This window comes from Phalangium opilio, unplaced genomic scaffold (genome assembly GCF_054372755.1).
Source record: "Phalangium opilio isolate 3A_F unplaced genomic scaffold, DU_Popi_V2 ptg000391l_1, whole genome shotgun sequence".
Classification (NCBI taxonomy): domain Eukaryota; kingdom Metazoa; phylum Arthropoda; class Arachnida; order Opiliones; family Phalangiidae; genus Phalangium; species Phalangium opilio.
In genome coordinates this window covers 185,411-257,499 of record NW_028324235.1, presented here as the reverse complement: position 1 = coordinate 257,499, position 72,089 = coordinate 185,411, and the positions used below count along the sequence as shown (strand labels likewise).

General features: G+C 39.1%; 3 protein-coding genes across 3 annotated transcripts; 2 read left to right on the top strand and 1 right to left on the bottom strand.

The window, feature by feature from the left end:
- Positions 1–24,115: 24,115 nt before the first annotated feature.
- LOC149594036 (uncharacterized) lies at positions 24,116–28,036 on the bottom strand. The gene is made up of 6 exons (XM_089861592.1): positions 27,961–28,036; positions 25,572–26,264; positions 25,419–25,476; positions 25,323–25,365; positions 24,234–25,257; positions 24,116–24,120 (listed from the first exon to the last, which is right to left on the bottom strand). Exons 1-6 carry the CDS (start codon positions 28,034–28,036, stop codon positions 24,116–24,118), a joined length of 1,899 nt encoding a protein of 632 aa, XP_089717718.1.
- A 7,129-nt stretch (positions 28,037–35,165) lies between these two features.
- LOC149594035 (uncharacterized) lies at positions 35,166–42,312 on the top strand. Its single transcript, XM_089861571.1, has 2 exons — positions 35,166–35,343; positions 40,729–42,312. The coding sequence occupies exons 1-2, from the start codon at positions 35,332–35,334 to the stop codon at positions 41,878–41,880; spliced, it is 1,164 nt and encodes a 387-aa protein (XP_089717697.1). The 5' UTR covers positions 35,166–35,331; the 3' UTR covers positions 41,881–42,312.
- A 7,601-nt stretch (positions 42,313–49,913) lies between these two features.
- Positions 49,914–53,379, top strand: LOC149594034 (uncharacterized). Its single transcript, XM_089861591.1, has 5 exons — positions 49,914–50,314; positions 50,388–50,432; positions 50,506–50,555; positions 50,635–50,770; positions 53,357–53,379. The coding sequence occupies exons 1-5, from the start codon at positions 50,161–50,163 to the stop codon at positions 53,377–53,379; spliced, it is 408 nt and encodes a 135-aa protein (XP_089717717.1). The 5' UTR covers positions 49,914–50,160.
- The last annotated feature ends 18,710 nt before the right edge of the window (positions 53,380–72,089 follow it).

Here is a 72,089-nt window from a genome sequence, read left to right as displayed (position 1 = left end):
AGCAATCTTTTACTATAACAAAGACTAAGCTAATTAACCAAAACATTTCTAGGGAAACGTCAATCAATTCGAGCACGAGACCAAAGTATATGTTTACAATGCCAAATCATTTACATAGTTTCACACTAGAATTTCACTGCTATTTACACTGTTCTAGGGAAAAACACAGCTTTTAACTAACACCTTTAGAAAAGACATACATCCCTATATACTAAAACAGAATATAGCACCAACGAAAAGTTCAAAGTTCAACACAAAGTGCTATTTAGCTAATGTCAGTGCATGAATCTTGGATTTCTAGCAATAGAAGGAAATATTGTACCCAACATTTTTCTAACATATAAAAATGCTTATTTGGGTGTCCTAAATTCCCCAAAGAATTGCATACAAAGTTTGAAAAGGTACTGACTTCAGTTAATCCAACTCACTTTGTTTCTTAAGTTGCCTTAAAATTTTATGATATATAACAATGTACACAACGCATTTAGTGTTAGAAGTAAAAAACAATCAAAACGTTTTTGATCATTGGTGTTACTTTTTATCGAAACAAAATAGATCATTTAGAATTTCTAAACTCCCATAGGAATACATGGTGAATTGAATAAACCACCGACACGAAATCAGTCCTCTAGATTACATTCTACCAACACGAAAAACGTCGTTTGAAAAACATTTCAAATTGTTAAAAACGTTGAGTTAAATTCTACTAAGATTTATCAAAATTACTCTGTTTCACCAAAAAAAACTTTTAATTTAACACCGATTAAGAATTTGGGATACATACCTTAACGGTACATACTCAACCCAAGGGATGAAGGGGATCAATAAATATCTTGAGGGCATAATAAAATGATTGTAAAAATAACTCACTCTTACACGCTGAAGGGTCCGTTACAATTAGGTACGGGAGGTTGTTACACACTCCCCATCCCCGTTGTATGTTGTGAGTTGTTATGAAGTCAAGTACACAAAGAATACGCAAGATCTTGGAGATGAACCCCCTAAAAGCTATTTTTTGTACTATTTATTTTACTGATCTTGGGAATGCTGGAATACCTTTATCTTTGGTTTCAGAACTTTGACATAAAAATACGTTTACAGTCTAACACTGCAATAAATAAGGACAATAAATATTTCGTAATAGCTTTGTAAGAAATTTAGTATAAAAACCCCTGACTAAATAGAGTCGAGTATCATTATTCGAGAAGACCTTAAACTTACAAGATGGAAAATGGCAAAAGGAAGATTCTTGTGACTAACGAACGTAAAATTAACGGGATATTCCATATATCTAAAGAGTTGTTCTTAACAACTGGATTTGTAAACGGTACGCTGGATCCCGAGGTTCGGCTATGTAGGAAACAATCTTTAAAAAGCTTCGCCATTTCCACTAGTACATGGGAAAAGCTGATTCCACGTTTACCCGTATTAGCGGGTTGGACTGACGCCCACGAAACTAACAATTTTGAAATCGTGTTAAACGATAACCCCAATGAAAAGACAACGGTTGTGGCATACCATAACACATGTCACATTAGAGACATGTTAAAGGAGGAGTCTATTGTTTTGAACAGTATGGAGACAGTGGCCCTGAATCGCATTTCGGGAGCTGTAAAGGAGCATCTTATTAAGATAAGCGACCATGAAATTGTGTTTACACACATGGCAGATATACTCAGAGAGTTTTATTACGCCATCTATGATAATTTATACGGGGATTATGAACGCATACCGTGCTTGGATGGTCAACCCGAGAAATTTGACGCCGTGGTTGGGTACTTCACGAACTTTATAACGTCTTACCAGGTCGTGACGAAATTCAACAATGTTCTTCAAGAAGAAAATCTTGAAAACTATATTTATAATTATAATTTATTTTCTGTAATTTCGGGTCAAATAACATACTTAAAAACCCGTATGCATTTACTAACTCATTTTTAATTTTATTTGTATTTAATTTTATGTTTAAAATAAATTGAATTGAACCGAAAAACTGTTATATATTTTCTAAATACATATCATACATTTTTAAGCTATCTTTTTCCCTTTTACTATTTAAGCCTATGAAATTAGAGTTTAGAAAAAATAAACTAAACTTTGAAAGGTAAAAATATAAGCTTAATTTAAATAAAGAAAAGTATATAAGGTCATATCAGAATTTTTTTTTTTAAAAAATTTACAAAAATTTTTTTTTAACACAAACATTTTTTTTACATCCGCCCACCCCCTCCTCACGGCTGGGTGAGGATCTGCACTAGTGCCGAGAACCATCAGAAAAATATTTCATCCCAGTTCACGAACACTAGTGCAGCAGGCGGCGGCACCTCCAAAAATCGCACCCTGCGGTACAGGACTAACTGCCCTAGCTCGAGGGTTACACTGAGGAAGAGAGAGAGTAAAATTAGTTATTACTTGTTAATATTGTGTATATAGGGGTAAGAAATGTATTTAGCTTACCGGAACCCTCGGCAGTTAAAGCCCAGGAGGCTGTAATAGAAATTATAAAATTTAGTTTAAAATATCTACGGAATAAAACCTTTTTAAAATTACTTACTCATCGGGGATGAAAATTGCGTGATTATAAATGACCTGCCGAACTTGATGCAACAGGTCATTTAAGTAATCATTATCCCTAATGACCTCCGCAAGTACCACCAGGTACAATTGGAGTTGATAGATGAGGCTACGAGTAAATAGAAATTATAATTTCGCGTTATATTACCCCAAAGATAAAAGGTTCACTTACAAGTCACTATTGACGTTTAAATCAGCCTCTCCCGGCCGAGGCATGGCTAACCATGGGTAATAAATGGCCGGGAGAGGTTGATATGGGGGCAGGGGTTCTGGACTCTGTGGTGGCGTCGGTGGCAGGCTGGGCGGTGGGGTCGGCGGCAAGCTGGGCGGCGATGACGGGTTGCGTCGTCGCTGAGGCCCGACGACGCAATGAAGGCGTTGAGGGTAGGCCTCGGGTGACCCCGAACGGGATGTCCCCGACGAGTCCGAAAACTCGTCGGGGGAATACGGAGAGTCCACTCCGTGGACGTAGCTGTAGAGAAAGATTTTCTAAGTCTTCTCTTAAAAAGATAACTTTTTAAAAAAGTTTTTTTCTTACCCTGTTGAAGAAAGGTCCATGGGTTGTTGCTGCTGGCTCATTTTTGACTTTGGCTAGAGAGAAAGTGGTGCCTTTGGGGGCTCGACCTCTTCATTTTATACTTTTTACTAGGGTCAAGGCGTGTTCGAGCTCCAACACGTCACTCCAAGATGGTTAGCATGTACAAGGGTAAAAATTTTCGCGGGAAAATTGGTCCGAAGCCTTGCTATTGGACTATTTTTCAGGTGTCTTTCTTTTTGGATATATTTGGAAAAACTCCCTTCAACATTTCTTTGATCATCCGTCTTTGGTTTAACAGTACAAGCTTCTTTAACCGTATTTACAGTCTCGAATAGTAACAATCCACGTTAAAAGCTTATAGAGGTTACTATAGTGGAAGGCAGGATGATGTCCTTAGTTTTGAAAATGATTTCAACGCGTTCATGGCGTCTTACGGCCCTTTTTAACTAGTGTTAGTTCTATTGTGATATATTTCTTCATGAAGGGGCTTGGTCGGGGAGAGGGGGGGGCTATGTTCATTGTTTGGTATTCTATTTTAGGATCTTTTAGTACAATTCATGTAAAAACATCTTCGCTTCCGATCCCGTGCTTACCTAACAGGCGGATACCATAAAATTCCTATTGTAGAAGTCTAAAAATTGTTCCTACGGTGTTATTATTCCTCAGTATGCAACAGTGTTGGGGAATAAATTCGATAACAAGCTAACGCCATTAGGGAAGGTCATATAAACAATTTAAAAAATGTAAGATATATACGGACTCAGTTGTATCCTACTACAAACGCTACAGGGCCATACACATATCGAAGCAACAGGCCTGGGGGGTGGATGTTTTGTCAACGCAAGGTTCCACTCCTAAATTAGAATGAGTTCAACGCGTTCATGGCGTCTTACGACCCTTTTAAACTAGTAAAAATTCTATTGTGATATATTTTTTTCTTGAAGAGGCTCGGTCGGGGAGGGGGGGGGCTATGTTCACTGTTTGGTATTCTATTTTAGGATCTTTTAGTACAATGCATGTAAAAACATCGTCGCTTCCAATCCCGAGATTACCTAACAGGCGGATACCATAAAATTCTTCTTGTAGAGTTCTAAAAAGTTTTCCTTTATGGCGTTATTTTTCCGCAGTATGCAACCGTGTTGGAGAATAAATTCGATAACAAGCTAACGCCATTAGGGAAGGCTATATAAACATTTAAAAAATGTAAGATATATACGGTATCAGTTGTATCTTACTACAGGACCATACAACAGGCCTGGGGGTGGATGTTTTGTCAACGCAAGGTTCAATTCGGTTTACCTTTGATGTTTGGTCGATAGTAAGTTTGTTCAGCTCTTACAACCCTCCCCTTTTTTTCAATTGGAAACTTATAAAAGATAACACCTAGTTCTGTACACCATCTGTACACCATAAGCAACAATTTTTTGAATCAATAACTATGCCACCGACCAAAGCGAAAATAATAGTTTATATCTTCTGTAATTCCATAAATATGCAAGAAAACAAGAAGGCAGGTACTGTTAAGGCGTGGACCGGGTTTTCCCGGTCTCCTCTTTTTACCTGTCAATATTTGATTGATTGTGTAGGCTTATAGTTTTGTAAGATTATAACAAAGGATGCTTTTGTAGGAATAAAAGTTATAGAGACCGTAATATAAAGTAAAATATTACTTTCTTTAAAAGTATAAGTTCTAATAAAAAAGACATTTTTGTAACAAAATTCTATTAATAGGCCACTCTTTTGGCGACATTTTTTTGACATAAAACAAATCCATCGTTCTTTTGTTTGTAAACTATTAGCAGGCATGGGTCCGAACTACATAGTGAGAAAATCATCTGGTAACTGATAAGCAATAAATCAGGGGTAATATCCTAGTGGATAGAATCCCGTTGGATCGAATTCAAATTTCTAAAATTGTAGCCAAATTTAAAACAATTTATAGCCCAAATAGCGATTTTCTACTGAATGGGAATATTTAAATGGAAGAGCTTTCGACTGAATGGGATGGGTTTACACATATAAAATCATAGCGTTTTCCTTGAGTTGCCGGGCTCCAGTAGCGCAATGGATAAAGTGATTTGGATGATCGAAGAAGTTAAGCAGCATCGAGCGCCGTCAGTACTTGGGAGGGAGATCTCTTAATGGTAAGGTTAGATTACGTTAGGTATGGTTAGGTTAGGGTTAGACAATTTCCAAAAATGGAAGTTATTTTCTGAAATTTATTGAAGAACGTTATTGGTGAACACATATTATTTGCTGCAGTATCAAGAAGTTTAATAAGAAAATCAATTTTATTTTTAGGTTAGGTTTGGTCAGGTTAGGTTAGTTTAGGTTAGGTTTGGTTTGGTTAGGTTTGGTTAGGTTAGGTCAGGTTAGGTGAGGTTTGGTCAGGTTAGGTGAGGTTTGGTCAGGTTAGGTTAGGTTAGGTTAGGTTAGGTTAGGTTAGGTTAGGTTAGGTTAGGTTAGGTCAGGTCAGGTTAGGTTTGGTTTGGTTTGGTTTGGTTTGGTTAGGTTAGGTTAGGTTTGGTTTGGTTTGGTTTGGTTTGGTTTGGTTAGGTTAGGTTAGGTTAGGTTAGGTTAGGTCAGGTCAGGTTAGGTTAGGTTAGGTTAGGTTAGGTTTGGTTTGGTTTGGTTAGGTTAGGTTAGGTTTGGTTTGGTTAGGTTAGGTTTGGTTTGGTTAGGTTAGGTTAGGTTAGGTTAGGTTAGGTTTGGTTAGGTTTGGTTAGGTTAGGTTAGAAATATTTTATAAATCATTTAACAATGTTACGCCTTTTCCAAAATATTGAAATTTAGCTTCATTGACTTCTCAAATAATATGCCTTTTCCAAAACATTACTGTTATGTTATGTTAGGTTTGGTTTGGTTTGGTTAGGTTAGGTTAGGTTAGTAATATTTTATAATTCATTTAACAATGTTACGCCTTTTCCAAAATATTGATGTTTAGCTTCATTGACTTCTCAAATAATATGCCTTTTCCAAAACATTACTTCTATGTTAGGTTAGGTTTGGTTAAATTAGGTTAGTAATAATTTATAAATCATTTAACAATGTTACGCCTTTTCCAAAATATTGAAATTTAGCTTCATTGACTTCTCCAAAAATACGCCTTTTCCAAAACATTACTGTTATATTAGGTTACGTTTGGTATAGTATTTTCTGCAATAACAAGAAGTTTAATAGGAAAATCAATAGAAAAATAGGATTGAAAGGAAAATTCATGATTGGAAAACCGCCCAAATTGCGGTATTCGGTCTAATGGGATTCGGTCGAACGAGACATTCGATCCAATGGGATTCGACCCAATGGTAGACAATCAAATCAGGACATTGTTAAATTATTGAATAATGTGGGCGTGTCTATTAAGAAATTTCGTTAGGTTAAGGTAGCATTTTTTTTGAAAAATTTACAATGGTTTTTATGACCTGTTAGAAAAATTCGGAACGTTATTATTTAACAGACGTGAGGATAACAAAGGGTATTTTATCATTTGAGAATCTCTATAAATACTTTACATACCATGTTTTTTATTTATTATCCCAATAAAATTAGGTATTTACGGTGTTTGTAAGAAAATTCCTGACTGATAAGCAATAAGGGCTATTGTTAAATGATTGAGGAATGTGCGCGTTTTTATTATGAAATTTAGTATAAAAGGGGCTAAGGAAATGATCAAAATACACAGTCGATCTTCAAACACCGAAAGATAAACATGGATCCTGAAACTCTCCGTACAACTTTGAACGAACTGACTATAAATAGACCCTGGCCGTTACGTTTAATATACGAGTTTTATTTCTACCTATGCGCCTATCTGCGAATAGATCCAGTGCACGGACCTCAGATTCTGCCACAATTCGTAGTACAAGGTGACTTAAATGTTAGTCAAGCTTGCCTCGACTTACTCGAATATATGAAAACAGTTGCTCGAACACCCGAGGACTGTAATAACCTAGAAGAATTGGAAAACCTAAGGAATCTAATTCCTAATCCCTTAAGAACTGAATACTCAGATCGTCTAGCGAAACGACAAGAAGAAATTGAACGGGATATACAAGAAGAAGAAACACTAATCGCCGACTTCAACAACTCGCAATATGACAAAGAGATAGCCGAGTTTTTAAACCGAACGGATCAAGGACCACACGCAGAGGAGGCACTATTGAACGATACCTTAGAGAGGGAGAACGGTTCTGAAGAGGCGCTTTCTGACGATGCAATCGATGTACAATGGGGAGGAGGAGAAACGGACCCGCCCATACCTATTGACACCGTACCCTCTTGCGAGATACTCGGGCAAAGTGAGAAATTTTACAAAAATTTTAACATGTATGGTCGGGAGGTGGTTCTCAGAATTACTGAAGATCCCGTCGCTAGTGTATGTACCGTAACAAAATGCATCCTTAGTAAGTACAGGCCTACAGATTACGTCCAAATCACTTTAAAGAGTGCGGCAACTATTTGCAGATCCGAACTAGAATTATCTTTTAGAAGAGCAGATCAAGTCGACCCTAATATTCTTTTCGACCAGCTTAGTGTAATGTTATATGATGACGAAATGGAATCATTTTTCCTGGGTCCTATTAAACTGATTTTTAGCATTGTACGAATACCTGAGGGCAAGACCCTCACGTTACCCCGAGGTATTAAACCTTTTAATCTTTTTTGCAAAGATAGACGTGGTATTGTACGTATAGTTAATTCAGATAACATCTGTCTTGCCCGAGCTCTTTGTGTGGCTATATCTCATAGAAATTATTCTAATGATACAACCGAAGACAAGATTATAAAGACCCATTACCAATCATTATCTACATATAGAGATGAGAACAAAATGCAGCAAGAAGCTGCTTTAGAACTGTCTTAAGGCAGGAGTAAGGGCTAGTGATTGTGGGACGGCTGAATCTTTTCAAAAGTTCAAAGTTTATTTAAGTCAATATTAGATTTTCGTCTACAAATTCGAAAACAGCGTCCCTGTTTTGATTTTAGGTGAAAACGATCCCGATGATACTAGGCCCCGCCTCTTTTTATTGAATGAAAATAACCATTATAACGTTATTACAAGATTAAGACCACTTTTTAATCATGACCGATTCTGCGAAAAATGTCTCGTACCCTATTGGCGAATACAATCGCATAAATGTAATGACTTTTGTCTTAGTTGCATGAGACCCACTATATGCCAAGGTCCCAAGATAGCTTGTGGGTTTTGTTTGCGAAAATTCTTAGGCGATGATTGTTATCAAAGTCACCTAGCATCTTCCAGTAATAAAAAGTCGCTATGTGAACGTCTTTTTCACTGTAAAGACTGCTTAAAAATTATTGATTTTTCCCGAAGAACTGCGATGCATACGTGTGGTGATATATATTGTCCAGTCTGTAAGAAATATCAACCTAGCAATCACTTATGTTATATCTAGGTTATCAAAGATAAACCCCTGAAAGTGCCATCCGTTAAGAAACCTAGACCTAATCAGCCAAACCTTATGTATATTTTCTTTGATATAGAATGTATACAAACTAAGGTTTGTTAGGAAAAGTTAGGAGCCTATGAACACCAGGCTATCCTGTTAGTTAGCATAACCATGTGTGAGTTTTGTTTAGACGAAACATCCCTAAATTTTAACTGTATTATATGTAGTCAGTTTGGTAAGCGTAAACAGCAATTTTCAGGCGGAAATCCTATAGCTTTATTTTTAGATTATATAATGCAATTGCATGCCGTTAAGAACGTCATCATACTGTCTCACTATGGCAGTAATTATGATAATCAGTTACTAATTCGAGAAATCATTAATAGGGATGAAAATTCGTTCCATCTTTGAAAATTAACGGAACTCGAATTTTAGAAATGAAATTGTTTAACTTGCTATTTCTGGATTCTTATAATTCCATCCCTGTAGCCTTAGCAACGTTTCCCGCTACTTTTGGTATACCTGATGCAGTCAAAGGGTATTTCCCACATTTTTTATTCAATGTAATAGAACACAATTTTGATGTAAATAGACAGAATGAAACCAACTATGTTATAGAAAGTAATCTGCCCCCTATCGAAGCTTATGGTTGTCAATATTTTACAAGGAAGAATTTAGATGCCTTCTTAAAATGGCATAACGCAGAAGATAGTAAAGGTAAAGGTTTCGACTTCTTGAAGGAACTCAATTATTATTGTGAGAACGACACGGTTTTACTATTCCTAGGATGTTTAACTTTTCGTACCCTACTGCTTAAAGTAACAGGCGTTGATCCATTTAATTGCGGCGCAATTACTCTTCCTGGCGTGTGCTCTCACGTGTTTCGCCGAAATTATCTTAAACCCGATACTATAGGCATCATACCGGCAAATTATTATAGACTTAGTGAAAATCAGTCAATGGGTGCTATAGAATGGCTTGAGTGGACCGCACACAAACGAAATATATCTATTCAATCATCCTTTAGAGGTAAAGAAACCAGAATACAAAAACTCAAAGTAGACTGTTTTTGTGAAATCAACAAGGAAATATTCGAATACTGGGGGTGTTTCTATCATGGGTGCAAAATACACTTTCCTTTAAACAGAAACAAGGCTTTGCACGGGGACCCTGCTCAGAGTTTGAATACTAGATATTTTAGTAGCATGAACGTGTTATCCAAATTTGAATCCCTCAATTATATAGTAAATATCAAATGGGAATGCGAATGGCAGAAAGAAAAAGCGAATAAACCCGAAATAATACATTTTAAACCATAATGATATTAAGCCTAAAATAGTAAAAAGATTAGACCCCCGTGATGCATTCTTCGGAGGCAGATGTTGTGCCACGAAATTATACCATAAAACAACAGGATCAGAGCGTATTCATCACGTGGATTTCACAAGTTTATACCCTTTCATTAACAAAACCACTAAGATACCTATAGGCCACCCTGAAATAATATTAGACAACTTTCCCAACATATTTTCGTTTGATGGACTTCTTAAATGTGACGTCTTACCGGCGCAAAACCTCATTCATCCCGTTCTGCCGGCTCGTATTAATGGAAAATTAACATTTCCATTATGTTACACCTGCTGCAAAACCCAATTTCAAGATGATTGTGAACATACTCCAGAACAAAGAGAATTGCGAGGTACATGGGTAGTCGATGAGTTACGCCATGCAGTAGAGAATGGTTACACAATCACGCGAATGTACGAGGCTTAGTCATACAAAGTCACACAGTATGACCCCAAAACAAAGCAAGGAGGACTGTTTAAAGATTATGTTAATACCTTTTTAGAGTATAAAACCCTAGCTAGTGGCTTCCCTGCAGATTGCCAGACTCTAGAAGATAAGGAGAACTATATCGAAAGTTTCAAAGACGAAGAGGGTGTAGAACTGGATATCACAAGAATAGAGAAAAATGAAGGTCTCAGATGCCTTAGCAAACTTATGCTCAACTCTTTTTGGGGTAAATTTGGCCAGAAAACAAGACACACCTCTACCGAATTAATCAAAGATGCCAACAAATTGTACGGATTAATATTAAATCCAGACTTGGAGGTGAAAAGTTTATTAACAATCAACGAAAACACAGTATTAGTAAAGTAAGAACACATTCTCGAAAACGAGATTGTGCACAAACACACAAACGTAGTCATCGCTTGTTATACTACGACTATGGCCCGATTACATTTACTAAAACATCTTGAAAAGGTCGGTGACCTTTGTTTTTATTATGACACGGATAGTTTAGTGTACCTCTCGCCAGACGACGCTCATTTGCTACCCACAGGCGATTATTTAGGGGAGCTCAAAAATGAATTAGAATCTTATGGACAGGATGCCTATATTTGTGAATGGGGGAGTGCTGGACCCAAGAACTATTCTATGGACATTCTCGACCCTAAAACGGGCAAAAAACCAACATTATTAAAGTTAAAGGATTTTATTTAAACGCCTATACAGAAAATTATATAAATTTTGAAACAATGAAGAAACTACTGGGGGTAAACAATGAAGGTGAACCTCTAATGAACTCGATTCAAGTCCCTATTGGCCCTCAAATCAGACGTCTGCAAGATCACACACTGATCACGATCAACCAGACCAAAACATATCAGGTCGTTGTGGATAAAGTTAGAGTTCTACCTGATTATAAAACTACCCCATACGGTTATATTAAATAGAATCTTTGACATTTTCCACATAAGTTACTTGTATATATTTTAGATACCGAGTATCAGTATTTTTATAGGTATCTCAAGTATTATTTATAGTAATATTAACGTATTTTAACTATTAACATGTAACAATATTTTAACGAATATACAGTGTTTTTTGGTACTGTTTTTGCATCTAGTAAGCTTTTTTTAATTAGTATATATTAGCACTATAGTTTAAAAATTAGTATACTGTTTTGTATAAGTGTAATTTATATTTTTTTGATGATAACTATAGTAACGTTTTTTTTTAGTAATATTTCGATATTTTTATCCGTAATCGTATATCAGTAATTAATCGTGTCAGGAAAAATATATTTTTTCGTCAATCCTGTGAACATTTTAGTTTAATAACTAGCCTTATATTTGTACTAAAATCGTATAATAACCATTGTAGCTTTTAAACCATATTAAAAGTAGTACTGCTATATTTTCTATGAGGGTATATGGGTATATATGTACTTAATAATCTCGCATGCCGTAATATTGTTCTATTTTTATATGATGTATGCTATGTATCCCGTATTTTCTGATGTTTTTTAGTAATATTTCGCGTTTTAACTCGAGTAATTGTACTTATTCTCCAAATTCGTATTAAAACAAATGTGAATCAAATTTTATTTATGATGTTTTAGTAGTACTGCTTCATTTTAGCTTCTAATCAACTACCAAACTGTGCAAAAAACTGTTGTAATACCTTGTTTATGGTATTAAAATGTACTATTGTTTTAACTCAGAATCTTAATAACCAATGCAAAACACCCTTGCTGTAGAACCGCGTCGTAGCTAAATCTGTAAATGTATTTTGCAATGTAAACCATATCTCAATTAAAACTAGTTCTTTAGTATGACATAAGCAGACATGGAGATACCTTAAAATCATACAGAGAATAGCATTACAGGATGGTGTAGAAAGGGTCTACTGAACCTATATAAATCATCCACTAAATGTATACAATATCCTACAATACCACTATGGGCACTACATACCTTTACCATCGCCAAGTCACGTCAGATCAATACACTAAAATATAAATTCAAATTTCGCGCCATCACCTTAATAATCAACTAAATCTCCCGCCACAACTAGGGGGGGGGCGTTACAAATCAAATTTACCGCCAACAATTACACGTGACGTCATCAATTTCACCCCCCCTAACAATCCCCCCTACCCTCCGGCGCACCACCGCCTACAGAGAAGAACGAAGAGTGGGAGGTAATAAACCCCCTCCTCCTCACAGGACCACCGTATACCGAGAATCTCATCGGTATTCGGTGGTCTATACTCTCTAACAACGAAAATTCAACTTACCCCACACTATCTTGGCTATCGGACTCCTGTGACATGTTGAATGGGCACAAAAAATGTCCAAATATGAATCGCAAATTTCACGAGCTCGATCACCGAAGCACGAAATAGTTGTTAACTATGACTATAATAGTGCAAAATTTAAAACTTTGGCATAAAGTTTCAAAAATAATGTTCAGAACTCGATAAATCAAACCGAATTTCTCGACCTTGATGACCGATGGGCACAAAAAATAGTTTCGACTATGGAGATTAATGATAATATATATTGCAGAGTTTAAAACGCATAGCAGGATGCAGCTCGTCTTTAGAGATGACTGCTTAATACGCTGCCTTCCTAAATTTACCCGAGTATTGATAGGAAAATACGGAAGGAGTGGGGATCTTCTGGTACTTGGCCAAGCGACCAATCGGTATTCAGAAGAAATTACCTTAGCCAATAAGGAGGAGGTTTTTTTAAAAACTACGTCGTCCAAACTCTAAGAAACAGAATATCCTCTTCCTCATCGGGATAAAGGATTATATAGTAATTTCGGTTGAGAGGGGGAGTGAACTGTGTATCCCCTACGTTAGGGGAAACTTTGTACTAGAGAATACTATTTCCCCCGGAAGGGAAGGGGATGGGGGATATCACTAAGGTAAGAGATAGAGGGTTATGAAGTTGCCGTATATGGGAAAGAAATTACTCTATAGCGCCCAATATTTTGAGGAATTTTTAAAATTAACCTAATATTTCAAGGGTTTTTAGTGCAATGTATTTCCTACGAGCGCCTGTAGAATTATTTACTCTCGATTCGCTGAGGCTTAAAATTTTTACGTTTTAACTAACCTTTGGTTTTTGGTTTAATGACAATTAGAATAAATAATTGTGAATCCCAGAAAACTACTCAAATAACTGGCACATTTAACATTTTAAACTATTTCTATTACTAATGCCTTGGTAAAAACCATTACCTCAAATTTTCAAATAAATTAAATTAGAGATTTAAAAGTTCGTTCCAGTTTTATAAGAGAAAGGTGTCCGACAACTCATGTAAAGCATAATGTATTTAAGATAAAAAATTAAATAAAATAAATTTATGAATATTAGCAAAGCTTACTGAAAGTATTTTCCAAATGCTTTGAAAAGTACTTTTTATATTCAGTTTAAAATATAAATATATCTGAATTTTTGATTAGATTTCGTTTATTCACACTAAATTATCAAAATTATTAAAAGTTGTGGTTGATTTACTTGATTGATACGGAAATAAACGCCTTCTTCAATTTCAAGACACAGTGTAGTGACTAGTGCAACAGGCGCCCACAGAAGAATACGTGGGATCGAAGTAGGATTGAAAACTCTTATAAGAATAACTTGCTAAATATTGCAACAAATAATGAGGGAATCATTAATTAAACGAACGTAAATCTTTAGAGTTATATACTCTCAATATCTGAATTAAAATATCGAAGAAGCTAGGCTTAAGGAAGGCTATTGTAAGAAAAGCGAGATTTTTCCGTAATAGGTAAAATCCGTTGAATGACGAGCTGCCCACCCTTCACGCGTCAAAACTTCAAAAGAGGTAAAATCAAGCCATATTTTTGTCTCTTGGTCGCTAGTAATTTACCCAAAGTTTTTGTTGTTTTCCGATATCTGCGATGAGTTAGAAAGATCTAAAAAACAACTTTATAATCTATACGAATGTCACTAATTGTGCAGTTCAAATGTATTAGGCCTAGTTATCATGAAAAAAATGTGGAAAAATTCCTGTTTAATTAGAAGGCAAATAATTAATTTTTCCTTAAATTTGAAGCTCTCGTGTACTGGGGAGAAATCATTGTACAGGCGCTCATAGGAAATACATAGGAATGAAAACGCCTAAAAGTTGGCTATAGTTTGTAGAACATTATCCCTAATTAAGGTTAATGAAAGTATTTATCTTTTTTATTATTTATAAAGCTGAAGGCTGGAATTAAAATCTATAAGTTAAAGATTTCAATTCCATAACACGAAGCTGTAAACGTTTCACGGGGAAAACCTAAGTATTCCGTGGATAGGTAAAAACTTCGATTGACAGCGCAGTCCGCCCATCTCATTGAAAAGAGGTCATTGCTAATCCAAGATGAACCCTTTGGCCCGTTTGGTGCCAATAATTTTCGGGCAAAGTTCGCATGGGACCTCGTCTTTTCAAGTTTTCAGAAGGATAGGTATTCTGGCGCGAAGCGAATATATCAGCGTCATCTTGGCGGGGGAATGGCTTCTAGCTATATGAAAAAACTGCGATTGATAGCGCAGTCCGCCCATCTCATTGAAAAGAGGTCATTGCTAATCCAAGGTGAACCCTTTGGCCCGTTTGGTGCCTTCTATCTAGATGGTCAGAGCATGAGGAAGGTGCATGGAGGGGGCGGATTTCTATTAAGAACTGAAATTTCTTCTTGAAAATAGACAATAGAAAGTGGTGGGACACCTGAACAAAATGAAATAACAAACCAAAGTTTCTTCTGCAGGAAAAATCTCCTCGAAAAATATGACGATTTTAAACACTTTAATAGTATCTATAAAATTACATCGTTCAATTAGTAGCCTTAATGAATTCAGAATTATTTGCCATCATTTTTCTCACTAAGCAATGAAAAAATTCAGGTCTATTAACAAAAATCCTTGTTTTTTTTATCATAAATTGAATTTTGCGGTTCACTGGTGCAGGGCTCCCACCAGGTCCCTAAAAGTCCCTATTTTTCTACAAGGTCCTTAATCTACCCTAAAATTGGTATTCGGTCCTTAAATCACCCTATTTTTATAAACCTCAGAAAAAGTATAAGGGTGACCTGAAAATGTCTTGTCTGAGATTTGACCAGAGCCCCAATCATTATTTATGATTTACTTAATGTTAAACAAATTAATTGGCTAATTTTTATAACAATAACAACTCGTGCAAAAATTATTCGAGTGGTTTTAGATTGGTTTTCATATATGTTCGCTATGTACGTTATTGCAAATGGTCAGAGAAATTTGTTCAAGTTAGTCAGGGAAAAGCTGGGAAAGTCAGGGAATTTCATTCCAAAAATTTTGTACGAACCCTGTAAAGGTCCAAATTCTAGTTCAGTGGATTTTTTAAAAAACAGTAAACATGATACGAAAATAGTTACTTCTAATCAAAAAAAAACCTTCCTTATATATTAGAGCCAATATCAAGTCTTACCTACCGCTCCCTTAGAATAAGAATATAAACAAAAGATAGTCAGAAATAATATCCTATTTTGTCGAAATAAATAGAAAAAAGTAATAGGTTCCTAACTGTTTGTGATATTTTAACAGAATATATATCATTTTGTTTTATCAGTGGTCCCTTTTTTGTTTCTACTTTTAGAATTTAGGTCCCTATTTTACCCTATTTTGATCGTGAAAAGTCCCTTTTTCCCCTATTTATTTTTGAGATTTTGGTGGGAGCCCTGCTGGTGGAAATAAACTTTATAATCTATACGAATGTCCCCAGTTGTGCAGTTCCATTGTATTTAGGCCTAGTTATCTTTAAAAAAATAGAAAAATGCTTGTTTAAATTTTATTCTATTTGTTGAAATTCAAAAGGATTTTAGTGACATTTTCTATTTAAATACATTTTACTTTATTGCGCATTTTAATTAAATTTATAGCATATTTTTAATATTCAAGACGCGTATAATTAAGGGTTGCCATTTTAGCAGTATTGAAGATAGCGCGTCGAGGAGTGATTCTCTCCAGTTATCCGAACGTTTATTATTGTATGAAACAATTTCATTTTATTATAAAACTAGCAGCTTCATTCATTTTTTATCTCTTTTTTTCAATCTAGAAGTGCCATCTGCAGTTTCAACACATTTTAAGCTCGAATATTTAACGTCATAGCATAAAGCGTTCTTATAATGTTATGTGTCTTTGTGTTTTGTGTATATATTAACTAGGTAGCGTAAGAAAGTATTGTACCTCAATCGTTGGGCCATATAGAGTTAGAAACCATGAGTACATACTTAGTTATAATGCACTCCCACCCCCAACCACGCCTAGCTAATACGAAAATCGTAAATTGCGTGACTTGTTGTTTAGCATCTAGGGAGCGTTTCCCGGGTTTTTACCTCGACCAAACTCGTTGGCTTTACAAAATTGGAGGGGTACCCAAAGCTTCCCTTTACGAAAGGTAAAAGTGCCAGTGACGGTGTGGTTTTTTGGGGTGTTTTGCTATTGTCCTCTAGAAGCCATCTCTTTCACCTTCACAGGCTTCTCCGTGACCATTGCGATTTAGTTAAAGATATCATCTAAAAACAGGTCGAGAGAAGCTTTGTGGTTATTTTTCTTACCCAAGGCTTCACTTTACGAAAGATTTAAGTTCTTTGCGCTTTACAAATTTGTTTTTAAAGGGTTGGTAGAAAAAGAATCGACACGGTTACATTTTATCCTATTTGTTGAAATTCTAAAGGATTTTAGTGACATTTTTTATTTAAATAGCTACACTTCTCTTTACATTTTACTTTTTTTTAGCATTTCAATTAAATTTATTACATATTTTTAATTCTATAAACGATATTTCTCCGGTTAGAAAATTAAAGTTTCGGCCCAGAAATCTCGAAAAAAATCTAGAAAGAAAATTTTTTTTTCTTTTAACAAAGTTTTACCGATTAAATATGTTGAATCACTGTGAGGAAAGATTTTTGCTGAGTTAAAGGACTGTTTACCTTGTCTATGGGAGTTTTATGCAACTGGTATAGGAAATTATCAGAGACCTGATTGATGATAGATTAGTGCTTAAGAGATCAGATACATTTACTCATTTAAAGCAATTTTTAACATCCAACTAGACGAACCAAGGGCTCGTAATAGTAGCCACATCGTACGAGTGAATAGAACCCTAATGAATGAATAGCGGTATCTTTTACAATTCTTGAATGTTTTACCGCGCATAAAATGAGAGTGAATAGCCCCTCGATGCCGTCCCTTTAAAGACGTTTACCTTTCACTTTTGAAAAAAAATAAAACTACCATTTTTCTTTAAAACACTTGTGTCCTATACAATAAAATTTATAGAATTGACTTATTTATTTATTTTAAATATACTGTATTACTAGTATTGATTCCGTATTAAATAAATCATTTCATATTTAAATACTAGTAACACCAACCCTTTCGTGACATTTTTGCAAGCTTAAAAGATAGTTATGCCAAAAATGTTAGCCGAAATTAAAATAAAGGGGTTAAACTTCATTGGTGAAATTTGCGTTTAAGAATGTGACTTAGCAATCGATAACGTTGTTTTTAGCTGCGAAATGTGATATTAATTGTCATGACGTAATATTACCACTTCAATAAGCCTCGTTCATGGAGTGTTTCCTCTAAAAATATGACCAAAACGCGTGAAAACATTTTGATATCTAAAAATTTTAGTATGTTTTTGTCATAGGTGTCAGTTTGTTTTGTGTTTTTAGTATTATACGTTAACAAAAATATATTCGTTAAAGCGGGTCATTGCCAGTCCACGATAAACCCTTTGGCGCCAATAATTCCAATAGGGGCTAAATTCGAATGAGATCGTATCTATTCAGAAGGCTAGGTAATGTGTAATTTCACTTCCCCCACTTGGAAGTCCCTACAGAAGAGGTGAAACGAAACCAATTCCTACCCAAAATCCCCTCCCCCATTTTACATTTCTCTTTCGGTCTTGGTTTGCAGTCACGACTTCTCATTCAGTAACGTCCGCTAATAGTCTGTATAAGATTTTCAGGAGTTCTGTATTTTTAAGGTAATATACTTATTCAACCCTTCACTTTTACTTGCTCTGTGAATTAAATCCCTAATATCCCCAATTTATGTATTTAACTTACTAGATGGATCAGTTGTTGAATTTTTATCGCGGGATGCAAGATGTCAATAAATTTCAACAAGAAGGTTAAATAGCTTATTTTTATACTTTTTGTGATTTTGGGTAAATTAGAAAATATATTCCTTATCTGTACAGTTTTGTTCACGGCAAACGAGAGGTTGGCCGAAGAAAATGTTCAGCTGTCTAGTTAAGTGAATACATTGACTGTGGAAAACGAGGCCTTGCAGGCCCAAATAAAGAACCTGCAGGAAGCTCTTAAACAAAGACGTAAATATTTTTAATTAAATGTTCTTATTAGGTTTTTTCTTTTGTATCTTTCATTAAAAAAATATCTTGGCAGAATCGGAAACCAACTTTTCGCGCGCAATAACAGGGGAAGGGTCGGAACCGGCGTCCGCTAGCCGTTGGGGCTCTGTTCCTTTGGATGAGAGGAAAGCCGCGAAAATGCCGCAATTGGACAGTTTTGATGAGTAATTATGTTTAACTATGGCGAATTTTAAGCGCAGTAAAATAGTTTTACTATTTTATTTTTGTAGTCCAGAAAAAGGGAAAGTGGACCAGAAAAATTTTTAGTTTTCCAGTGCGGGGAAAGGCAGCTTTGATGAAATTACCTGGCCAATCTTGCGAAGACTGCGATGGGGTATATGGATTTATTTTTAGTAATCGTATCAGTATTTTTTTAGTACTACTCATCTTTACCCGAGAATGAGCGGAAGCGGCGGCAGAACCTATGTTCACGACATAGATCCGTCAAAAAAAGACCCGCACCCCTGAAAGCTTTTGGTCCCTGGATTTCGAAAAGCTTTTTAATCAACCCAGCCCCCTCTCCAAAGAGTGGGTAAAAACAAATGGAAGGAGGAGGCCACATAGGCCAGTGGCGGTGGCGCAAACCGAAACAATAAGTTCGGAAAACTAACTTCCAAAAACGGCCCATTTGAGGGCCACCTTATATCATTTTTGCCCTTTTTATATTGAAAAGGCAAGCTAATTTTTGCTCCTGGGCACGACAGATTAAATTGCCCAAAAAACGGCCCTATTAAGTGCCACCTTCCATTGTGTTTAGAGGTTGTTACCAAAAATGTATTGAAAAACACACATAATATTAAGCTTACATTAACTATAGGCCAGTAGGCCACCCTAAATATTGCTATTTAAATGTTAGGCCTAATCGATTCTTTCTAGGTATTGAAATGTTAGCTTCGTTTTCTCTTGTGCCCACTGTAGGTTTCCGTACGCGCCTCCGAGGAAAGAGTAAGGTAATTCAACTAGCCCTGTGATTGGTCATCTTGTCCCGTTGGCGACGTTCATTCCGCGCGCCCGGGCACGAGAGAGTTCCCCTGATTTTGCACATTTTTGGGATGGCAGCGCCAGGCTTACCTCTATGCTATATTACGAGTTTTATAGGCCAAAGCTGCCGTCCCCTGAAAATCGTTTTTTCAGGCGCCCGCGATCTTCACGCCGACTTGGTAGCTCTATTGAAAGGTTTCCTCCTCCTAAACCCAAATGAAAATGTTATATTTTTATGCTTCTGTGCATTTTATAATAATTTAATTCTTATGAAATTCTTTAAAATGGAAGAGGAGGGGCTATTAAAACTTAATATTATTATTATAACTACACCTTGCCCTATCCTAGCCCCTCAAATTCCACCGAAACTGGGAAATGGACGTGACCATAAGTTTATAAGATATGTTCCATAAGTATGACACTACCTATCTAGCGCGGTTAAACAGCAGTCGTCCGTGGCTACTTTTAAATCTAGACTGGACAAATTACGCGATTGGTGGTAACCTTTTTGATACTACATGCTTTGTGCAAGTGCTAATTTGTTGTGTTTTGTTTGAGTCTCTTTGTTTAATTAATTTTCGTTTGTTGTCTTATTTTTCTTTATATTCTATCGTTTATATTTTTACGTTTTGCCACTCTTTAGAGTGGAAAACGTATTGTTCCGACCTCTGTTGGCTGGACGGCTGGCTGGAAATGTTGTGACCTGATGAATTTTGACATAAATGAATATTTCGAATTTTAAATTTCCCGCGAATTTTCAACTCGAAATTCACTCGTAGTTCACGTTACACCTCATAGGTGGCGTGACGTATTTTATTTAAATTGAAATTATTTTTCTGTCGGTGCTACTAGACGCTAGTGAAGACGCCAGACACTACCACTCGACCCACGCTCGCTTAGAGTATAAAGCGAGTTAAGTAAGAGTCTAGAGAAGAGAGAGGTAGCAGGATCTGGACCCCCCCTCTCCCCTACGCCCGCCACTGCGTGGCTGTAGCGGGAGACTAGAGAGAGAGAGAGAGAGCTGTCTAGCTTTAAGGCGCGCCCAAATTTTTTAATTTAGCAATATAATTTAAATATATGAAACATACTCATTTAAAGTTAAATAATTATAGTTAGCTAACATGATTATTATAATTAAAAAAAATTATATTATTTAAGTAATAAAATTAACGATAGTTGTTGAGATGTCATAAATAGACTGCAAACTTCGTCTAGTTTGTTGTCTGCCTATTGCAAGTTCTAAAAGCTTAATGGATGATCGATGATTAGATAGTTTAATCAAGTGTTTAAATGTAACTTAATTCCGGCGATACCATTAATGACAAACGCAATCAACATGCTCATGGTTTAATTAAAGTTAATTAAATTGAATTGCTCAAAGACAATTATAAAATTAAATCAACAACTCAACTATCTGCTCAACGATAATTAGGCTAGTTTTTGTCAGTTTTGCTGTTTATTTAAACGTAATTAAACAATGGTTAAATACTGCAGCGTGTATGGGTGTAAAAATAATGCCACAATGAGTGGTGTCCGCTTTCACCAATTTCCATGCGACGTTAAATTGTCGAAACAATGGGATATAGCTTTAAAAATGGGTAAACCACACATCAAGTCCATGGTTGTCTGCTCCCTTCATTTTAAAGGAGAGGATTACCGCCCTCAACCGAAATTTGAACATTCAGGTATGTTTTAAGCGTATAATATTAATTGAAAACCAATTATAATAAGAGTTATTACTGTAGATAAGTTAAGTTACCCTCCCAGACTTAGACCCTTGTCTGTTCTTTCCAAAAAACTCCCGTTAAGGAAACATGATCAACAAAAGTTCAAGGCTAATGGGAGATTGGAAAGACTGAAAAAAAGGAATCAGCTCTCACAATCTCCAGCTTTGCATGCAAGTGAAACAGCTGCAATAAATGGACCAGCACTCAGAAATTCTAGCTGAAAGATTGGGGATTGATGCGGTTCAACAAACTACCGAGGAAACTACGACCGGCAAATGCACCACTGCAAACCCCAATGATGAATGCATTATGGTCAACACCTTGGAAAATCATACGTGTTATGTTAATGCTTCTAATTCTGAGAGAGCGGTAGCTCTCTTAGATAAGACTTCATACTGCCCTTAATGTAAAAGGGTGGTTTTTTTGATTGGATGTAACTTTTTTTGTATTACGTTTACTGTTTTGAAAATATACCCCAGACCTACAATTTGGGCCCTTAATGTGTGGTTAAAATTTCAAAAAGATCCATCCATTAGTTTTTTAAATAAAGAATAAAGTTGCTAAGGGGGTGGTTTTCATTTCCATAAAATTTTTCACACCTTTTTATGAAAAACAGGAATTTTTCCCATAGAAATAACATGGGAAATATTTTGAAAAGAACGATCCGGTGGCTCCGATGTTAGAAAAACTATACGTTTGTTAGTTTTGGGAACGGTCTTAAATGAAAGGTACAACATTTCTCATTCCGCTAAGCGATTTTCATGGAAAATAATTAAGTTTAATTATTAATTTTGATAACATTTAGAACATAACTCGATTTGCGATTTTGCATCTTGGATACACTAATTTACTAGAAAATATCAGCGCGACCAAAATTGGCGTATTTTAACGTTTAGTTGCCTCATAATAATTTGAGAGTTTGTTCATAATGCTTTTTGGATGAAATGGCCTATAGAGAGCGGGATAAGACGGCTTTAATAATGCCGCGCAGCCGCCGTGAGTCCCGTGACGTTGAAAGGCGATAGTCGGCGACTCGGCGTCGCCGACGACATCAAATACTCGAGTCAAAAATTCTAAATCGTCGCCTTAAATAGCGTTTATGAACTTTATGAAGCTTTTGGAAAGTAATTTGGTCTAATTTTAGTATTTTTAGTTGCTAAAACTAATATTATTTAAATATAAAACCCTTAAGGTAAGAATTATCATTAAATTTGTAAATTATTGTAAATTAATCTATTTCATTTCACTAAGCCTTGGTCAAAACAATTTCCGTAGCACGTTCTTCTTATTACCCATCCTGGCTCCTGGTTTCCTCATATCCTCTGTTCTTAACTTCGAAGTTTTATGCTTTGTTTATCTCGTCAACATAGGTAACAGTAGCGCTAGTTAATATAGGATACCGTTATCCAATTTGCTCAAATCAGGGTAAAAAACAATGTAGTCGTGTTCTTTAGTACACATCTGCTTTTATCCGTTACCACTATTTTCATATCTCCATTGTACCAATTAAAAAATGGCATTTATACCCAAATAATTGAAATATTTAATTAGGTAATGCTTTTTGAAAGACCACGCTTACTACAGAACAACCAACGTAACATCTTTGTTTACATTGTAAACTATTAAACACAAGAAATAGCACTGCCTTTAACGGTGATTTTCCAATGAAATAAGTAATGACTGCACACCTTATAAGTAATGACTGCAGACCTTATTTTGTTAACTAATAGTCCTCATTTATTATAATTTTAGCTCAAAGTGCTATAATTGACACGCTTTTAACAAGTTTTATTAATTGTGGTTATATGAATGTAACGCTTGATGGATGAAGGTCAGTTTGATATAATAATAATAATAATAATAATAATAATAATAATAATAATAATAATAATAATAATAATAATAATAATGTTTATTTTTCAGTAAAAAAATTAATTCCACTGAAGGCAACCAGATTAAGGACAAGTCCCATTATCGCACTGGTTGCCAAGACAGACATACAAAAATTAAATTAGAATAAATTAAATTAAAACAAAAAGAAGAATTTTTAAACATGGTATCGCTTTTGTTTGAGATAACAATCAAGGTCATTTGTAAAAGTATAAATTGTCATATAACATCTAATGTTAAAAGGAAGCGCATTCCATTGTCTAATAACACGATTAAAAAAAGAGTGTAATAAAGCATCACATCTACATTTAGAAATATAAAAAGTTAAGCATTCATGCCTCTCGTTAATACTAATATAGTCTAAAAGGGGAAAATAATAGCATCCGTTAATGATTCTAAACAAAAAAATTAAACCAGCTTTTTGACTTAACAAATACATTGGCAAAAAATTCAATTGTTTCAAACGAGAACTATAATCCAATCTTACACGATTGCGATTCATGGGAAAATTTATATAAGGTTGACCAAGGTAAAAGGATGTAAAATAACGCAAAACCCTCTCGAAAGAATCTATATCTTTCTTTAAATAAGGTGAACAGACCTCTACACCATATTGTAGCAATGGAATAACCAGAGCATTAAAAGATATAAGCGACGCTTTCGAACGTCCAAACGTTCTACGAATCAAACCAGCTATGCGACGGGCATTAGCGGTTATATAAATAACATGGTTAGACCACTTAAGGTCACTTGAGAATATTATACCAAGCAATTTACACTTGAAAACACGAGGCAAAGAAAAATCATTAATCTTATAATCATAATTTAGTACATTGCGACGCCTCGTAAAAATTATGAAAGAACACTTTTTAATATTTAAATTAAGCAAACCCCATTCAAAGATTGCGTCAATGTCACTCTGAAGAGTTACGGAATCCTGCAGTGTCCTAATAGCATGAGATAAATATGAATCATCTGCATATTGCCAGAGAGTGCTTTGTGCAGATATGCTCATCGGAAGATCATGAGCGTATAAGTTGAAAAGTAGTGGTCCCAAAATAGAGCCCTGAGGTACCCCAGAAGTAACAGGAAGAAAACTCGAGGATTGACCCTGATAGACAACCCTCTGCATTCTATCCCTCAAAAAATCCGAGACCCAGAGCAAGGAATTACCACCGATACCTAGAGCCTGTAACTTAGAGACGAGACGATCATGGGGTACAGAGTCAAAGGCTTTCTTCCAATCAAAAATTACTACGTGTACGTCAGGAGGATTAATGGTGTCAAGGGTGAGAGCCCAAGAGTGGAAAGCTTGTACAAGCTGAGTTGTACAGCTAAATCCTTTACGGAAACCAAACTGACGCTCGGGAAGAACATTATTTTTTGAGCAAAACACGAGGAGATTCTCACAAATAATAGATTCCATTACTTTACAAAAGACGGAAGAAAGTGATATTGGTCGATAAGATTCCAGCTCTGAACGACTCAAAGAACCACCTTTATAAAGGGGTACTACATTGACCTTCTTCCAGGCATCAGGTAGTTTACCTAATCTATAAGAGTAGTTAAAAAATTCTGACAAGGGTTTAGATATGCTCGTAGCGCACAGTTTAATCATTTTAGTAGAAACCCCATCGGGCCCAGACGAAGAACTGGACTTTAAGCGTGCTATAGCAGCAGCAACGGAACCGGGAGTAAAAACGAGATCTGGGTCCCTAGTCGGATTAGGCAATGAAGCAACATCAAGAGGGATTGAGTCAGACTTATTGAAGCAAGATTGAAAAAAAGAGTTAAACCTTGACGCAATCGAAGAAGCGTCAGTGACAGGGGTATTATCAATATTCATAAAGTTCGGTATAGGTATTCTAGTTTTGCGAGCGACAAACTTCCAAAACTTATCCGGTTTGTCCTTAATCTTAGAGGACAAGTCATTCACGTAATCATTAAGTTTAGAGCGAGTTTTAGCTTTTATCAAATTACAGGACCGTCTGTATTTAGCTCTGTTAGCCTCAGTTGGCTTAGACTTAAAAAGTTTGTATAAAGTTCTTTTGACATTAGCAAGGTGAACAATATCACCAGAAATCCATGGCTGCCGAAGTGTCTTTGAGTATACCGTCCTTGAAGGAACACTGTCCTTAAAACAAGACCAAAACAATTGTAACCAAAAGTCTCATGTTTGATTAATGTCCTCGCTAAACGCTAAATGCCACGGAGCATGCTCTATCAGGCCATTCAAGCCCTTCACATCAGCGCGACTCAACTGTAGAATTTCCATGGATGAGCTTCTTGGCGTTGCACGTTCACAAGCGATTAGACCAGTCACCGCATCATGATCGCAACCAGGAAGATTATCGATTGTTTTAACTTCCTTAATGAAGCGACGTTCATTAATGTAAACCAAGTCAAGAGTATTGCCAAGTCTAGTGCTATCAGAGACAACTTGGGTTAGACCGAGATTGGATACGCATTCATAAAAGTCCAACGAAGGTAGACTATCTGGGACAGGTCTATTAACACCAAGGCATGCCATGTTGAAGTCACCGAACAAGACAAAGATATCATGACTGTTAATAATATCTGTTATCCCACTGAGTAGAGAACATAAACTCAATATGTAGTCTTGGGTAACCGGAGGGGGGACATAAACGCAACCAAAGAGAATTGATCTTGAGTCGCATTTAGCGGACGAAAAAACGACTTCAAGACGTTTGCCAGAGGCAGTCTTATATAGTTCATTATCAATGACAGTCTCGACAGGCGAGAGATTTTGGCTAATAGCCAAAAGAACTCCACCACCCCTAGTTTCACGATCATTACGAAACACTACATAGTCTTCAGTAAAGAACTCAGAACTAGAAATATCCGCACTAAGCCATGTCTCAGTAAGTCCAATAACATCGGGTAAGTTCCGTTCCACAAAAACTGATAAGTCGAGAAATTTATTTTTTAAACTTCTTACATATGATGCCACTTTACGTGAGCCAACCAATATAAACAATGGCTTCTAACTAAAGAGACTATTGTGCGTAAATCAAATATAGTAAATAATTTCCTAGTATTTTTCTTTTATTTCAACATAAAATACTTGCATCAGTTTGGTGGCGAAAATTCTCCGAATGTTAGCTTAGTTTTCTGAGCATCGAATAATGGGATGTTGAAATCAGTAGTTAATGCCCAGCATTTGTTATTAGGTAAAAATTTAATTATAATTAAATTTTTTGTGTGTCCAGTCACTGTCCATAACTCAGTTTAAAAAAACCAATGTTCCTAATGTTGTAAAATTATTGATTTGCAGAAAAACAGATTATTTTGCCAAGGTTAGCGGGGCAATAAACTCCTCTATTACAGGACCATCTAGTGCCGTCGGGTTAAATTAACCGTAACAGATATTTTGCTTTGATATGTATGGAAATTAATTATGTGGACAAAATTGTTAACGCAAATTTATAAATAAATTGACAATTTTTAATAGATATTATTAATATTAGACAACAGTAACTGAAAGACTCCATTCATTCATGACATGATTCATTAATGCCAGTATCCATGTTTGTTCATTATTTTCAGTATAAATGATTCATTTATGTCAGTGTAAATGATACATTTATGTCAGTGTAAATGCTTTATGTCAGTGTAAATAATTTATTAATTTATTCTGAAATTATTGGGAAAAAATGTTTTTTAGATGCAAATGTACGTTACCTGCCCTTACCAAAAATCTCATTTCAACACAACTGTAACCGTATAGATTGAATCATTTAATAATATTCTCATTTCGAATTATTTAACGGTACTTAAAAACACATAAAATCTTGAAAATCCCCCCCCCCCCTTTGTATGAATTAAAAAATTGGCATGCAGATAGACAAGATTTAAATGATAAATAAAAAGTGATATATGGATTTTAAAGATTTTCGCAAAATGTTTTATTTATTATTTTCAGGGAATGAAATAAATGATTTTTACAAAATGAAATATTTATTATTTTTAGGTAATGAAGTTATGATTTTAAAAAAAGAAAATAATGATTTTTACAAAAAAATTATTTATGTTACTTAAAATGAAATTATGATTTTTAAAAAATGAAATATTTATTATTTTTAGGTAATGAAGTTATGATTTTAAAAAAAGAAAATAATGATTTTTACAAAAAAATTATTTATGTTACTTACATAAAAAAATCTACATAAAAAAACGAGAAAAGAAAATTGTGATGATGCTATATGAAACAAGATGACAAAATTATACTCTAATAAGAATGTTATTGGAACACAGGAAATTAATTTAACTATACAATACCGGCAGAAAAGCAAGTAACAAATACATAATAGGGCTACTAATCTATAACCCACCAATTTAACTTGGAAACTACAAGCATGGAGGATTCCTACCATTAACACAGAGAGACCAAGCCACTTAGAGTGTCAAATCGTCTGTTATTTTACACTCTAAGTTGCGTGGTCTCCTTGTGCAAATGGTATGAATCCTCCTTGCGTGTAAACTATGTATACTTTGCTCATATTTATAGGGCGCCAATGTAAGTTCCTTATGCTTAAGGAACTATAGATAGTTTTCACACATGGAGGATTCATATATTTACACCAGGAAGCCAGGCTACCTGAAGGACAAAAGCAGACAGGTTTTTGTCCTCCAGGTAGCCCGGCCTCCAGTAGTAAATGATTTGAATTCTCCATGTGTGAAAACTGTCTATATTTCGTCATTAATTATATTTTTTCCCAAATTTTACCATGTTATATGGTATTCATGTCTAACACATTAAAAACTGTTAACATTTTTTCCTGTTCCCCGGGTTTAATATAATTCATCACATTTTTGTAATAACTTTAATTATTTATCTTACTTACAAAATAAAAATTAAACTGTCAATGGCGCATCCTTTTTATCGTCATCGATTTCGATATCGATGACGACATCTTTTGGGGGCTTTGGTTGCGCCCCCTCACCGACTTCCATGCCCTCAGGCGTTTTCTCCTCCTTTTTTTCTTTTCCAATAATATAAATAGGCTATTAACTATCTTTAATGAATTTAGACTATCTGCTTGTTTGTTAAGCCATTCATTTGGTTTAACAATTATTACACACATGGTGGATTCATACCATTTACACCAGAAGGCCACGAGCTATGTGGAGGAAAAGAGCGAAAGGGGTTTTTGTCTTCCAAGTACCCAGGCCTCCTGGCGAAAATGGTGTGAATCCTCCATTTGTGAAAACTAAATATAGTTTAGGGACTAGACTTTGGATAGAAAAAGGCCGGGTGTTTAGAATTAACTAGTCACGAGAGAGTAGAGGACGGGATAAAAAGTGTTATGCTGCCGGTCTTGCAACGACGGAGTTGAATCATTTCTTAAAATACATCTCCGTGGAAGTATCAAGAGTGAGTTGTTCATAATGATTAGTTGGCTCTAACTTGTTATAATATTTAAACGACACATATGGGGCAAATAATTAACTCCATGCCTCGGACGACAGCATATTCTGTATACACTCTGTTACAGCATCGGTTGTCAGCACGCTCAAAACTAGGTCTCTATGTAACCTAGCTTTGTACGTGCTGTCAAGAGACGAAAAACTTCAGGATCTTCAGGATTTAAAATATCCGCGAGTATCTTTAGCTCGAGTGCACGGACCTCTAGGTCTTAGTTTCAAATACGTGCAGTAGACTGTGGCAATTTTACACGTATTTGAGGCTATGGCCTAGAGTTCTGTGCACTCGATCTAAAAAACTCGCGGATATTTTAAATCCTGAAGATCCTGAAGTTTTTTGTCTCTTGAAAGCACGTACAAAGCTACGTTACATAGAGACCAAGCTTTGCGGTTGCTAACAACCGATGTTGTAACAGAGTATATACAGAATACACCACTTTGACATTACCTAGGGCGCCACAGCGGGCTACTGCGAACTAGTACTTATTAAGATGGGCAGGGAAAAAACCGCGTGGGGTTGCGCTTTTGCTAGTAGGGGTAACAAAGAGCAGTTTCCAGTCTTTCCCCTTGCGGCGCTTCGAGCGCGGGGCATCGGGCATGCGCCCAACAGAATGTCGAAGTGGTGTATTAGCTGTCGTTCGAGATAGGGAGTTTGTCTATCCCATAGCGTGAAAACTAATTTCCTCACGCGCATTCTTTATCCATGGTCACACTAACAGCTTCTAAAAAAAGGATCCCGTACCTTTGAGAGCAGGGCAATCCCTTATAAAATGCCCTTGTTTTTTACACGAGTAACACACTCGCGGACGCCTCCCCCACGTTTATCAACACCGCCGTGACCACCTCGAATTCCATTGTTAGTTACGTAAACGTTACCGCCTATCTTCCAGTTGTCCATTTTCTAAGCCTTGGCCGGTTAACAAGGAATTAAAAAAATCACAATTTAACAACAAAAAGTGCTCCCTATCAATTTTCAAACTAGATCATATAAATAAACTTTTAAGTTGTTAAATATATGACTTAGCTTAAAAACAAAATAATTCTTAAATAAATTTTGGCATAGAACTCACTTTCGTTCCTTAAAATTTGAAAGTTGAGACACTGACTATAGCCCACTCGATCACGCGCTCCACGACGGTGGAGTGCGTGATCGAGTGGGCTAAGCACTGACTGTTAAATAAAAGAGAGGAATATTAATAATAATTAATAATTAAAATTTAAATATTTGTGTGAATGCTGAGCTCCATAAAGGAGCCGCCCTGTGTTTTTAAAACTATTATGGGACATTTTGAAATTTTATTGGACAATGTCCAGTGTCCTGTGCTTATTTCCGGCCCAGCCTATAAATGTTCTTGTGCTTATTTTCGGTCCTGTACACAACTTTGACATTTTAACTAAGCCTTTTTATGTTAAGCGCCACGTTTTCGGGCGCCTTTCTGTGTTTTGGTACGTATTCTCCAACACATTTTCCTCTGCTACTACTAAGACTTACAATTAATTTCATTTCTAATTAATCTTTTAAGGGTTAATAGCTGCTTTTATTAGTTCCATTACTTTACAACGTCTGTATTAAATTATTTCCATTTTTCCCTTGTTTAATTTTTACTCTTTTTTCCCTTCACGTTAAGCCTATTACTTTTTATTACATTTCACTGTATGTTGTTTTTATTTAAGAGTGTATATAATTGTACTTCTTTGTGGTTCCAAAGTGTTCTTTGTGCAACGCTTTATTGGATAGCTTTGTGGTTCCAAAGCGTTCTTTGTGCAACGCTTTATTGTATTTATTTCCGGATCAAAGGTGTTCTTTGTGCAACGCTATATTGGATTTCTTTCCGCATCAAAGGTGTTTTTTGTGCAAGAGCTAATTCGGGTTCTTTGCAAACACAAGTTGAAAATTGCTGTGTGGAATTAAGATCTGTTTCAAAAATACAGAACTGTGTTATATTTCTATACGAATATTCGAAATGGTTTCTCGAGAAGAACAAAAGAAAATATATAAGCGCTTAGTAATGCGAAAAAAAAGAGCGGAAGGCAAGTTAAAATCGCAAGTTCAGAGTAGTAGTGATAGCTATACAAATAGCCACGGATCCAAGATGGCCGCCACCCCAAGATGGCGGCCAGACCCTCATCCACCAAACTTCCAAACCAAGATTAAGCTAAACTCCTACCTGACATACCCTGCCTTCCAGCATGCTTTGCCTCCTTTATGATCCTTTTAACGGATCAACCCAGACCTGTGTTATTTTGCCAGATCCCTGTTTGAATTTCCCGCCATAAGCCCATGTCTGAGAAACAAAGACAAATATACAAATAAAGATTTTTTAATAACAAATACCAAAAAATATATACAATAAAATAGAGAATAACAAGAATATAAATATAAACAAAGATATTGCCATTGTTTGTCATTAAGAAGGTCAATACTTCTTTTCTTTGAATTGTGGCTTGTTCCCACATAAAAAACCGTGTTACATACTGAATTCTAAATTAAAAAACAAAAATATTTACCGCCACTTTTACCGCTAATGAAAACCACTCATTAAATCATAATTTTGAAGGTAATTGTTCTTATCTCTAGCGTAAAAAGCATCTTGCTCAAAGTGACATTTTGATTTTCAAAACTTGATATTTTAGTCGAAATCTTAACTGAAAGCCACTCTTTAAATCGTAACAATTTCACGACATCAACGTGGCATTCACTCTAGCGGGGCGTCGGCCACTAGCTTTTTTCAGGCACTCTGGTGGTACATGCCTCCATTGATTCAAGAAGATCTTGGGCATTTCGGCTCCGAATCGTATCCACGTTGATCGAGTGAACAGCTGTTAAGTTTGAGAAGGACATCGAAGTCAAGGCCTCACTGAAGAGAACGTGCTCCAGCTGGTGCAGGGTACGCAGAACCGTATGCGGTAGTAGGGCTTGTCGGGTTGTACGGGCCATGTCCTATAAAATTCTTCGTTGACCCTTTACCTCCCGAAGGAAGTTACATCCGAGCCACTGTGGGGGGCCTGGTCTTCTTGTTCTGGTCTGGTTGTTTGGGCCAGAACTTCTCCTTCATTGCAGTGTCAGCCCGACCTTGCGAATGAAATCGAACCACAACCAAAAGGCTTTGCTCATGCATTCTGATGGCTGAGGCGACTTCACACAAATTTTACGCAACTTTCAAGAGACCAATGGAAAACACGTCAAATTAAGTCTTGCCGCGGAAGAAGTAGCAGGACTTAACTTAAATTCGATTTTCCTTCATTGCGATAGTCCGTTGTATGGACGCAAATGACGCTGCAATGAAGGTCGATTCATGAACCTCCTCAACATCATCCGGGACCAAATTCTCCGGATTTCGGACGTAAATCTCTTGCATTTGGTCGCGAACTATGGCCGACGTTGAGTGGTGTCCCACCACTCAACGTCGGCCAAAAAAAATGCGACTTCACACTAATTTACGCAGCTTTTCGGTGCAGCCTAATGTGGCAAAGTAGGGATTGTACTGAAAAGCTACGTAAATCTAGCCCATGAATCGAAATTGGTCCCTTTTCAGGCAATGCCCGAGAAGAGACAGTTGGCATAATCGAAATTGGTCCCTTTTCCGTTGGAAAATTGAGTTTGGTCTTTACTCACCCAACAAAAGCGGCACGAGTTAAAGCAAGACATCTTTAGTTGGACTTTTAAGAGCATAGCTGAGCAACTGATAACTTTCTTCACGAAACACGGAGCTTATATACTAAATGACCGAGAGCAGATTTAATATTAAACAAGTTCTCTAGATAAAAAAAATTTATTTTTTACCGACCACACCCTATGGACCACACCCTGAAACGTACTATTAAAGCCGCGTGTCTTATATAATAACCGCTTGAAAACAGGTTGAAACCGGCTCGAACTAGTCAGGGCGTTGTCTTTTTTTATTGGAATCGGGTAAGGTCAATTACCTAGCTACGTAGATTTTTCAAGGGTAACGACTTTAAAAGTTTAAGAATTTTTAAAGTTTTTTTTGATGAAGATAAACGGCGTGTATTTTAAGATCGTCCATATCTCAGTGGTTAAAGGCAGGGTCTACTAATGTAATGCCCAAAAAGGTGGCGAGTTCAAATCCCGGCCAGTCTACCGAGCTATGGACGATCTTTTTATGTATAAAATAAGGTTTGTTTAAGAAGTTGGGGTTAGTTGATAAACAGACGTTAGTCATGAATGACGACTTTTTTTTAACTTTAGCGTCTAATACGTGTCTAGATATATACCCAAACAATACCCAATCAAGTTTTAAAAATTATTTGCATCAACCTTTGAACTTGACTAGTGATTTTGAAGTCGGGTTGGCAGAAATCATATTTCCAAATCATTGGGTGAATATAAGCGAAGAGTTTAACAAGTTTGAAATTCAGGTTGTAAGTGACCCAAACCGTGACAACTATGCAGCTGTTAGAGAGCCTGTTGAATATCAAAAAATAGAGATACCTGTCAATCGTTATACCAAGACCAAAGAATACGAACTGCCCCAAAATTTTGTCGAGCTGTTAAATGATGATGTAGACAGTCATCCGTATTTAAAAGGCAAATTATCTTTTAAATTAGTGAATAAATATAAAGACGGGGCCCTAGGAAAACAGTTAGATACAAACTTTCCCGTTTACCTGCAAGTTTTAGGAGAGGAAAACATACGGTTCAAAATACCAGCTGATTCCCCCTTGACCACATTATTTGAATTTAAAGAGAATAATTACGAAGATGTTCCCTATATATCCAAATATCCTGTATCAAAGCATGCTAAAAATATAAGTTTAAATTACACTAATAATTACGTGGAAATCGAAATTGATAATGTTGGAGATAGTTTTAAAAAAAATTTGATTACAAGTACATTCCTAAGGCCGCCATTAAACGTAAAACAAGCCATGAGGTTCCGCCAATAAGAAAAAAACCTCAACCAGAATATAAACCTGTACCGCCATCTATACCTATTTTACGGCGAACTACGCCTTTTCTTCCGATACCTATTGCTACGACTGAACCCGTAGTATTTGTACAACCACAGCCATCCAAAATAACCCCTCCCCCGCCACCACCACCCAAAATAACGCTTCCGAAACAAACCTCTCCGAAGCCTTATTATCCAACATATTCAGGGCCTGACCCCTCTAAAACGCTAGCTTCAGGTAAACAGTTACCTCCAAATTCGACTAAACCGATACCTCCAAGTTCAAATAAACCGATAACTCCAAGTTCGGATAAACTAATACCTCCGAGCTCAACTAATTCAGCCGCTACTACAACGATTAATTCAGCATCTACCACAACAACTAAACCAACATCTACTACAACAACAACAACTAGGCCAACCCCGTCTACTTCAGATCCCTTAAAGATTCTGACTACAGAGCCACCAAAGGCTGAATTACCAAAGCCAAAGCCGGAGCCAACGAAGTTCGAACTACCAAAACCAAAGGCTGAATTACCAAAGCCAAAGCCGGAGCCAACGAAGTCCGAACTACCAAAACCAAAGGCTGAAATACCAAAGTCAAAGCCGGAGCCAGATCCCCTGAAACTTCCGGACCCCCCCAAAATTCCAGCTCCGGACCCATATAAGCCTGATCTATCAAAACAAGAGGCCCCGAAACCCTCTACCTTCGAACCACTGACACCGACCCCCTCGCCAACGGAGGTTGAGGAAATATATATATTTCCAGACCCCTCAAAACCTGACTTACCGAACCCCGACCTATCGAAACCCGACCTATCCAAGCCTGATCTCTCAAAATCTCCAGACTCTACAACATCCTCTACTTTTGAGCTACCCGTATTACCGACACCCTCCCCACCACCGGTTGATGAAAAACCCTTGTTTCCGCAGCCGGTTGATCCGCCGAAAAAAAAGCCTGAACCAATTATTCCCGAAGAGCCAAAACCAATTAACCCTGAAGATTATGATAACTATAAAATATTGTTCTTACCGCAAACTTTTAGAGCCAGTAAAACGCCAGAGAAAAACGCCGAAGGGCTTTATCGAGCCGTAGCCAACACTTTAGAAAAATTAGTAATAAATAAAATTCAATTCACATATCACGTAGTAGATAATTGGGGCTATGCTATCGTGTATAATTTTAGCACACCAGCATGGGCGGAAATTAAATTTTCTCCCCAATTAGCTAAATTGCTCAACCTCGACCCCGATAAATATTATACCGGAAAGCAGCAATGCGGTCCCTTAAGCCTCACGATACAAGAATATACCATAAATGAAAACAATGCCTATCTAGAATATCGAGTCAATAGAACCATTAAGCTGTAATGGAGCAGCCGCCCCTCCAACGCCGTCTGCTTCATTTGTCTTTTTTATATTTATGTTTCTAATTTCTAACAAGAGTGGCACCTTAAGCTCCACTAACGTTCTGTAAAAAACTTAAAAGAAAAAACAAATTGGCGGGGATAAAAACCCCCGCCGCCACTGTAACAGTAGCTCAGTCTACGCATTCCGTCTGCAGGTCGAGACGTGTTTTGTTTTCGGAATAAAAATATTAGTTCAAGTACTACGGCGTTTTATTGACAACAATGGACTATCTGGTAAATACTTAGTCTTGATCAATAAGATCTTTAAGCGGGTAACCTGGGAACTTTAAATTGTTAGTTTTCTTTAAATTCTTTGTGGAATCGTGAAGTTAGGCCCCTTTCCTACTTTTAAAACTTTACGGTTACATAAAGTGGCGAGCTCCCCAGGACCCGTTAGACTGACATTGCCATTTGTAATTTAATTAAACGCGTACTTGTGCGAACTACTTGTGCCATTGCTTTGCTGATTAACTGTCGCGTCATGAATCCGCCCGATCCGCATGCTTTGATCGCCGCGATTAACGCGCAGCTACCGGGAGTCTACACTCCCCCGACTGGGAACACTCCCCCTCCAAGCCTTGGAAATAGTCCTGTGCATGGTCAAGGACAAGCGGCTGGAGGACTCCCACCTCCGCCGCAGCCACCGCAAGGAGCGGCATCAAACATTTTGTATCAAACCATTCACACACTTGCAGCTACGTTAGCGAACATTGGCACTAGACCAGCCGCAACAATTAGGCCAATACCTCCCCCGCACTTAATATTTAGCGGTGTCGAAGGTGAAAGCGCGCCGGAATTCCTTCGGACCTTGTCGGAATTCGCGGATTATCACGGCATGTCGGGAAACGACATTATCGCGCTTCTACCCCAAATATTAAGGGGCCGTGCGTTAATCTGGTTTAGAGACCTAAATAGGCCAAATCAAGCATTAACGTGGCGTGCAGTGAAAGGCGCGTTTAGAGACTATTTCTTTTCTGGGCGAGCGGAGGAATCCCTCCGCCTAGAAATAGCGCAGTTTCAACAACCTGCTAGTGTCTCTTTTGACGCGTATATCGCGAGTATTACCGCGATGAATCAGAACTTACGTGTTCCATACACTGACTCAGAACTTGTTGGTATTTGTAAAAAGAATATCCTCCCCGAGATACGCATACATGTCTTCAATGACAGCATAAGGACAATGCGCAGTTTCATAGAGAAGGGCCGCGTAACAGAAGAAATTTTACGGGTGACCCCTTCTAGCGCATTGTATCCTAGAGACAGTGCAAAGTCTACCCCGCGTAAATCCAGTGGGAGAAGAAATTCTCCCACAGCCGCGGTTTTAACAAAACCGCAGGGGGGAGGTGCGACATCAAAGGTTGCGACGCCAAACGCAAGACTTTCCAATAAACCGACACCGGCTCAGACAGAGCAAAACGACTTAAGTCACATAGAATGCTATAAGTGCGGATGCTTAGGGCATTATGCTACCGCCTGTCCGAGCAAACAAGAGGTCGCGCAAAAACACGCTTCGGGAAACGCGAAAGCGGGAAGGCAAAAAGGGGATCGTCTTCCCGCCGCGCGACGAAAGTAAAACCCCCTATGGAATTTGGCTCTATGGATGTGCGTCGCTGTGAGGTTGATCCTCCCGTGGCCATAGATGCCGTATATTCGCATGGGACTTTCGCGACCAGACTAGATTCCGGCGCTGATGCTTGTTTTATCAGCCTATATCAGTGGCGTAGTTTAGTCAAAACGTTGAAACCAGACTTAGTGCTTCCGGAAGAAGAAGAGACTCAGTGTATAGTGTTAGGCGATGGACGTTACACCTTTACAAAGGGACGCGCGCGAATAAACTTCCGCTTAGGACAGTTAAAACTGACGCAAGAGTTTCACGTCGTTCCGTCATTACCAAACGATTTTATTTTGGGGAAAAACTTCCTCTATAAACATCGTGCCATGTTGGACTTCGGTACAAAAACTTGTCAGATTGACGGAACAACGTTTCCATTCGTGTTAAATCTCCCGGGGTTAAAGACTCCAACACCTCAGATTATCGAGGATGTAGAACAAGCTGTCGCGTCGCCTACACTGAGTACTAAACAGAAGGAAGACTTAAAATCTTTACTACTACGATTTCCTAAACTATTTTCGGAAAAAGCGGGTCGAACTAACTTAGTGTATCACGAGATACACACTACCACCGATGTTCCCGTTAGTCAACGCGCGTATCGTGTTAGTGACGAGAAAAAGCGGATAATTGAAGACCACCTTCACGAAATGATCCGCGACGGTATCGTGAAGCCATCCGTTAGTCCTTACGCGTCGCCGGTGGTACTTGTCCACCAGAAGTGCGGAAAGATACGTTTCTGCGTCGACTATCGCGCTTTGAATAAAGTAACCGTGAAGGACCCTTACCCGCTTCCGAGAATAGAGGAACTATTAGGAAAAATGGGCGCCCCAAAGTTCATTACAGCACTGGACTTAAAGAGCGGCTATTGGCAGATAGATCTCCATCCGCAAGCGAAAGCGAAGACTGCTTTCATCACGCATGCGGGAAAGTACGAATTCGAAGTACTTCCGTTCGGTCTATGCAATGCGGCGTCGTCGTTTCAACGACTCATCGACGAAGTCTTCAGGGATGGACATCACTTTTCCATCTGTGTCTATCTAGATGACATCGTCATTCCATCCAGTACGTGGGCCGACCATCTTCAAGCCCTGGAATATGTCTTTCACCGACTGTCTGAAGCAGGCCTTACGCTTCAGACTAAGAAATGTCGCTTTGCGCAAAGCGAAGCGACTGTGTTAGGACATATAGTCAATGAACGAGGGATTCACATTGATCCCTCTAAGACTAAGGCTATAGTAGACTTTCCAATCCCGAAAACCGTGAAAGAAATCCAAAGATTTCTGGGCATGGCGGGATGGCATTCACGATTCATCCCGCAGTATTCCAAGATCGTTGCCCCGTTAAATCATCTTAAGAAGAAAGACGTTCCATTCCAGTGGAAAGATGAACAGCAGAAAGCGTTCCAGGCCATCAAGGATGCGATCTGTATGGCGCCTCCTTTAGCGGCTTACAACCCAAAGTTGCCGTGTATCCTAACAACGGATGCTAGCGACGCCGGACTTGGAGCTTTCCTGTCGCAAATTCAAGATGACGTCGAGGTACCTATTGCCTATGCCAGTAAGCAACTGACCGACGTCCAGCGACGATATACCACCACGGAAAAGGAATGTCTTGCCATCTACTGGGGAGTTGGAAAGTTCAGACCATACTTGGAAAACATTCCATTTACTGTGATCACTGATCACAAAGCACTTCAGTGGTTGTTCACACTGAAAGAACCAAACTCTCGTCTTGTTCGTTGGGCAATGTACTTGCAAACGTATGACTTCAAGATCATACACAAGAAGGGAGTTGAGAACAAGGTTGCGGACGCATTATCAAGAGCGCCTGTCTCGCTATTAGCCATGTCGCTGGAAGACATGACTTCACCGTCCTCGTCAGAAGATTCCAGTCCAGCGGAGTCCTCTTCAATGACGTCGACCTCGTCCTCAACCAGTAGCGGATTAGCTCCTCCCGCCAATCACGCATTGTACCACTCTTTCACGCTGGAAGAAGTGCGGAAAGCCCAAAAAGATGAACAAGCCACACATGACATCATAGTCCAGTTATCAGGAGATAATCCACAAAGACATCGGTACTACGAACTGAAGAACGATGTCTTGTATCGGAAGGCCTACGGTAGACAACCAGCAAAACTCTATTTGCCACAGCGGTTCCGGCGGGACGCCATCCGCTTATTTCATGACCACCCTCTATCTGGGCATCGAGGTCGAGATCGTACCTTCGACAAAGTACGAGCCAGATACTGGTGGCCATCGTTCCGGCAGGACGTTACCGAGTACGTCCGCGGATGTCCCTTTTGTCAGATGCACAAGGCCCGCAATAGAAAACGTCCAGGTCTCATGCAGCCTACGGCGATTTCTGAGCCATTTGATTTGCTGGGGGTGGACATAATGGGACCTCTACCAAGAAGCCGTCACCATCATAAATACCTCCTGGTAGTCACGGACTATGCCACCAAATTTGTCGAACTATACCCGATGAAGAACATCACCGCCAGAACGTGTGCGAAGAAACTCGTCTCCATGATAGTTCGCTACGGCTGTCCGAAAGCCATCGTAAGCGACAATGGGACACAATTCGTTTCTCAACTTTGGAAGGACATTCTTAAGATGTTCAAAGTAAAGCCACGATACATCACTCCGTATCATCCTCAGAGTAACATCGTGGAGCGCACAAACCGCGTTCTGGGCGAAATCATTTCAATGTTCGTTGGTCGAGATCACCGAAGATGGGATGAGAACTTACCGTTCATTCAGTTCGCCATCAACTCGACTACTCACACCACGACAGGAAGAACTCCGTTCTACCTTAACATGGGTAGGGAACCGAGATTTCCCTGGGACTTAGACGTGGGGATGCCAGTAGCGGACTTTGTTGAAAGGTCCGCATCGCTCTCAGCTTTAGCAAAGCAACTAGCCTTGTCTAAAGAGCTTGCCAAGAAAGCGCAAGCACACCAGAAGCGCTACTACGACCAAAGGCGGGAAGGAATTGAATTTCCCGTTGGTGCGCTTGTCTGGAAAGAGACGCATCCTTTGTCTCAAGCGGCACGTGATGTCACCGCTAAGTTATGTCCCAAGTGGGATGGTCCCTACAAGATCGCGAAGAAGCTAGACCGCTTGCGATACAGATTAGAAGACCCAGAAACCGGAGAAAATAAAGGGATTGAGAATATCGCTCATCTCAAGCTTTATTGGTCAAACAAGGATGTCTGCCAACCGGCCGGAGGCCAGTCATCCTCAACGTCAAGTAGTTCATCTTCAAGTTCTACCTCGTCACCGTCCGTACCTACGCTTCAGGACGCTGGAGTCAGTACTGGTGACGAACGTCGTGAGACTCGACGAGAACGAAGACGACGACTGTTGAAAGACCAAGAAGCGCAGACCGAGTCGTCTGGAGAAGAAACGAGGGGACATCAACCCTCAGCTTCATCCACTAATGGATCCTCTGATTCCCCGTCGGAAGAAGTTCCAGAGGCCTTCCCAGAAGTCTCTGATCTTCCTGAGGAATCTGAGCCAGACGCCTTCGCCTTGTTCTCAGATCCTCCCGCGGTTTTCCGACTGAATCGGATGCCACCAGACCTTTCTCCACCTTCCTCTCCTGATAGGGGCTCGAGGGAGAAGTCTCTCCCTCCAACCTCTCCTCTATCTCACCGTGACGATTCCAGTTCTTCCTCTGAGCCTGAGGAAGACGATAAGGAATCGTCCAACCCTGTTCCCGTCAATCCTATGAGATTCGTCAATCCTTTTCGAAGAGGATGGAGACGTGAGATAGTGTTGAGGAAGAATCCTAAGCCTGGAGGTCCGGAGATGGACATTTACTATCATCCTCCAGAACAATATCCGCATAAGACTCTCCGGTCTCGCCCGGACGTTGCGAACTATTTGCGCGCGCATAACCTCACCGATGTGACTTCGCGTGATTTTACATTTGCGCGGCAAGCAATATCGCGAGAACCGTGGGAAACGGTTCGAACCGCAAACTAATAAACTGTTGATACCTTCCAGGGACCGATGGGCACCTTCGTGCTAGTGATAGAGACAAATGACGCCCCGTATCATTCGGAGCAAGTGCCGGCCACCATCATGATGTCCGCCCCTTTCCCGCTAATTTCGTTCGGGGCATTGCGGCTGCTTCGGCGCCGCAGGGGAACCAGATTAGAAGCCTGGCAAATCTTCGCCTTCCGCCAAAGATGGCCTGACAGTCCCCCGGACCTGCTTATAGCCCAAGGGCCGGCCTTGAGGATCTCGAGGGTGGGAGCTGAGACGTCCGCAGTAGTATCCCCTCTCATCTTCCAAGAGGAGAGTCCCATTCTCATTTTGGACCTCTTCGGCTTGAGGCAGCTAAGGGCCATGATCTGCCCATGTCTACGGTGTGAGGGACTCCTCTTCGCGCCGTGCGTGACTCGCGCGTTGGACGCCCCTCCTCGGGGTTTCATCGTCGCGGCGGCCGATACCGCCGCCGCAGAAGTCCAGACTGACCCCGTCCCCCAGCATCACCAAGAAGTCCAAGCGGACTTAATCCCTACGAGAGAAACCTTGGAGCAATACGAGGCGGCCCTAAACTGGACCCCTCCAGAACCTCTTGCGGCGGCCTTCATGCCGACCGCCGTGCCTCCGCCATCTGCTGCCGCAACCGCCGTTCCCGAAATGCGAATCCGACCATCCGATTTTGGTCGGGTGTCGCCAGTGGCGAACATCGTAGCCGAAAATCCGCCGTTGGGACGAGGGCGAGAAACCCATCCCAACGTCATGCCACCGTTTGGACGAGGTCGAGGAAATCGACCCGCTGAGATGCCACCACTGGGACGAGGCCGTGGTCGAGGGCTCGGGCTCCCCCTGTTCCGCCCTGTTGACACCACGGAAGTGCGCCCAGCTGCTACCTCGGATAGCGGACAAGGAGCCTCCGCCGCGACTCCACCACCCGCAGCTTCCGCAAGCCGCCCGACCAGCGCCGCGCCGCCCAATATGGTACCGGACGAGCGGTATATCTTGTGTCGCCGGTGCCAAATAGGGCGCCATCATGAGAAGAATTGTTTCAAGCCCCGGCCAAAGAGAACCGAGGCCTACAAGGCTCGCCATCGGAATCGCGCAAAGAGAAGAGGTGAAGCCTCACCCACCGGAAGGACCCAGGACTCCCCCGCGTCCGACGCCCCTTGAGCGGACGCCTTTTTCTGGGGGGGAGAGTGTAATGGAGCAGCCGCCCCTCCAACGCCGTCTGCTTCATTTGTCTTTTTTATATTTATGTTTCTAATTTCTAACAAGAGTGGCACCTTAAGCTCCACTAACGTTCTGTAAAAAACTTAAAAGAAAAAACAAATTGGCGGGGATAAAAACCCCCGCCGCCACTGTAACAGTAGCTCAGTCTACGCATTCCGTCTGCAGGTCGAGACGTGTTTTGTTTTCGGAATAAAAATATTAGTTCAAGTACTACGGCGTTTTATTGACAACAATGGACTATCTGGTAAATACTTAGTCTTGATCAATAAGATCTTTAAGCGGGTAACCTGGGAACTTTAAATTGTTAGTTTTCTTTAAATTCTTTGTGGAATCGTGAAGTTAGGCCCCTTTCCTACTTTTAAAACTTTACGGTTACAAAGCATTATACCGCCTGGGAGGAGCCATGGATTTATTTATTGTTCTCGGTGTCAGGCGAGTTTAAAGTGAAACAATCTTTGGAGGATGATTTTAAAATTTATTATGAAATCGCCGAAGAGCTCAAAATAAGCTCGAACAACCACGATCCTTTAAGATTGCACAATGCTGATTTTAGCGTTATTAAACAAGGAGCGGAGCATTATTTTAGAGTCCATTGTCCGGCAAAAATTGAAATGAAATTTTCGCCGGATTTGCAGGATATATTAAATTTAGAAAATGAATACGTTGGGGGGACGTTTCTATCCAAGAGGCCTCTAGAGCGTAATTTTACGCATTTTAAAACTACTAACAGTACATGCGTATCATATCGCGTCCACTTTTCATTAATGTATCTTTTTACAAAGACGGAGACAACGAAAATCAAAATACCGGCGCGTGAATATACCTGTGATCTTACCCCGACCGGTGCGGTAATCCCCTTTTCGCTACATTTAAAAGTGATTAACAAATTATTGGAAGTTCAGCAATTTATGACTCGCCGTCATTTTAAAATCTTTATTCTCAAAACGGCGCCAGAAAATAGATACTACACGCGTCTCGAAATAGAGCGAGGTGTTCGCGTATCGGTAGCTGGACCGATGGCCAAGTTATTTAACATTCCCGAAGAGGGAGAAGTTTTGCAACATAGCCACTCGGGTGTAGCGTTGGTGAACCCCCGATTGAGATCAATGACACTGACAGAGGGTAATAATTTTTGGACTAGCGAATACGATGTTGATAGATTTCCAGAAGATCCAAATATGGCTGACCAGCCGTCCCTACCCGGATATCAACAGGATAACCCTCAAGGCAAACGAGTTGACAATTTACGCGTGCGAGATTCCTCCCGGGGTTTATTATCATATTAGCGATGTTTTAAGTGCTATGAGCGAAGCCATGTCCCCGGCGCATAGGAAAAGTTTAAAATTTACGCAGAATGTAGACGGAACCGTGACGGTTTCAAAATTAAACGATACGGTCTCAATTTTGTTTCCCAAAACAACACCCGGAAGAGGGCTCGGGAGGCTGTTAGGCTTTAGTGCCAATCAATTAGATCGGTATCTTAATAACGAGACTTCGGAGTACCCCGCTGATATCATGAGAGGCGTCGATGCCATGTTTGTTTATACCAATATTATCCGTCAACAAGTAGTGGGTGGTGGTCAAGCCCCTCTGCTACGTTTCATAAAAATGCCGGCTTTTTCGCTGCTAGACGAAGAGAACCAGGAAATATTTAATAATATCGACTTTTATCCAATTTCAACCAGCGATATACAAGAAATTGAAATTGAATTAAAATCCGATTACGGGTAAAATATCCCGTTTAATTTGGGCAAAGTATATATTAAACTGTTTTTTAGGCGTCGACGTCAATAGAACAGGAGCAATGGTGCCTAATAGATACACTCTGTATTTCCAAAGAGGATCGTCCCTTCCACGCAACGTTTTCCAATCGGGGGGTCGTTTTAGTGTCGGCGGCATCTTTAATTCTTTATTGCGCAAAATTACACCCTTTATTAGGCCGGCCATTAGTACTTTAGCGTCCGAAGCTTTTGGGTTAACGAGTAGAGTAATTAGCGATGCCCAAAACCCCGGAATATCACCTCGAGAATCGATTAAACGAAATGTCAAACAATCTATAAATTCCCTACTACATAAAGGCGTGGGCCGGTTCGTCAACACTCAAAGCGGGACGGGCCGAAAACGAAAGAGGACTGCTAAAACAAGCCGGAGCAAACGTGTTAAGCGACGCACTAAACGCGATTTTCTAGACTAAACATGTCGACCTACGAAAGTGTTCTTTCCGACTTTGAAGTATTTGAAAAGCCAGTGGTGAATAATAATATTGTTGGGACTAAAACGACTGCTCATTATCCAATTGCTCCCCTAACTAATGCAAAATATATAGAATTTATCATTCCTCCCTCTAACAATTATCATGATTTAACTAAAACTCTTTTGAGATTAAAATTTCGCGTTTTACACGAGGACGGCACGGCCGTTCCAGATGCGGAAAAGAAAGTCTCGGTAACAAATTTAATAATTGCCTCGCTATTTTGTCAAGTAGAATTATTTCTTAATGGCGTCGCTGTCCAGCAACCTAATAATATGTATCCATATATGGCCTATTTTAAAATACTTTTAAATTATGGACAAACGGCGGCCAATTCCTGGTTAACTTCTATGTTATATTATTTGGATACCATTATCGATCCGGCGACGGCTTTAGCGGACGCCAGTATCAACAAGGAAGATAATGGTATTGGTCGTCGCGCTAAACGCGTGGCACAATCAAAGACGTGCGATGTAATTGGCGAATTATTTTTGGATATGTTCAAAACGCCCAAATTCTTACTAGATAATATCGAGGTGCGAATTAGACTTCATCGAAGCTCCACGGATTTTGCTATTATTCACAATGAAACGGGCAAAAAGTATAAGATTGATTTAACGGAATGCACTTTGTTTACGCGCGAAATTGAGGTTAATCCAGAGCTGCAGCTGGCTCACGCCCAGATGTTAAATTCGGGAATAAACGCTCGTTACGAAGTAAACTCTATTGTTATGAAAAATTTCTTAATAACCACCGGAACGCAAGATTTTATTAGGGACAGCTTGTTTATGGGGCAATTACCCTCGCGAACTGTCGTGGCTTTCGTTACTAATAAAAAATTTGTAGGGGAAGCAACTTCTAACCCCCTGGATCTCCAACACTTCAAACTCGATTTCATGCAATTCTCTTTAAATTCACAAAATTATCCCGATATCCCCTTTACGCCTAATTTTGCCGACGATCAATACGTTAGATGTTACAATTCTTTATTCGAGGGTCTCGAGATATTAGGTCTTGACCGAGGAAATATAATTTCTTACGATTTATATAAAAAAGGCTTTTTTGTCGTTGTTTTTGATTTGAGTAGAGAACATCTCGCTTCGTTAGGTCTAAATTCCATGCCCCAGACTGGTAACTTGCGATTATCGTTAAGATTTAGCTCTCCGCTAACCGAAAACGTCACATGCATTGTCATGGCCGAATTTCCAAACAACCAATTAATAATATCTAAAAACAGAGATATTATTTATAATCACCCCAACGTATAAAAGACTAAAACTTTATAAATACAATATCAGTCGCGAGCCAAGATGCACCAAGTACACACCGTCACGCCAAAGCTCGACATTTGCGTCATTGAATCGATTGAACCTAAAATATTAATTCAAAGATCGGATACGCGTACAAAAACTATATTAAAACCTAACGCCTGGTACGCTTTGTTTCGGTTTCAAAATGAACTCACGTCCTTTTTTGACGGAAAAATACCTCGCTATCATATTTGGTTGCCCGTCAAAGAGCGCATCAAGCTGGAATGCTTCGTCAACTCGAAAGATGAACGTCTAATCGATCTTCGATACTATGAACGAGGCAGCGGCAGTCGTTATTTCCTCAACTTTAGCACCAACGAAGGATTCAGCCTGAACAAAACAGGATGGCAGACATTGATCGATTTAAAACCGTTGATTGACGAGGATCTCAAGGCTAAAGGGATAGCTGTGTGTCGCATGCGCGAATTAATTTTAAACGACCTCACTACCACTTTGTTTGACGTCACTTCCACTTGCGCCAACGTCGAGTGTCGAAAACAAATATGCCACTCTCAAAGCTGCTCGGAATTTGACACAAATTTCAGCGATCGAGTCGAACGTAATTTGCACGAAGCGCTGCCTCAACTGGATCGTGAGAAAATTTTGCATCAATTTGAGATCGATCATGGCTGGATGGAGGATCAAGAGGATATTTACGCTTATTTTGTCAACAGTTTTGCCGATTTAAAGAATGCCTTGATTTATGGCTATTAAGATAAATGTAATGATATAGCGTATTTATTTAACTGATATTGTTTTTATAAAATACCTTTGCGTGTATTAAATAAAGTTGTTTATTGGGAAACTATTTAGTCGTTATTTATACTTGTTAAGACATGGACGCTAAAATTAGAAACATTTATTACGACGTGGCTAATCCGGCCGCTTATGGGTCGCTAGCCAGGTTACAAAAGGCTTTACCGGACGTGTCAAAAGCCCAATTTGTCGCCTTTCTCGAGAAACAACCCGCCTACACAAAGCATAGGTTTCGACGTTTCCGATTCAAAACTAATCAAGTGTACGCCTCGACCATCGATGACGTTTTTCAAGCTGATTTGTTGGATCTACCAAAATTAAAGCGTTTTAATAAAAATGTTCGCTATGTTTTGTGCGTCATTGACGTCTTAAGCCGCTACGGATGGACAGTACCTCTTAGAAACAAAACATCTGGCGAGGTTATCGAAGCTTTTAAAAAAAATATTTTGAGAGAGAATCCCTTTAAAAATATACACCGACTACGGGGGTGAATTTAGTTCGCGCAACTTTGCTTCCTTCTTGAAACGAAACAATGTGCAAATACATTTTGCCCGGAGTCAGCATAAGGCCAGTCTAGCGGAACGCTTTATTAGAACAATTAAGGAACAAATTGCCCGGGTTATTACAGCCACGGGGAATAAAAATTACGTTAAATATTTACCTTTAATTACTCAAGCCTATAATGAACGGGTTCATTCAACTACTGGAATTGCACCGGCTCATGTTAATATAGATAACGAATCAATCATTTGGAATAAACTGTACGGGAAATCAAACGGAATTAATCGATACGCACCGAGGCTTAAAGTTGGCGATCACGTGCGTCTCTCTATAGCTAGTAGAGTATTTAGAAAAACCAGCTCGGGAGGCACGTTTACTGACGAAATATTTCGCGTTGTTGACGTCATACCCAGGTCACCACCCGTCTATCGCGTAGCGGATTTAAAGGGGGAGCAAATTTTGGGTGTTTTCTACAGCGCCGAACTACAAAAAGTCTCGTTACCTGAGACAGGCCTTGTCAAGAATAAATTATGAACACTTCGCAAATAAATGCTCTTTTAACTTGCGACAAAAGAACGCGACCCTACTATTTAGGGTGCTTCCCAGTAAACAGACTCCCAGCACATCCTAAAAGGCCCAAATTTTGCTTTATATTCTATAACGAAGCTGCTGGAGAGGCTGGAGAACATTGGATAGCGTGCTTTTCTAACAATGACACGGTAGAAATGTTTTGCACTTACGGAAAGTCGCCGCGATACTATAAAGTTAATTTAAAACGATACGGGAAACGAGTTGTTTACAATAAACAACAAATTCAACATCCATTTTTTCAACTGTGCGGTCTGCATTGTAGTCTGTACCTAGCACTCCGCTGTCAGGGCGTGGCTAGAAAGACGATATTAGACGCCATCTATGACCAGAATCTTAAACTTAACGACTATGTCGCCTTATTATATTTATCTTTACATTTAAAAAAACATGTACACAGATATTGTTCGCAATAAAACAATTTTTTATTTGTCTTAATATTACATTTTATTAATCAATATCGCGCCATTTATGATGTCGAGGTCTTCGTTCGTTAGATGGAACTACTGGACCGAGATTTTGAAGCTCGTCTTTCTTTTTCCGAGTTTTTTTCTTTTTTTTCTTGTTCTTCTGTTTAGCGGAGGCCGTCTCAAACAGGTTTTCCAAGTCCGTTAAATTGTCCCCGTTTTCTTCCGCTAAATTCTCTTGTTCATCGACAATTTCTTCTTGAAAATCGTCGTCACGATTTGCATAACCGACAGCTCCTTCTTCTAGCTCTCTTTTTGGCGTAAAAAATGTGTTTTGCAAATGATTTGCAAGAACTTCGGCTTGCCGTTTCACCATATCTCCAACATAGGTCGGCCCATATTGCTGGTAAAAATGTTCTTGTGTTGGTGTCCCAACAGCCGTTTCGCTTTTAAAAACCTTTTGCCGAGGCTCGGTTCGTTTAGGCGTGGTAAAAGAACTGCCCGACGCGCTTGTTGTCGGTGATGACGTGGCATAGCTCGGCCATGACAATTGTTTTTTTCGCGGGGGCATTTAGGGGTGACCGGTAATGGCGGCGTGGGGACATTGGACATTGCCTGTGTTACGACCTCAAATTTAGGTAAAGGAATTTGTTTCTCGATACTTAAATATTTCTTAAAAGCGTCCAAATATTTATATAATTTATCGTAGGCATTCAATGGCGATTTTAAAATATCCTCAATCTCTCGGTCCAAAGCCGAGTGTTCTTGGGCAGCTGTTGAAGTTACGGCGCTAGCGGGCACAAGCACCATTTGTTTCATAGTTTAGCAGCTATGGCTTGGACAATCGAAGGCAAAATTGCGGCAAGCAACGTCGTAAGAAAACCACCTGATTGCTGCAACAACAGCTTTTTTTTTGCTTTTCTGCGACAAGGTACTTGATCCGAGTTGTCTAATAATTTTCTTGTAATTTGCTAGCTTTTTCTTACGGTCTTTACTCAAATAAATACCTCCGCAATTTAAATTCTTACAAATTGTCTGAATAATCTTTAATTGAGGCGCGCTACTATTGTTTAAGAGGGTTCGCCGTTGTTTACAGCTAGTTTGACGCAAACTCTGTAAATAAGGGACAAATTTGGCAAACTTTGTCGAGGGACGAGCTACGACGAGTCGGGAGCGTTTTGCTGATCGACGTTTAACGCGTGGGGCCATTATTCAAATGACAATTAAATTTAATCGACATAGACATACATAGGTGATTCGTGAGGTAGAACACGCGACCTTAATCGTAAATTTTCCGGAGTTTCTTGTTTTAAATCAATTAACAAATAGCTATAGGGTTCTCTAGTGGCTAGTCTGTACGCGTCCGTAATACGCTTCGGGTTATCTGGACTTATTTGTTGCGCCAAATATCTAATAGAGGCGACATCTCGAGGATTTTTCATTATTATAAAATAGGAAGAGTTTTGAGAAATTATCCGCGATTGGCTACCCTTGGGAAACAGTTGTTGAGTAATAATAATGACTGTATACCCTAAATGATGTGACGTCACGCACACTAAATCGGCAATATGAGTTTGTTTAAATAATTGGCTAGCTAAGTCGTCTAGTATCAAGTAGGAGTCGCGATGAGTCTCCCAAAAGTCCGGATCCGCCGTTGGCAAGCCTTGAATAAATTGAATTCCCGGAATCAATTGTTTCAATTTTTCGTAGTTTGGCTGCCAGGCGGCGTAGCAATAAATAACCTTTTTATGCGGTGGGTCAAACATAAGCTGATGATTTTCCAATAAGTTACTTAAAAGAAAACTCTTCCCCGCTTGCGTTGGCCGCACGATTAGAAACTGAGCGGGTGTTTGGAACTTTAAAGAATGCGAGACTGACTCGGTTGGATTCATTTTAAATAATAAGCATTTTATTATTGTTGACATGTTATTTATATTAAAAACATAGATATATATTTAAAAAAACATTAATAATCAAAAAATTAAAACACTATAAACCCAAAAACCCCAAAAAACCCATACATATTTAAACAGCATTAAAAAACAATATAAACAAAAAAAACCCTTTTACCCAAAAAAAAATCCCTATTAATTAATTGTTTTTAAAAATTTTTTTTCAAATTCCGTTATCCTTTGGCGAAAGCGTTGGTCGTTGATGAGGTCAAAGTTCACGCGAGACTCGGAGGGTAGGCTGTACACACGCACTACAGTAGAAAACACGACGGATTTATGCGCACGCGCACTTTTTCGTTTCCCGACCGCTCGTTGTTGGTGGCTGGGCATGTTTGGATTAGAGGCTCGCAAACATCCTCGCCCTCGCTGGTCGGGAATTCGGGAAACCCCTGACGCAGTGGTTTGTTGTTGCACGGTTTTTTGGAAACCATCGGACACGATGGACTGTGTTTCCGATGTTCCCTCGATGGATGGTCCGTGCAACGCCACTGGTACAAGGCGATGCCGCAAAAGGCGCAGCGCGTCGTCTGTGTTTCTACATCTGCAAGATAGAAACCGTCTTTGGCCAAGGCTTCGATAGGAAAGCAAGATTCCCACAAGCCCTCAAAAGTATGTCTTCGCCTAGCCTCGTTATTCATGCGAAAGAGATGTTGAAGTGGGTGTTGCCTCTTTGAAACCGTAGGGTCGACTGGTTGTCAAATCGGCGTTCAACAATCTCTTATTCGAGGTTTGGCGAAATCTTTTGGTGATTTTAACGGCCTCTAGCTGCAGCTTGTATTTATCCCGTTTAAAATTAAAAGGGACATTGACTGTAACTTCCTTTTCCGGATTCATCGCTACACTTTCAAAGGTTTCAAAGTCAAGTTTTTCAAGATTTTCTCGATTTAACGTCAACCCTTTAATTTTCTTGACTTCTTTTCCTTTGCTAGTGCGAAACGAGTAACTTTTGGCACCGGTACTACAAAAGGAAGTTATATAATCACCGCCGAGTTCGTCCGCCCAGCAACCAATATGATTGCCAGTTGGAATGTCAAACTTTCCCGGTAGATGACGGTAGATTATCGAGTCGGTGTCACAATACAAAGCTGAGCGGTCTAATTGAAGCAGCATCTTGTTCAATTCGAGTCGCCCGTAGCAAGAAACGAAGCTCCCCACGATGGCCGACCCCAGTTTGTAGTCTAGAATGTAATCGCTTTTGGCTTTGTACGATAAGAGAGCGATCGACTCCGTAACTGGCCGTAAGTCGACTAATTCCAGAGTGTAATCGCTCGCGTATCGTATCAATTCGTAATAATTGTTGATAAAGATGCTGCGAATCTTTCCCGTATTTAAAGCCATGCGACCCCAAAGAGAATTTAAATTAATTTTAGCGATATTACGCAGGGAAGGATTTGATTGAATATCCGCCACTGTCAGAGAAAGCTTTTCATTCTTGTTTATATCAGCGATATACGCCTCTTTTTGCAGAGGCGTTTGCGCGTGAGCGGGAAATCCGGAATTCTTCACTTTCAAGGCGATAAAATCAGTCATGTACTGGGCAAAGAAATGTTCCGTTTTTGGATAATGGTAAACTTCGAATATATCGAGGAGTTTATAACCTGTTCCATAGCGGCATATACTTCGACCGTTGGCCAGACTGATTCGAAAGCCCGTTCATTAACAGTGTGATCGCAGATTTCCGCTCGCAATTCTAGGCACGTGCGACAGAGGGCGTAAGCTAATTTGCCACCGCTGCGAAAGGGAATTAAGGGGATGTGGAGATCTTGAGGGGGCAGCAGACGACAACTCATAACGCCAAAATACCACCCTGGCGATTTGTCAAAATCTCTGTTATAGATTATGGGGTGGCCGCTAGGGTACGGACAATCGCGACAAACTTTCGGGTACAAAGAAATAATATCCTTGTAGAAAATTTTTTCCTCACCTTGCACGTGGCAGTTAAGAACAAAATTTTCCGTTCGTCCCCCATAGAGAGCGCTACGGGCTGATATTTGAGGTCGAAAAGTTAAACTTTTGCAGAAAGCCTTTGCTTCGGCGTTTTCTTTTAAAAGCTTAGCAAATTGACACTCAAAAATCGAGGTATATTCATACCCGACCATCTTCTCTTTAATAAACAGCTCTCTATCTAGAGTCCGTTCGTACAGAAATCTGTTGCTGGCTTTAAGTTGGGTATTGTAGGCATTAAGTTTTTGACATGGACAACCGTGAAAGTAGCAACCGTGGAAATCGTAGATTTTGGGCGGAGTTTCGCTATAGCCGTCGACTAAATAGCGCCCCACCCGATATTCACCCCCATAGCTTAAAGCCGTTCGCAATTTTATATTTTCCGTTTTCTCCACCCAAGCGAGATATTTTAAGCTAATCTGACTGTGATTAAATTTTGCGTTATAGCCGTTAGAAGGAACAATACCCATGCTGTAAGGTTTATAGTAATTGTTAAGATAAATAGTGGTTAAAGCACCCGCCAAAGTAGTATTTTTTAAGCAAAAAGGGTCTAATTTTGTTAGATCTACGTAAATTTTTCTAAAAGCTTCGACGCCTTGTCTTAGGACTTTGACGTCTTGAATGCAATATTTAATAAGCTCCTCTTTGATGTTGTAAATAGATCCTTCCATTGACGCGTACCAAGCTTGAAAATCTCGATAATCATTGGCCTTCATTTGAGCTACGTTAAAGTACGAAGCTTCAGGGATGACACCATGTAATTAAGATTTTCTTCGGTATGAAAATCAAATTGAAAGAATCCTTTCGCCACATCGCCGAGGCTAAACATGCTGGTGAAATTACGCAGAGGTTGACTAATGTAATTAAAGCTATCTAGGAATCTAATTTGCGGTCCCTCAAGATGAATCATTAAAATTTTACTACCGTCAAAAATAACGGCAGGGGTGACGTGTCTATGGACTAAAGCGTTAAGAATTAAGAAGTTATCAAAAGCTTTTGCGTAATGAGCTACGACTTGAGTGTTAGTAAAGCGCGGTTGGTACGTCTTACGTTTCTGTCCAGTCAAAACTACCTGCTCTACGCTAAATAAATAATTTAAAAATTGCTCGGCGCAATTGGCGCCGTAAAAAATTTTAGTTTCAAAGCCAGCTTCAGTCTCTACGTCGCAAACTAATAAAATAGGGACGTGGATATTATTTCTAAGAATAGTCTCAATGTCGTAATAAATAAACCGTGAGGCTTTCATTTTGGTTTCCAAAGGCATAACAAAATGTTCACCTGGCGGATGGACTATTTTACACTGAGAGCATTTGGGATTGCAGTCGTGATCGTCACCCATCAGTCGCCCACATTCTAAACATCGTTTTTGGCTCGCGCAGGTGCCATTAAGTAAATGAGTTTCGTAGCAGGGGCCAGGAAAGAAGTAGCGGTGGCATTCGTCGCAACGTTTTAAAACGTCCTCGTTGGTTAAATGAAAAGCTTCTCCTTGACACCGAAAACATATATAGGGTTTTGTATCCTCGGGGCATTTATGCTCTTTTAACAATTCGTATTTGTAAAAGGATTTTAAGCATAAATCGCAAGAGACACAACCCCCCATCATGCCGTGCCAAGTTTTCGCGGGGTGGATATGGTCGCCAATTTTTAATAAATAGATAAATTTAGGAGCTTGGGGGCCTTTGAAAAATATGGTAAAATTATTTGCAGCATCAATTATCACGATTCTATAATGGGGAGCTAAATAATTTTGAAATTTTTGAATATCTTCTAGAGTAACAAAACCTTCGGGGACTCCGGCTTTCCTGTGCAAGATTTTCGCAATATTACCCACAAGGGTGCTATCGCGTTTCAGGTTTTTGAAATTGTTCTGGTTAAAGGGCTGACCTTGCTTTTTTTGACGATAAAAATTGCGATCGGTCAGCTCTTTACCCAAAACTAAACTCCGAGCAAAACAAAGGTTATCATTATTCTCCATAAAAATAAATTGGTTATTTTGTTTAACGAAATAATCCAAATTAACCAAAGTTCTATTTTTTATGGACTTATAATAAACTCCTATATTCGCGTCGAGGTTTAAAAAAATGTCAAACTGAAAATCTTCCCCATTAAAGATAAAGTCCCGACTAGATTGCGTTACTCTATAGATGGTGCGCATAATTGGCTTACTGGTGAATTTGTCAATTTTTATAAATTTAATATTAACGGGGGTCGTCAATCCGGGGGAGCTTAAAACAAATCGAACCCGATTATACCCGGGATTCTCGGTTACTAATTTGCGTATAACCTCGTCGAGAATTTTTCGAAAAATTCGAAAAAAATCTCTTGTTGGGATGTCATTCAAATTTTTAAAAGCTATACGCAAATCGATTTGTTTACAATGCCACTTGCGACTCGTTTTGTCAATCTGACGCTCAATTGTGTAGTACCGGTTTACCTGTGCGTGTTCCTCTCCTCCACTACCCTCCGAGTCACTCCCGCTGCTGCCGCTGCTCGAACTCATTTTTTGAATCTCTATCAGAAATAAAAAAATTGGAACAAAATTTTGGTTTGTAAATTTATTGTTAATAAGATACTTACTTTGCTTGGCGGCTGCTGCGTGTCCTGCGCGTCACCCTTTATGTCCTCCACCAACCGGTGAAAGGCGTTGAGGAGTTTGACGGCGTCCTTGTCTTTCCCGTCAACGACCCGCTTCAGTCGTTTGTGGGAGCACTCCCAAAGCTTGTCGGCTTGGGAGTCCTTTATATCTTTAAATTTGTAGACACTTATGTCTACAAAATAGTCCCCTTTTCGCGGGGGAACTCGTGTCTCGAAATACTGGCCGTCGCTCCTTAGCCGGTACGACCCTTCAATTCCGTGAATGCCAACGACGTGTTTTTGTAGTACGTCTTGGACGAACGTCTCGTCGTCCGAGTCGATTAACACCTCGACAGGGTCGGGCTTCAAAAATTGATTTATGGTCCGCTTACCGCTGCTGGTTCCGGCTCGATCCCCAGGAGAAGACGGTGGAGAGTCAATCATAGACTGTGATTCTTGAAGATATTTGCTACTCATGGCTGGATTGATTGTGAAAACCCTATGCCCATGCTCGAGCTTTTATACCCAAAATCTCAGGGGCATTTTTTTTCTCGAATACAGGCCCAGACATGGTTTTTTATAACACAACCTTATTCTATTCATATTAAGGTGGAAACGGCGGTAAATATTTTCAAGTTTTTTAATTTAGGTTTCAACATGTAACACATTTTTATGTTGTTTCTAGAGTCTGACCCCTACATCACGTGGCACTGGGGGGTTCGGCTCGACCGGTGTTTAATTTTTTTAAATGGTGGTGGGTTTTTCATATAAATATTTGTTATTGTATATATTATATTGTTTGTTATTAAAAATTTTTTATTTCTATATTTGTTACTCTTGTCAGACTTATAATTATAGGCTTATTTTCTAACTCCACCTTAATTAACCTATCCAATGATATTATCTCTTTACTTACGCTCCGCCTAATGTGACAAATAGGATCCAATTAAAACTGCCACTTAACTCTCTAGTATGTTACATATAGCACGTACTAGCAATTTGAATATCATTTGCTATCATAGCCCTCGCAATATGTTGTGCCTCATTTTCTTTTTTGTTTACGGGTTAATAGTCAACGTTTTGTTAACTCTTTACGAAATTGAACGGCGAAGCAGAAAACAATTAGAAAATAAACCCAAACGTCCCTCCGCCGATTGCACTTCCGAGTCAAATAACGATACAGGGTCAACGTGAAAAATGAACTCTTTAAAACATGTTTGTTTATCCTTGCTGGTTGTTGATTATTTTGTAATATATTCTGTATTTATTTATTACCCATATCTGTACATCTTATAAAAAGTAAATATTTGATGTCTTAAAATCTGTGCTTTTATTAACTTTAGGCCTACAGAAAGCTGGAGTGGTTAAAGGGCAACACCCAATGTTAGCAAGCCAGGGATGACGTCAAGGTTGACTATAGTTTTAGTTTTAGTTTAAGTTAAGAAGATGATGTCATGGGGGTTGAAACTAACAGCTCGGGCTAGTCCAGACTTGTCTGAAAAGTTTGGTTTGAGTTTGGTGGATGGGGAGAGGGCGGCCATCTTGGGGTGGCGGCCATCTTAGATCCGTGGCTATTTGTATAGCTATCACTACTCAGAGTAAATCATTGAAACATGACGAAACTAACAAACTTAAGTGTAAACAGTACTATCTTAAAAACAAGGCGTTGTTTAAGAGAAACTATGTGGAGCGAAAATCTCTACTTGAGACAGAGATAAAACCTAAGAGAACTATGCCGCCAGGTGGAGACGCTAATTTGCGCTCAAAAAAATAGAAAACCAAATAAACGGGATGAATTTGTCTTTGCGAAAAGACTCCTTAATGCGGGGATTTTCAAGACGAAAAACAAGAAATTTATAGCCGAAAGTTACAAACGGTTTCTAGTCAACGTTTAACTGAAAGGCTGGCAGTATTGAAGTCTTTTGACGGTAAGACTAGTAAAATATGCACCAAATTTGTCTCTTACAAGCTAAAATGCCAATTGTTAGCTGGTAAAATATTGCATTTGAAAAGGCAAATGTATTCGGCATACCACGCCCAACTATCAGGGATGGTTAGCGAATTTAAGGATTTTGTCAAAAAAATCAACGAAATTGGGTCAGTCACTTGTGGCAATTTGACGGAAGTTGTGGGTGGGAAAAGGCTTCACAGTAGCCTAAAAGAAGCCTATTTTCGTGAAATTACCTGTTGATGAAATGGGAAATTTCGTTAGAGTAAAAAACAATGACAAAACTCATGTCATTCAACGAGTCTTACAAATTAATGAGTCGGGGGTTTTTACGAATCTTTTCAACGTTGTTGAGAATGAGGAGAAGAACCCCAAAGCAAATTTAGTGATAAACGAAGATGGGTTCATTGAAACCCAACCCAAAACAGTTTAGTAGGAATGCAGTCATATTTGCAAAGTTAGAAATCAAGCCATTTCAAAAGTACTAGCTTTCGTAAACACAGTTGCGACTGCCAATGAAAAATCTTTGACTAAAATTTTTGAGTCAGATTTGGACCTTTGCGAATTAAGAAAACAATTTTGCGCAAAATCAAACGTGTCTATACCACCAGATGGGGACGAAAAAGTGGTGAAAATAGTTCCGTTTCTAGGACACACTGCTTACTGCGCTGATAGCGAAGAGTGCCAAAGTCATTTGCGTTCTTTCGCTGAACTCGCTCCTCATTACTCGGGAATTAGAACTATTCTGAATAATATTTATCACGTCAAAGCGTTGCTCAACGCTTTAACTAAAATTTCAACTGAAATTGAACGTGGTGATTACGAGTCTCTGACAAAAGTCATGGCGGAATTGAGAAAAATCCTTGTCACACGTGGAAAAAATTTGAATAAGGAACAAAATGATGCTCCTACAGGAAGCATTAACGCTCCTCGACCGAGTCTCGATGAAAGTGAAATCTTGAGTCTTTACGAGAATCAATTCGCTCGGGTAATGCTACATACCAACGAATTTCACGATACGCCCTGCGGCTGCTGTTCAAGATTACTGAAAAAATCTGATTTAAGAGCGATAGAAAAACTGGAAAACAGTACCGTTTTTGATAACGAGGCCTATTTGATTTTAAGAGCTGGCTGGATAATGAATAATTCCGACACGAGAGAAGCAGACATGCTTCTTTGCCGTTACTGCGCTACGGATTTGGGAAAGGGTAAAGTTCCCATCAGATGTTTTCTAAACAACTTGGCGGTTGACAATCCTCCGCCAGATGTCACCAATTTAAACATGTTCGAGAAAGTTTTAATTCAGCTTGTGAAGCCCTTCCACACTGTGGTGCGGTTAGGCACCAAAACCAATTCCAACGTGAAGTTTGGTACGGTTAAAGCTTTAAAGGGAAGAGTAATTTATCTTCCAATACCCGTGGAGAAAAATTTGAAGATGATTCCCAAGACGTTGCCCAAAAATCACGAACTGCATATCTTGGTTAATGGCGTTCCCACTGCGGACAAAAAGGTTTGGCAGCAGGTTGTTTGCCTCGAAAAAGTGCTGAAAGCATTCAGCGTGCTTAAAAAAATTAATCATTTTTACAAAGGCATTGATATTTCAGCAATAAATCAGGATTATATTTGTCGGACGCAAAATATTGATGGCGGGGAAAATTCATTGACTCCCGATGAATTACTGAGCGTAACAGATCCATTAGCGCTGATCAACGATAGCTGTGATGCGGTGCCACATGCTTCGCCCGCGCTTCCAAACGAAGTGGTGGATAGCAGTCGAGACGCGCAAGGTGACCAAAACACGTCAAATATGAGCGTTCAGGGTGGAAATCAGTCAAACCTTGCAGCAGACGACTACGCAATTTTAACACAGCCCGAGGCTTTGTTGCGAAAACTTTCTGAAGGCGAAGCCAATGATCTGTACGATCATTACTCTATTCATCCGGTGAACGTGCAACCACCAAAAGATTTATTGGGTGCTTACCAAATGAAGCGCGTTGAAGCCGAGCCAGTTAGCACTTGGGACAAAAACTTGGAATACACGAGTGTCGTTCATTTGTTCCCTAGGGGTCGCTTTGGCAAGCACGATGATAGACCATTTGGGAAAATAACGGAAACCGAGTATCGTTTATCCCGTCTTTTGATCAAGAGTCCAATTTTTAGACAAGATTACGCCTATCTGTTCCATTCTTATCAAGAATGCGAAATGAAAGCGATTTCTAGCAGTTTGAACTAGGTTCCTGGTGTTAAAAAACCCATGCCAATTGGGGTTGAAAATTTGCTCAGTCGCGTTGAATCTGGCGATAAAGAACTTGAGAGTAATTTAGCTACTTTCTTAGGTCATATTCGAGGTACTAAGGACTACTGGTATAAAGTCCTTAGATACGTTTTAGCGATGATTCGGGAATTTGGTCCTCCAACCTGGCTCTTGACTTTTAATCCAGCCGAATACGATGACTTGAAACTTCACGATCACTTGAGAAAAGTGAATTGCGACGTTGCTGGAGTATAGTCGATGACGCTGGCTGAATTGTTGAATTTGGATCCGCTTAGCGTCAATTTGCACTTTGACAACAAAGTGAGGTCGCTGCTAAACCACTTTGTCTTGTGTAAGCAAAATCCAGTTCTTGGCATGATAGAACATCATTTTTGGCGGGTTGAATACCAATCTCGTGGTTTACCTCACTACCACATGCTTTTGTGGGCCAAGGACGCTCCAAAGATTGGAACTTTTGCGCCCGAGACTATTTTGGATTACGTTCAAAAACACGTCACGTGTTCGATGCCAAGCACATCGGTAAGTCCAGAATTGCACCGGCTGCTAAAAAAATTTCAATTTCACTAATGCACCTCCAGTTGTTACAAGAAGGTCAAAAATTCTAAAAAAGGATCGAGAGTGTGTCGTTACGGTTTCCCTCGTAACGCAACAAACGTAGCGACTATGAATACCGTTAGATCAGTTACTCGTCACCGTAAGATGAAAAAGGTGCAGAAACGGCTGTACGACTTGCCGAGAAAACAGCACGAAGATTTAATAAATGATTATAATCCCACGCTACTATTGGCTTCCAAAGCCAACATGGATCTGCAATTTGTCGCTGACAAATCGGAAATAGTGGCAAACTATGTTACGGCTTACGTGACAAAGGGAGACCGGGCTGACATGGACCAAACTTTTGCCGAGTTAGGCAACGAAAGTTTGTCCAAAAAATTATTTGCCTATAGATACAAATCTTTGACGTGCAAGCAAATAGGAATTTATGAAGCTCTCGATATGATGCTGGGCCAAGACCTTTAAACAAGTCTGACAGCACTAGATTTATAAACACTAACTTCAAAGAAAACTGATCGAGAATTTTGACAGGGTTACAAGGAACTCGCTCGTTTGAGGGAAACTGACCCCGAAAGCAAGGACACTTGCCAAAAAGGGTTCGTCGACGACAAGTATCCGAATCGTCCCGACAGCTTGGACAGAGATGTGATACGTTTTTTGTAATAATCCAACAAAACAAGGGCGTGATGTATTGATATCCAGCGGAAATTACGTATTTCTGTGTCTTCTACGGGACGATTATAGAGATGGTCGACCAATTAAGATTTCGACTTTTTTTTTTGAAAATCAAAATGTCACTTTGAGCAAGATTCTCTTTAAAACTAAAGGGGTGATTATTCTTAAAGGTCAATCGTTGGCCGAGAGACATTATGTGAACTTTGTGAGAAAAGACAACGGCTGGTATGAGGTCAGCGATACAATGATCAGAAAAAAGGAGAGATTCGTCAGTAACTTGACTGACGTCACTGTGTTGCTCTAGGAAAGAGTCTAGCCATTTATAGTGAATCTAACATGCCTGAAGTCCATATTAAATTTACTTCGAGTAAACACTAAAATTTAAATGTTCGTATCAGAGAGGGGCATTATATCTTTCAAAGAAATACTAATAGTTTCATATTCCCTTTAAAGTAATTTATGATTTGGTAAGATTGTTGGCCCTAGAGCAAGTTAAAGGTTTACGATGGTTCGAAATTAATTTTGATGTTGCCCAGACCATAATAACTGTAAAAGGGAGAGGAGGGAAGATTATAGGGCCATGCTATTGTTACGTAAAGGGATGATGATTCTTGCATTAACTTTGGAATTTTCTAATGAATGATTTTTAGTAGGCTGTATTATTCTTGCCCCAATGGTATTTTATGTAAAAACAAGTTAAAAACGTAGCCCCTGTTGGTAGTGCCATGTGATTAAATATAACTCTTTAATAAGCTGGTGAATTTCTTGACACAAACTCACCCTATTACTTAACATTGAACAGATTTTTTGAACTGAGATTAAGACACTCGTATTTAAATTTTAAATAAATATGGATTAAAATTAATGAATTCGAAGTGTTCTCTAAATATCAGTTTCGCAACTACCATCTTTTCTCTTTTAAGCGCGCTATATTTTTTTAACATTAAGACGCTTATAATTTTTTTTGCATTAACAATTTCAAACCGTTCAAAAAAATTCACGAGATTTTAAAAACTAAATTAATTTAATCTAATATTATACTATTTTAATTTCAAACCCCTGTAGCGAAGATTTTTTGTTTAAATATTATTTACTAATATAACCTTTTCTTTGTATAACTTATCAATATTGTGTCCCCGACCCAATCTAATACCACTTACAAAAATTGACCCTCTAAATTTTATATTTAAATGAGAATATAATAGCCAGTAAATGGTAAAGTTTTCTTTCACCTCCTCCCCTCCGCCCCTTACATAACTAATATAACGAAGAACAAAATTATTTCGACATAAATGCTACGAGGTATTTCATGGATCTTTCACTATCGTCTTCTAATTATGGACGAACCGTCACAAAATCAGTTGACATAACATTTAAGGTTGAATGTGTATTTTATTTAGTTTCAATGGCTGCAACATTTATTTATTTAAACTTCTCTACGCGATATACAAAGGGATATCTACTTTCAGGTTGTTTTTGAACTTCTTAAGTGGTTATCCCCTTGAAAATATTCCATATTATTTATGTAACTTTCTCTACGCGATATACGAAGGGATATCTACTTTCAGGTTGTTTTTGAATTTCTGCAACATTTATTTATTTAAACTTCTCTACGCGATATACGTAGGGATATCTACTTTCAGGTTGTTTTTGAATTTCTTAAGTGGTTATCCCCTTGAATATATTCCATATTATTTATGTAACTTTCTCTACGCGATGTACGAGGGGCTATATTCCATATTATTTATGTAACTTTCTCTACGCGATGTACGAGCGGCTATCTGCTTTAAGGTTGTTTTGGAAATTCATTAGTGGTTGTCTCCTAGACTACATTCCATATTATATATTTAACATATCTTAAATTTTTTGAAGTCATGAATGCCGATAGGATTTACAGTGATTTGGATTCGGATTCCGAATTGGTACTTTCTGTAACGGTGCATAATGTGTCACCTGTTTCTTCCGCGGAACATCCCAGGCCTCCATTTTTAGCACTCCTGAAATGACTAATGCTTCGGAGGACTAGGACGACGGAAATTGCGGGTCTGACCTTCATTCCTTACCTCGGAGAATCGTCAAAGCATTTGCTTTGAAATACAAAGAGAGTGGTGTGGGTGTGCGCAATATACAGGATCACTACGAGTATCGCGGACATATTTTAAGCGATACTGGTTCTATAACGAAATATATCGTGGTGCAGTGCAAATGGGAAAAATGTGGTCGATGGACCAAAGTGCAGCAAAGCACTGCAAGCAACTTGGAGCGTCATGTCCAGGTAATGAGTTATCCATTTTTAATATATTTTCACATCTACCAATTCCTTCAAATTTTTGATTTATCTAATCCGAAAGAAAACTCACCAAGGCATTTTGAGAGAAAAGAAGGCCAAAAGATTCGGCGAGCAGATGTTGGCTCTAGTAAAGAAAGTGGTGAAGTTCAAAGCTGACTCGCCGAATCAGTTGAACTTCGAAAGAGCACTTATGACCATGGTGGCCAATGACGGTCTGCCCTTTTCAACGGTGGACCTACCGGGATTTCGAGAGGTCATCGTCAGAGGATGACCTCAGGTTACCGTGCCATCTTCGTCGTCGATTTTAGCCGGAGTCCAAAAATTGGTGAATAACAGACAGCCAAAAATGGTTTGTGCTTTTCATATTTTTATGTGTTTTTTATATTTATATAGTTATTCTCATAACCATTAAATATTTTGGTAATTCTAGTCAAATAAGGACGAAAAACATCTCGTATTCGTTCGCTGGGGCCAAATTGTAGAGCTAAAATTCAATTTCATAGATGAAAATTGGCAGCAAGACACTTTTGCAATCCCATTCGACCGAAAAATCCGCACTTTGGCGAAATTATATATCGGTCTAATGGGACAGCCCCATTGCACCGGAAAACCCGCACTTCGGGGTTTTCCCGATGGAATTTAAATAAAAAAATCCCGGGAACCAAAGATTAAATAAACTTAAAACAATTTAAGGCCTACGTAAAATGAACACTAGATCCAAACATTTTCTTATCAATTATTTTAGAACTAAGGATTGTAAGAACAAAATAGTAATAAATCAGCGAAATATGACATTATAAATCCAATTGATAAATTTTATTTTTTTTATAATATATTCATCATGAAAATACTTTAAGCCAGCCCTTTTAATATACTTGAAGTGTATAACCGCTTCATAGAGGAAGAGACGTCCTCCTAACCAAACTTAACTTAACAGTAATTTTTTGGAAAAGGCATATTTTTTGGGAAGTCAGTAAGGATAAAAATTAATATTTTGGAAAAGGCGCAACATTGTAAGTGATTTATAAAATATTACTAACCTAGCTTAACCAAATAGTGGCGTTTCCAAGTCAGTAAAAATGTATTTAAAACGCTTTCATTAAACTACATAGCATTTTTGGGGTCGCTGGTTCCGACATAGAGTCGTTTGAATTGTAAATACCAAACCCGCCGTTCGGTTCACTTAATTAAAAACATTGGCGGGATTCGGTCTAATGGAATTCTGCGCAATGGGAAGATACCGAAATGGAGGCACTTTCCTCTGAAAGAAAAATTTTGGCCGAAAATAAAGGAGACCCTGGATGAAAGTGGACTGAAAACGGCTGAAATAAGTAGAATAAGAAGATCTTCATAAATGATTATGTTTCCGGAAAACTACTTATCATATGTATTTCTGTAGATATACTCGGTTCTGATAATGGACACGCCAACGACTTTGGACGTCTACAACCAAGGAAAAACATGGGATATACCATCATCCCAAGCTGAAAACTGTAATTTATCCATGTGCGAATGCTACTAAGTTGAGACTAACTTCTCTTACTCTTCCTATAGGCTTTACGACTTTAGACGAGATAATGTACACTAGGAAAGACGCAACATCCCAGTTCCACCAACAATGGATGAGTGTGATGTGTATGTCTTACACCCTCCAAAAAGTGTTCCTACGTCAGGTCTAAGCCTCCACCGAAGCCACCAAAATTTTCAAAAAGGTGGAACAATTTCTGACGAAACTCAGAAACTCGCCCAGTTTGGGGAAAAAATTTCCATTTTATCGCCAGGAGTAAAGGTTTTCTAGGAAACAAAAAATATGCGGATTCATTCCCTAATTCATGCGATGGAATGTCTTGTTCAGGTACTTTAAATTCATGTCTTATTATATCACTTTGATACAGTATATTTAGAGAAATAGAATAATTATACAGGGTAGGTTAGCTACTTGAAGAATACAGGCAGTGTCCATACCAATAAAGAACTTAACTTTATATTTACTATAGCACGGAGAGGGAATGGTTCATTCCCTGAGAGGGGTCATCGGAGAAAACGAAATAGATAACACTGCGTCAACGATTTTTGATACGATAACCGAGTTACTTCAAGTGTACAAGCCGTTTCAGGAGGCTTCGAAAGAATTTGAATGCTTGGAGCCGGTTGCCGCGAAGACCCTGGGGTTGCTCGTTGGGGCCTTTGTACAAATAAGAAGACTGAAATGCACCCATTTCGAGGATTTTGGAAAAACAATAGAAGAACATTTTGCGAACACTTCGCCAGGGTCATCAATGAAGACCAGTTTGTCTTGGCATCATTTTTGGAACCGGGGCAAAAACGATACATGTTCATGGGTAAAAAATTCACTATTTATTTATGTTTACGTTCGCTAATTTTACATGCATTTCACAAATTATAGGTAATTATGTTACTCCAGAATGGAGTGGGGAATATCCCCTATTTTGTTTACCAAATGTTGACAATGATTGTCAAAAAAGTTGTTAAATTATCCTTGGATTTATTTAGTTTAATATTTGGTTCCTTGTCCTATCACAAACTGGCTATAATTTTACGTTTAACACATACAAATCCTTGAGGAATGGGTACCTTTGAACCAACTGCAAACAAACATTGTCGTAATCCGCTGAGGTCGTATACTTGAATACAAAATTAAGAAAGTGCATTTTATCAACTTAAAAATTGTTTTTTTTTGTAATTCTTACCAAGCACAATATTGGCTCATATCTTCAAAAAGCAAATTAATGATTTAAGTGCGGTTATTCCTTGTGAAAACAACCCTATTATTAGTACTAATTCCATGAGAATTGTGTTAAATTCGATATTTTATACGTGAGTAGGAGACATTCACGAGTGCTTTCTATTGCACACTTAAGTTAATTTTAATTATATTTAGAGTACATTAATAGGCCCGAAATTCCAAAAAGTAGCCCTAAATATGAATCAGAAACTCAACCAAAAATTGAAAGTAAGGGGAATTATATATTGACTCATTTTATAACCTAATGAACACGGCCAAAACACAATCCTAAGTTAATTTCAACTTAAATAAATACAATTAACGTGAAATTAAACAAAAAATTTCCTTTAACTCAAAACACTTTTAAACTAAACTTAATCAAGATAAACCTTTCAATTAAACTTAATAAAGATAAACCTTTCAATTAAACTTAATAAAGATAAACCTTTAAATAACACTTAATAAAGATAATAATAATAATAATCTAGGCTTTGTCTAAGAAGGGATTTCCACACTAAGCCTGTGGCTTGTTTACGGGTGGGTCCCTTTACATTGCATAAAGGGGTGGTGGCTAGCCCCTATGCCACAGCTAACCTACAGCGTCCTATACTAACTATTGCCGTTAACCTCCGCAAGTTTTGATGGAAAGGAGAAACTGGGTTAGACCGCGGAGGAAAACTTCTTTTAACAAGCGGGGAGAGAACCTGCAAACTCTACGCAGAAGGATTTGTTCCCAGAGTCCGGGATCGAACCCGGGATCCTCTTGCTGCGAGGCGAAAGCGCTAACCGCTACGCCACCCCACTCCTTTAAATTAAACTTAATCAAGATAAACCTTTAAATTAAACCCTTAAGTATAATAAAGGTTAAATTAAACTTAATCAAGATAAACCTCTAAATTAAACCCTTAAGTATAATTAAGGTTAAATTAAACTTAATCAAGGTAAACCTTTAAATTAAACCCTGAAGTATAATTAAGGTTAAATTAAACTTAATCAAGATAAACCTTTATATTAAACCCTTAAGTATAATTAATGTGAAATTAATGCAAAACACGAATTTTTTGCGTTAAAAAACATTCGATAAAAGGTGCTCAAATTATGCCTAAATGGATTAAAATAACACCTTCGATTATACCAATAAATTGTAATAAAATAATATGAAAATGGAGCTAATTTTTTAAAAATCATTTTTTTCCATAAATTTGTAAAATAGGGAAAAAACTGCATTCATTAACACGTTCGCAAATGATACCTAAATGAAATAATGTAACACCTTCGTATACCACAATAAAAGGTCTTAAACTATCTAGAAAATGAAGCACCATTTGTTAAATGAAATTGAAATAACGAATCAATCAATTCACGCCATTTACAAATATTAATGCAAATAACAGGAATTTAAGCAACATTTTTTCCATTTTTTTCAGGCAAACTACCTAACTTCTAATTTTACGACTAAGTTGAATCTTGTTAAAGTTAGAAAAATTTGAGCCCAGTATGTCACATTACTAAACCAAATGCAGTGAAATAGTTGTTAAATATATAATTTCGTCATCGTTTAAAGATGTCGCTTGTGAAGCAAGCCCAAAGGTTTATGCCTGATCTAAGTGTTGAAATAATCCTGAATAAATTGGTAATATTATTAGTATTATCAAAGCAACGTGCTGCTATGGTGTTGCTTATCTAACTCTATAGTTCTATCATTTTTAATTTTTCCTTTTTTAGAAGCACATTGAGACAGAAGTGGAACAAGTAGCATATACTGCTCCAAGCACGTCTGTAAGATTAAATTGCTCATATTGTAAAGAACATAGTCATTATCTTGGTTACCTTTATTTCTATTTAGCATGGCCTGTTAAACAAGCCACTACATTCTAGCGAACGTGCAGATCAAGTGACCCAAAAACAAGATTCGCCAGCCTTGGAGATGACTCAAGTGACTGAGCATGGTCAAATCATGGATACCATGCTATCAAATCAAGACCAATCTGTTAAGTTATATATCCTATACCATTATAAAATGCGTTCCTTCACTTTTCCAAAGATATGTCTAGAAAAACCTGCCTCTGATATTCTTCAACCTCTAGTGGAAGACATTTGGTACAGAGGCTGGTTATAGCTTTATGGAAGAACAAAATAGTTTTGGCCACAAGCAAGCAAGAAGTTTTGATTCATGCTGTGATAATTTAGATGACTTGGTTGAATTCCTTGGACTTGCAGGCTTGGCACAAAAAGAACTGAAAAATACTAAAGTGGAAAGCATAGACCCAAAGGAAAAGGCATAAGAGATGCCAATTTACCATATAGCAGGGTATATTTAATTTAAACTCCAGAAACAAATTTCCGAATCCTGTTTTAAAGTAATTTAATATGAGAATGAAACGTACGAATTGCCTTCATCATCAGTTCTTACGCAGCTCAAGGCTTTTGGTTACCTCAAGCCTCCTTCATCGAGACTATTAGACTATTAGACTTCGTTAGCCTGTCTGCACAATTCCTGGACACAGCTCTACAAAACATTGCAAGCATGAAATCTCCACTTGAAGAATTAAGTTCGTAGACGACTTAGAAAATGAGTTAGCGTTCCTTGTACAAAAAGAAGAGGAATTAATCAAAGCAGACGTCAAAGTTGAAGCGCTAATAGAAGACCCGGCAGAAATGGAAGAGAAGACTGAAGGAGCGAGCCAATGGAGGGAGGAACTCGTAGAACTCAAAACGAAACTAAACAGGTTCATCAACAAAGTACGGGGACCCTCATCAACATATAGCAGGTCAACTATCATCATGCATCCTATGGTTCTCATGAGTTCTGACGGCATAGATCATCTTGCCAACTACGCCGAGAATCAACAAATGGCAGACGACGTCCGGTTTCCAGCTATAAGAATTGGAAAATACTACGGTGATCTTCGACTATGGAAACAATTTTGGAGCTGATTCAAAGCAACGGTGCATGACAACTCTAGGATAAAAAAAGGTAGAACAACTCATTTGAGTCTTATGATGAAGCTATAGAGCTATTAAGAAAAAGATTTGATAATGATGAGTTAGCTGTTAACATGGCGAAGAGGGAAGACTGGCTTGTAGCCAAGCAGGTTGTTACGATTCCTAGGCTTCGGTGGGCTGTCAATTGTTTTGAGACATACAAGTCTCCGGTACCTGATGTGGTCTTCCCTCTGCTTTTGCAGGCGGGCTTAGAATACATCATCACTCCATTATGCAAGATCTATTGACTTGTATCGCTTTCTCTCAGTCACCTTGTGACTGGAAGCGCTCTAGGGTAATCTTCATTCCTAAGCCTGGGAAATGTTTCTACCTTGAGGCGAAGGTATTTAGACCCATATTGCCTGACCTCCTTCCTCAAAATTCTAGAGAAGCTGGTGGACAGGTACATTAGAGACGAGGTACTCTTGGCAACTCCTCTCGCCTTTTCACATATTGCCTATCAAAAAGGTAAATCCACTGAGACGGCCCTACACGGCCTTACGAATTGCCTGGATAGGGCATTCAAGTTTCAGGGAATTTCACTGGCCGTCTTCCTCGATATTAAGAGAGCCTTTGATAAGGTCTCCAGCACGGTCATTACTATAGCTGTTAAGAGATTTGTTATCAGCGACACTCTTGGCCGTTGGATCAAGTCCATGCTTACCGACCGCTAGGTGACGGCGTCCCTCTTTGGGGACTCTTTAGGGGTGACCACCAGCAGGGGCTGCCCTCAGGGTGGAGTTCTCCCCCCCCCTGTTGTGAAGCCTGGTGGTGGACGAGCTCTTGGGGTTGCTCGAGGGTGTAGGGGGCTGCCGGTGCTTCGGGTATGCGGACGATGTGGCTATAGTGATGACCGGGAAATTCCCGGCTACTATCGCCACCCTTATGAGCTCTGCTCTCTAACGTGGAGCAATGGTGCCGAGTGGCTAACCTCACTGTTAGTCCTGGCAAAACTGCCCTTGTTCCTTTTACGAGGAAGAATACTAAAGACCTCTTCAATGATATCTCCTTTTCTGGTCAGGTCCTGACAAAGTCTTCCGATGTGAATAACCTGTGGGTGACTTTCGATTGCAGACTTACATGAAAGCCGCACCATGATCGGTGCATCAAGCAGGCCAAAATGCTTTGCTGAAGAACCAGGAGCTCTGTCGGCAAGACTTGGGACCTCACCCCCAAGGCCGGACACTGGCTGTAAACTGGGATCATTAGACCCATAACATCCTTGTCTGGTGGACGAGGGTCCGGCTGACCTGCGCAAGCTTCTAAAGCTGGTTGGTATCACGGGGGCCATGAGATCGACCCCGACTGCTTCCCTGGAGGTACTCCTTGACATGCTTCCTCTTCATCTCTTCGTTGAGGAGGAGGCTGTCATGGGGGCCTACAGGCTCTACAATAATGGCTGCTGAGTAACCATACTTTCGAATCACAGCCATACTAAGCTCTTCCGGGAGTTTGCCGCACTTGAGCCATCGCTGACGATGCGCTCTGACAAAACCGTTACCAGTTTTGATTTCACAAAGCCATTCAGCATCCACTTTCCCAGTCGCGCCGAGTGGACTAACCCGCTGCCTCTTGGTACCGGAAGTGAATCTATTTGGTTCACCGATAATTATAAGACTGATTCCGGCGCTGGTGCTGGCTACTACTGCCAAACCACAATGGTGCGTTTCTCAGAGAGTCTGGGCGCCTACGCAAGTGTGTTCCAGGCGGAAATTGCCACGATCTGTTATTGCGCGGACTACTGCATCAAGAAATGGTATACTGGACGGCCTGTGAGAATTTACACTGACAGTCAGGCCGCCCTGAAAGCGCTGAACCAGTGTCAGATCACTTCTCATCTGGTGCGCAGCTGCCTTGATCTGCTTGTGCGACTGCCGTCCCGCAACAGGATCCAGTTGTACTGGGTGCCTGGGCATAGCGGACATCATGGCAATGAGCAAGCCGATAGGTTTGCCAAAAGGGGGAGAGCGGAATCCAAATTCTTTCGACCGGCGCCGGTCGTCCACATCCCCTACGGGTACGCTAGACGTAGCCTGCATGACAGGATGACTGTCATTCAAAATCAGCTCTGGCATAATATGAAAGGCCAGAGACAGACGTAACTGTTTGTCAATGGCCCCTGCAGGTCTCGGGCTAGGGACCTTATTGCGCTCAGCAGATGGGATATTAGGCTGGCCACCGGTCTTTTGACCGGACACTGCCGGTTAAATAGACACCTCCATCTGATGGGCCTTGCTGACGACCCTCTCTGCCGGTCGTGCTTGGAGAAGGAAGAAACTCCCTCTCACATTCTGTGAGAGTGCGATTACTTCGCCTCACTCAGACTAGATCACTTTGATTCACATACTGTGAAGCCGTCACAGGTCTCTTCCATGACGGTGGAACGAATTCTACGTTTCGCTGCGGCCACGGGTCTCTTCAAGGCCTGAATATGAGGGTCCACAATATGCCTCTGGCATCGGTGCTAGGGCGTGAGCCCCCTCCCCCCAATAGTAATAAAAATCGCCTATCGGTTTCTCTTTTCAACTGTATGCAATGATGTTTTAGTGTGCCACTTAAGAAGGGCATTCTGGTATTCGGAGCCCAAGCTGCAAAGACGTTAAATCTTTGGGCTCCCTGTTTCTTTAAATAAATAAAAAACTGAATATTAAACTAAGAAAGTGTCAGTTCTTGACTAGGAACCTTAGTCTTAATTACCTGGCTAGAGCTTTACGAGAATATCTGACGTTTCACCTGCAAGCTCTCATTAACCAGTGACAAACTTATGAATTATATCTTATAAACTTATGTTTTAAAGAAAAATAGTTCTTCGAACTGAAGAAACCTTTTAGGTCCTCCTACTATATAACCATTTAAGGTACAAATATAAATATTGTTGATTTGGAACTGCATTTCAATCATATAAACCGACTCATTCTACATAAATAAGATTAGTTCTGTTTTAATTAATTGTACTACACAAATAGAAAATTATAACAGATTGTAATAATCAATAATCGCGGTCTTAAGACTACTCTAAAAATATAGTCGGTGTTTACTTGATTTTTCTTTTAATATTTCTCTCGATTTCGTTCAGTTTTTACTTATTGGAGAGGCACTGAAATCGAATTTATACATTTGTACATCAATGTGGTTATTGTGAATTTTTAGTTATTTTTAGGTATTAATTACATTTACAGAAACTTAATTTAGAAAATATACGTCCATTATTTTACACTCCCCCGGATAATACTGAAAATTTAATGTTGAAAGTATTATCCTAAGGTTATAGCGCGTCATCGGTTATTTCTAAATTACAAAGTTGTTTTAATGAACGTCTAACGGTCGAGTCATTTGTTGTTTTTAATATTCAAGAACGGTTATTTCCGTCTCGACCTTTAATCATCTCAATTACGCGACCGAGTTTCCACATGTGGCCGTTTAATTTATCGTCCAAAGTTATGACTACATAGTTTTCTTTAATTCCATTAGCTTTTTTAGGCGTTTGACCATAGTGAGCCGTTATTAAATTCATTAAATATTCTTTCCTAAACCTATTCCAAAATTTATTGATTAACAGTTCTCTATATTTTATTCTTTTCGTTAATTCCACACGTGAAGTGTTTACATTTTTTAAATTTTGGTTTAAGGGTGGTAAAGCAGTTAATCTGCGACCTATAAGAAGCTCAGCGGGTGACAATGGGGTAGGTTCATTTACGTCACTGTACACGTAAGTGATCGGGCACGAATTTATTATAGCTTCTGTTTCTATAATAGCGGTTTGCATTTCATTGTATGCTAGGGAGGAATTTCCTATATTTTTTAAGCGCTGTTTTGGTGGACTTTAGTAGGATCTCCCACCGTCCTCCATACTAAGCGGCCTTTTCTATTATATACTTCCATGTTATGCCATGCGTGCCAAAAGACTCCCCTAGTTTATCCACATTTAAATTTTGCCCGATTAATTTTAAGTCAGCGTCTACCCTTTTAAATATCTTGGCGTTATCCGTGTAGATAACGCTCGGTACCCCTCTTCTTGCTACTATTCTTTTAAAGGCTAGCAGAAAGTCGTCGGTCTAAGAGACGGTATTAATTCAAGGTGGATCGCCCGAGTAACGGCGCAAGTGGCTAGACAAATGTAATATTTACTCATTTTTGTCTCCTGTTTTAACTAGTAAGGGACCCGCGAAGTCAATTCCCATGATGGAAAAGGGGGCATTCATTTATTCTGTCGTGGGGCAACGATGCTATAGGGGTGTCCCCTGATTTAACGCTAAATTTTTTGCACGTCAGACAAGCCTTGACAACAGACCTTGCAAATTGTTGGCTAGATGGTATCCAATATCTTTCCCGAAGGTGCACTATTGTGTCATTGATGCCTCCGTGTTGCACTTGTTTGTGAATTCTGATCAT

Coding starts and splice junctions, on each gene's coding strand:
- LOC149594036 (XM_089861592.1), bottom strand. CDS start 28,036: ATGGAGAATTCAAATCATTTACTACTGGAGGCCGGGCTACCTGGAGGA. Junction 25,477..25,571: donor TGATGTGAAGGGCTTGAATG/GCCTGATAGAGC, acceptor TCTTGTTTTAAG/GACAGTGTTCCTTCAAGGAC. Junction 25,366..25,418: donor TCGGCAGCCATGGATTTCTG/GTGATATTGTTC, acceptor AAACTTTTTAAG/TCTAAGCCAACTGAGGCTAA.
- LOC149594034 (XM_089861591.1), top strand. CDS start 50,161: ATGTTCCCTCGATGGATGGTCCGTGCAACGCCACTGGTACAAGGCGAT. Junction 50,315..50,387: donor ATTCCCACAAGCCCTCAAAA/GTATGTCTTCGC, acceptor TTGAAACCGTAG/GGTCGACTGGTTGTCAAATC. Junction 50,556..50,634: donor TCATCGCTACACTTTCAAAG/GTTTCAAAGTCA, acceptor TTCCTTTGCTAG/TGCGAAACGAGTAACTTTTG.